The sequence below is a fragment of the Rhincodon typus genome, chromosome 7, assembly GCF_021869965.1.
Source record: "Rhincodon typus isolate 14 chromosome 7, sRhiTyp1.1, whole genome shotgun sequence".
NCBI lineage: Eukaryota > Metazoa > Chordata > Chondrichthyes > Orectolobiformes > Rhincodontidae > Rhincodon > Rhincodon typus.
Genome location: NC_063338.1, coordinates 2,160,312 through 2,227,115, shown reverse-complemented (window position 1 = coordinate 2,227,115; position 66,804 = coordinate 2,160,312). Strand labels below are relative to the sequence as shown.

Below are 66,804 nucleotides of genomic sequence, written 5' to 3'. Positions count from 1 at the left end.
TCCCTCGCACCCTCTCCGTCTCTCTCTCCTTCCCTCCCATCCCTCCCAGTCCATCACTCCCACCCTGTCCCTCGCTCGGTCCCTCAATTGGCCCGTCGCTCCCCACCTTGCTCGCTCCTTGCTCCCCCCTCGCTCCCTCCTCGCTCTCTCCTTCGCTCCCTCCCCATCCCTCGGTCCCTCATCGTCCCTCGCTCCCTCCCCATACCTTGCTCCCTCCCCGTCCCTCCCCATCCCTTGCTCCCTCACTCCCCCATCCCTCACTCCGTCCCTCCCCGTCCCTCGCTCCCTCAATCTCTCCCTCCCCACCTACCCGTCCCTCCCTTGCTCCCTCCCCACGTTCCCGTCCCTCCCTCACACCCTCCCCGTCCCTCCCACCCTCACTTCCTCTTTTGCTCCATCTTTCGCTCCCTCACTCCCTCCCTCCTTGTCCCTCGCTCCGTCCCTCCCCGTCCATCGCTCCCTCACTCCCTCCCTTCCCCCGTCACTTGCTCCCTCCCTCCCTCCCTCTGTACCTCCCCCCTCCCGCATGACTTCCCTCCCCATCCCTCGTTACCGCCCTCCACGTACCTCACTACCCCGCTCCCCATCCCTCGCTCCCTTGCTCCCCGTCTCTCCCTCCCCGTCTCTCCCTTCCCATCCCTCGCTCCCTACCTTGCTCCCTTTCCGTCCCTCACTCCCTACCTTGTTCACTTTCCATCCCTTGCTCCCTCCCTCCCATCCCTCACTCCCCCTAACCCCATCCCTCACTCCCTCACTCCCTGTCCCTCACTCGCTGGCTTGCTCCCTCCCTCCCCCCTCCCCGTCCCTCCCTCACTCCCGCCCCACCTCCTCGCTCCCTCTCCATCCCGGTCCCTCGCTCCCTCCCCTCTCTGTTGCTCCCTCCCTCCTTCATCCCTCGCTCTCTCCCTCCCCCCTTCCCTCGCTCCCTCGCTCCTCGTCCCTCACTCCCTGTCCCTCACTACCTCCCTCCCCGTCCCTCACTCCCTCGCTTCCTCCCTCCCTGCCCCTCGCTCACTCCCCATCCCTCACTCCCTCCCGCCCTCACCGTCCCTCGCTCCCTCCCTGTCCCTCACTCCATTCCCTACACCCGTCCCTTGCTCCCTTCGTGCCCATGCCTCACTCCCTAGCTCCCTGTCCCTCGCTCCCTCGCTCACTCCCTCCCTCCCAGTCCCTCCCTCCCTACCCCATTCCCCGTCCCTTCCTCACTCCAAACCCCCCTCCCTCGCTCCCTCCCCACTCCCGGTCCCTTCATCCCTCGCTCCCTCCCTCACTCCCTCCCCGTCCCTCCCTTGCTCCATCCCTGTCACTCCCTTCCTCGTCCCTCGCTCCCTGCCTCCCCATCCCTCGCTCGCTCCCTCCCTCCCCGTCCATTGCTCCCTCCCTCCCTGCGCCTCGCTCCCTCCCCATCACTCGCTCCCTCCCTCCCTACCCGTCCCTCTTTCTGTCCCCGTCCCTCGCTCCCTCGCTTCCTCCTGGTCCCTCGCTCTCTCGCTCCCCGTCTCTCCCTCCCTGCTCCCCGTCTCTCCCTCCCTACGCCTTGGTTCAAACATGGACAAAACAGCTGAATTCTAGAGTTTAGGTGAGAGTGAGTGTGGCATCGAGGACCCCTGGCAAAACTGGAATAAATGAGTATCAGGCAGCAAATGTTCAGGTGGTTGGAGTCATACCTGACACATAGGAAGATGGTCATGGTTGTGGGAGGTCAATCATCTCAGCTCCAGGACATCTCTGCAGGAGTTCCTCAGGGTAGTATCCTAGGCCCAACCATCTTCAGCTGCTTCATCAATGACCTTCCCTCCATCATAAGGTCAGAATTGGGGATGTTCGCCGATGATTGCGCAATGTTCAGCACCATTCGTGACTCCTCAGATACTGAAGCAGTCCATGTTCACATGCAACAAGATCTGGGCATTATCCAGGTCTGGGCTGACAAGTGGCAAGTGACATTCGTACCACACAAATGCCAGGCTATGACCGTCACCAATAAGAGACAATCTTACCACTGCCCTTGACATTCAATGGTGTTACCATCACTGAATCCCCCACTGTCAACATCCTGGGTGTTACCATTGACAAGAAACTCAACTGGACTCATCACATTAACACAGTGGCTGCAAAAGCAGGCCAGAAGCTGGGAATACTGCCGCGAGTAACTCAGTTCCTGACTCCTCAAAGCCTGTCCACCATCTACACAGCAAAAGTCAGGAGTGTGATGGAATACTCCCCACTTGCCTGGATGAGTGAAGCCCAAACAACACTCAAGAAGCTTGACACCATCCAGGACAAAGCAGCCCGCTTGATTGGCACTACATCTACAAACATTCACTCCCTCCACCACCGACGATCAGTAGCAGGAGTGTGTACTATCTGCAAGATGCACTGCAGAAATTCACCAAATATCCTCAGACAGCACCTTCCAAACCCACGACCACTTCCATCTAGAAGGACAAGGGCAGTAGATATATGAGAACACCATCACCTCCAAGTTCCCTCATCAAGTCACTCACCATCCTGACTTGGAAGTATATCGCCATTTCTTCACTGTCGCTGGGTCAAAATCCTGGAACTCCCTCCCTAACAGCATTGTGGGTCAACCCACAGCAGGAGGACTGCAGTGGTTCAAAAAGGCAACTCACCACCACCTTCTCAAGGGCAACTCGGAATGGACAAGCAATGCTGGCCAGCCAGCGACGCCCACATCCCACAAATGAAGAAAAAAAACTCATATTTATCTCACTTTTCCAAACAGTAAATGGCGCAGAGCAGCAGATACTTCTCCTGGTGTTAGTGAAATGATAAACAGCAGAGTGCAGGTTCTCAGTATCAATTCGAGCTCAATTATGAAACCGATTATGATCCCAAAGAGCATTTGCTGTGAATATATCACATGCATCTACTTCACCTGACGAAGGTTTAGGGTTAGTATTATTATGAAATTACGTTTCACTGGATTGTGTCGTAAACTAGCGCAGTGACTGTGAATAAAACGATGGCAAGTTTCAGCAGAGAAACAGGTGACAGCGAAGCAGGCATCTAAGGACAAATTTATTTCTTTTGCAAGTGAAATTTACCGCTTAGCGAAGTGGGGACCTTTGAAATGAAACAGTGACAGCGATTGACTTTGCTGGTGTTCACCTCATGAATCACATTTCTGCCTTGGTCCCTGTTAGCATTACAACTCGACAAGCTGTAACACGCCGGTGCCAGCTGTGGGCCCATGGCGTAATGGATAATGCCTCTGACTTCAGATCAGGAGGTTGTAGATTTGAGTTCTACCTGACTCGAGCGCAGCCGATGGCTTCTCTACCCTTGCAAATGGATATGCGCTTCCAAAGCGGAATGTTTGCCGGGCGTTTTTGTTGACAGATTCCCAGGAGCTGAAGTGATTGGAAATTAAAACTTGCGAATGAGCAGCATTTGGGACCATTTCAGCTCGGTGTGCACTTGTTGGGCCGAAGGGCCTGTTTCCACACTGTAGGGATTCTAATTCTAATACAATGTCCGTTTCATATTCGAGATAGCACCAACAGTTCTCATTGTCTGGAGAAGTTGCTTGTGTTCCATGTGAAGTTGCCTTTTGTCGGGGAAACGTGTGGGGACAGAGAGTGAACGTGAAGCACATGGAGCAGGTTTCATCGGGAGGCCTCTGTCACTCTCGGGATCTGTCTGTGTGTCCCCGTCTGTGGCTAAAAGTGAGCATGAGTTCCAACAGTTGGTTGTAACACAATTTTACTATCTCGAAACCACAGTTCCATTCATTGTTTACAGGGACAATCTCATTGATATTTGCCCTCGAAACGTCAGAAAACAAAATGCGGTAGGCCAAATTCTGGAAACTGAGACTAGAATGGATGGATGTCTGATGATATGCACTGACACGATAGGCAGAATGGTCTTTTTCCACGCTATACAAACTCAAAAACAGGGAGAAATTGATCTGCCGCCAAAATGAGCAAAAATGAAAAAGCAAAAGCAGTGTCATTGAGAAAAGATACAAGCACATAGGGCATGTTGCATGCTTGTCTAGTGGTTAGAATTTGGTACTTTCGTAGCCACAGCCCGCATTCGATACCTGGTTCGAGAGAGGAAGTTCTTCTATGCGAGCTTTTTTGTGACAACAGCATTGCTGACTCATTTTCAGAAGCAGGAAAGGAGCTGTGAGGTAACTTACTTTGTCCCAAACGATATTCAAGCTAACATGAAACAAAGAAGTGCGGATACTGGAAATCTGAAACAAAAACAGAAACTGATAGAGAAACCCGGCAGGCTTGGCAGCATCTGTGCAGAGAAACAGCGTTAACATTTCAGATCCACTGACCGTTCGCCAGAACCAGGCTAGTTATGCACTGCTCTCTTAATGTCGGGGAAATTATCACTTTTATCTGTCGGATCATTTATCAAAATATGGCATTAGATTGTAAACGTCAACTTTACAACTTCCAAAACACTTTATCGGTTCTAATGCTGCTTTGTCACCCTGAGGTGGTGAAAGGCTCTGCTTAAATGGTTGCCTTTTTTGTTTGCCTCTCAGTAAGTTAGCAGCCACATCAAATGGAGATTTGGTCCTTTCAGTGTCTGCCTCCAGATGTGTCTCTATTTGTCTCTCTCTGTCGCTGTGTATCCACCTCACCCTGTTTCATATTTTCCGACTCTGCTTCTGCCAATATCCCTCATTTTCCATTTCTGCTCTTTGAAAGATCTGAGAGTCGAAAACAGTTTGCGAGTGGAGGCTTTTCCCCCCTGGCTGGAGTGTCTAGAACTGGGCTCACATTCCCCGGATAATGTGTCTGTCACTTAGGACTGAGTTAAGGAGACATTTCATTCCTCAAAAGATTGTGAATCCTTAGAATTCTGAGTAGAATTCATAAGCCACTTGAAAAAAAAAATCCACCACTATTATAGAATTATCGTGATGTCTTTACAGTTGGTGTAAAATGAGTGAATTGTGACAACAGAGAATGAGGGTCATCAGCTCGTTCAGTCTGTGCCATGATTACAACATTCCCCGCTAACTCTGCAGTTTATGCCGCCTCACCTCGTTGTTCCGTCCAAACTGGGAATGAAGGAGTGAGAATAGAAGAAGAGGAGAAGCAGATGTGCTTGTGGAACAGTTGAAAGGAACTTTAGGATGAATTCAGCAGAAAAAGAAGCGACACTGAAGCAGCTTCCTGAGGACAACTGTGTTTTCTTTGCCAGTAAAACTTCTCGCCTCACAAGTTGGGGACCATCGAAGTTAATCAGTGACGATGATTGTTGTTCATGTCCGTGTTAACACCACAACTCTGCTGCATGTAAGCTTTAAACTTAGCTGGGGCCAGTTGTACAATGGATGACGCACTTGAGCCTGAACCAGGTGGTGGTAAGTTCGGTTCCTACCTCCTTCAAATACCATTCATGATTGCTTTGCACTTCCAGCCTAATCTTTCTCATTACCACAAAGCCGAGATGAGCTTTTAATTTCTGACCTGCAGAAACGAGAATCTCTTCAAGTTTCTTATCAATCAATGTCACCGAAATTCAGTGGGGAAGCTGAAATTGTCCGCGAATTGCTAGTGGGCACATTTCAATTTCCCCCAATCACCGACTCAATCACCGACTCAACCACTGCAGCTTCTCGGAATGAAAAAGAAGCAAAACGAAAAAAAAGCCTATTCTCAGCTTTGTGATTTTTTGGGAAGCAGAATCACAGGACAATGAAGGGTGAGCCTTCCCACTGAGCATAGACAGTCAAGGTATCTTCCCCTTTCTTAAGAGGCTGGGACATTCAGTCTGATATTCTTGCGGACATTAACTGACCCGAGACATTGAAAGGATTCCAGTCAGGTATTGCTCTGTGCTTGATTTTGTCACTATCAGGAAAAAACAAAATCCTGATTCCCTGACAGGAAGTCAAACCCGGGCCATGGCAGTGACAGCGCCGAATCACAACCATCAGGCCACCAGGGATGACAGTGGAAAAGCATGCTTATTTTCTTACTGACACAGCTTTTCGTCTTTTTTCACTGGTAATCAGTTTCTCCTCCAAAATAATCGAGACATTGAGTTTTTGCTGCATGGAAAGAGGCCCATCATCCCAGTTTCCAGCACTCGGCCTGTAGCCTTGTGTGCTCTGACGTATCAAATGCTCATCTCAATGATATTTTCCCTGTAATGTTTTAATATCAAACGACACAATGAATGGGACTGTAGTTTGAGATGGTAAAACTGTGTTCATGTCCCCTCGGGAAACTGAACTTCACAGACACGTTGCCCCGAGAATGACAGAGACCTCAGGAGAGATCAACCCCCAGAAAGCAAGGATATCACCCACTTGGCTTATTTCGTCCCATTTCAGACTTCAGAATCAATGCCTATGCTACAACAAAGAAAGGAAACACTTGGCCGCTCCCCTGCCCATCTTACTCCACCATTGTTTCGCCATCACTCTGCAGTTTATCATGCCTCACCTCATCCTTCCTGTCAAATTGGAACATTGCTCACGTCAACTGCTTCCTGTATTTCCGAAAGATCTTCCTCAAGTACCTGGGAGGACAAACAGGAATGTGATATTTCAAACGCATTCCTGGTTGGTGCAGGAAATGACATGGCGTATTTAATGCTGTTTCATTGTAAATAACTCCTTTGGATGTTGGATGCAGCAGGTTGTGGCAAAAATTTTCCCAGGCCCCAGAAAGAATCGAACTCACGGCCATTGGGCGAACCACCAAACCACAAAGCCAATACTGCAGATATAGATGTCCTTTGAAAAATGATCTTGTGCATTCGAAACTGCAATGTAACAGATGACTGGATAGCCTGTGCATCAGACATCAAGACAAAGTAATAATTCCGAGACAGAGCTGAGGAGAACGTGTGCAGAAGGATGGGAGAATGCAGTGCCGAAGCTGACAGTGTACAGGGTGAAATGAACAAATATCTTCCCCAAAAGTCTAATGATTACGATTCAGTGCCTTCACTGCCATGGCCTGCTAATGGTTAACATTTATAGTGATAAAAATGAAAAACTGACTAATCTTTAGAAGCAGAATTATGTCAGGGACCAGTCAGAATCGCTTCAGTGCATGTTACATATCCACATCAGCAACGTCAACTGCAATTGCCTGGTTTGTGAGAACTCACTTTAGGCCTAACAAAGCTCTGCCCAATGTGGGTGCCGAAGATCGGTTTTTATTGTTTACCCTGGGACACAGATCACTCCGGACCAATCACCCACAATGACTCTCCTTTGTGTGTTGCCCTTTGAACATCTCACCTCGGTTCATGATCCAAAAGGGATCCACGCATTTTAACTTGGGAAATTTTGCTCAGGTCAGTTTTAAGTCTCTTATTAAAACCATACATGTTTGGAGCAGAAAGAGACCATTCAGTTTGCTCCGCCATTGACTGAGCTTGTGTCTGATCTGATAATCCTGAACTGCACTTTCTTGACTTTCTCCATAACCCTTGATACCTTTACTGATTAAAAATCTATCAATCTGATCCTTGAATATGCTTAATGATTCAGACCTGACAAGCCCCTGCTGTAGGGAATTCCAATGATTCACAACCATCTGAGAAAATAAATTCTTCCTGATCTGTCTTAAATGTGCAACCCCTCATTCTGATATTAGGCACTCTGGTTCAAGACTGTCCCAGAAGGGAAATCAATTTTTCTGTGTCCAACCTGTTAAATCTCCAAGAAACCTGTGTGCTTCAATAAGAAGCAAGTATTTTTATAGTACAGTGTCTGAGCACACAAAGTCAAAGGATTTCAGCATTTCCACCCATTTGTTTTAATCTCTAATATGAAACTTTCACTGATTCTGACAGACCTGCTTCATTTACTGTTTTTAGTGTCAAACATTCGTGTTCATTTTATGAGTTTGAACAAGGACAATAAATCCTCATCTTTGGCTGGGATTCAAACCGGGAAAACAAGAGTTGTAGTTCTGAATCCTGACATAGAAGGTGCGCACATTGTTTGTAACTTTCCTTCTTGACACTGCTTTTGACATTTTCTTCACTTACAAAATGATAGTCAGTGAATTTTTAAGAGCACGGAGAGAGGCCCTTCTGTCCATTATATCAGTACCACTCATCAAACATCTCACTTAAAAACACAGTTTCCAGCACTTGGACCATCGCCTTGTTTGTTCTGAAGTTTCAGGTGTTCATCTAAATAGTTATTCAGTGTCTTCAGGGCTTCAGTAGAACAAAACCAGTTCCTTCAACCAATGACAAGGCACCTTGCTGGAAAACACGAAATCTACGTTTTTCTCTTTGAAACAGTTACAAAATCCAAACTCTTTCTCGGAGCTGTTTACCAGTGTTCCTCGTCAGGCTAACAATTTGGGTTTAAATCTCACACCATCTGAGGTTACCGCTAATGACTTTTCTTTTCAACCTCTTTGCTCATCTGAGGTGCGATGTCCCTCGGGTAAAACCAACATCAGTTGTCTCTCTCCAACAAGAAAGCAGCCCTATGGTACACAACAGGTGTAGCAACTTTACCACTTAAGGCGTAGCTCAGTGTCAGACTTTGTGATATTGTGACATCACCAGTTCTGATGAAGGGTGTAAACCCGAAACGCCGACTTTCCTGCTCCTCTCATGCTGACTGGCATGCTGCGTTCCTCCAGCTACATACTGTATTGACTCTGACTCCGGCATCTGCAGTTCTTGCTATCTCCTAATTCCGTCGATGTCTTCCGTGTCTCAAAATGCGCGAATGTAAACCATGTCATGGTCTGGAGTGGAGAAACATGTTCGCATTTCTAAGCGCCGGACGCACTGACGGCTCATTCAGTCAACAGCAGGAATGAACGGATTTACAGAACCTCTTAACTCGAGCTGTCATAGGGTCACTGACGTGAGAGCCTGGGCTGAAATCTAAGCCATATTGCGACAGAAACTGAGGAAGTAATAAGTCAGGCCATCAAATCACAGATTATTTTTTATTAAATCACAGAGGAGCATGAAAGTCTAAATAGAGAGGAACAGGAAAGCAATGCACATGCAGCTCTGGTGAAACAACTATCTTATTGAGTCAGCAACAAGAGATGTGAAGGTGACTCAGGTGCTTCTCAAGTCTAGAACAAAGAACAATCATATGCTGTTAGCATCTTTTGACATCTCTGATTGCCTTTTACGTTCTGTCAATATGTTTAGAACTTGCCTTTTGTGCATCTGTAAGTAAACACAGTGGAATTTAGTAAAATTTAGTGAGTAGCTTTTCTTCGTTTCCCACATAGGTTTCCAACTCAGTGGCAGCCATGTGACATTTGCTCATGTCCAGGTCTGGAAAGCTCTGCAGAAAAATGCACGGCTAAGGAGAAAGACAAAGAAAGTGGCAACTCGTACCTGCATCGACGGTCCAACGGCCTCGCAATGTGATCTCAGATTCGAATTCTTTGAGACTTATTCTGCAAAACCGGCGTGGTAATTGTAAGTATGCTGCGCAGTATCATCTGGTACGCCGTATGCTCAGCTTTGTGCTTTTTCCCTGTAGTCTGGTGCGTTTTATGTTACGTGTAAATGCGAAAGTTGTTCTGTTTTGAGCAATGGTTGAAATCATTTACCAAACCGAAGATCGCAATTCGTCATAATCGGAAAATGTCATATCTGAGCTAACGGCTCGTCGTGGCCTCAGGTGCTGGATTTAGTTTCCAGTCTCTGATGAAGCATGGGCTACGCCGAAGCATGGTAAGGATGAGCTACGTTTAAGTTGAACGCAACAAAATGTCTTTGCTGCTCTCAAACTGATCTGTGATGTAGAACAGCACAGAGCCTCCATCGGGGCAGTATCTAGGCCGTGTTTCCATGGTGCAGTGATTATCCAATGTGGAATGCCCCCAACATGATACCGGGCACGAGAAGGCTGTCCTGCTGCGTCGTGTTCTGGGCAAGTTCCGTCGTTCACCCTTTTCACTGAAAGCGAATGGAGATCGTTATACCACTTCTGCTGTAAAACCAAATCCTACATTGATTCTAATCGTGGTTACTTGCTGTTGTGGCGAATAGGAGGGTAATTGCGATGTGAAATTTTGTTAAATTTCTCTCATTTCCTTCATCTCTGTCCTTGAGAAGGGAGCTGATGAGCCGCCTTCTCGATCCACTGCAATCGTTGACGTGCAGGCACACCCGCTTTGTTGATTAGAAGGGAAACCCAATCTCATTGAGACTGTGATTGCTAATGTTTACATTTCGTGGGTCATTCTTATTCTGTCCTCTTTTTTCCCCTTACTTGAGCACTTTCCTGGAAGTGGCCTGGGACTAAATCTCCAGTATATTTGGAAGCTCAGTTTGAAATGGCCTCGCTGCCATTTGTGTCGATCGTTCGTGACTCAGACAACTAGAGGTGCCTCATAGACAGCGTTCATGCTTCGGTGTGGCTGGAACTGTTCGCCTTGTCATTTTTGCGCATTAAGAGCCGTCTGTTTGGGGATTTGCTCGATACCTGAGGAGCTAACACATTTATCTTCCTGCATCCAAAATCGTCACTGAGAACCTTGGAACGTGTCACAGAGTATGGTCATCGGGATTAAAAGTGAGGGAGCTCCCCGTCTGTGGGTAGGTTCGAATCACCAACCTTCCCGTTAACAGCCGCACATGCTAACCAACGGCGCCCACAACACAGAATACTATCCACTGTACGATCACGGCGCCACACAGAATAACCGCTTGTGAAGAGCAATAACTACAGTGGCAGAGGATATGTTAGGAACAGCACCAGAACCACAACAGGGATAGTCTCCAAGCAGTGCACTGTAATGTGGGGATTCACAGTGGTCTGGAATCTTTAACTTGGATGCTCCCAGAGGATGTTGAGATTCCATCATTGAGTATGTTGATAGATTTCTACAAAATATCAAAGGGGATTGTGCAGGCTGCTGTTGTAATGTATTTTTCAGTAGCAATGCAGTTTAACATAGGTTACGTCACCAGTTCCCTCACTCAAGGAAGGAACCACTGCTGCAGACGACTGTATAATCCCAGTTCCCAGGCCCAGGATCAGAGAAACTCAGTGGCCCCGCCGCGAAGATACTACCAGAAATGGGGATGGCAATGAGTGCTTGGTCCTGTTATGACGGGAGAGAGGCACATGCAATGCCGAGGCTTTGAGCTCCAAACTCACCCGGAGCAGCTTTTATTGACATGGAACAGGGATTATTGGGGCATCAGCTTGTGGAAAATTCGGATTACATGAATGGCTACAGGAGTCGTTGCTTCCTTGTGTGAGGCAAGTGTTGACGTAGCAAATGTTAAATTTGGTTTGTTTGTTGAAAATATATCCAAGACTGCACCCCAGCAAAGTTATATCATTTCGACCTGAATATGAATTACATGCCTCAAGTGACTTTAAGAAAGAATGCGTTCATTTTAGAATGCAAGGTGTGTGATACGGCCACTCAGCCCTTCGAGCCCGCCTCGCCGTTCAATGAGATCATGAAAGACCTCCCACTTCAATGCCATTTTGCTGCAATATCCCCCGAGACCTTGATGGTTTTGATCTTTAGAAATCTATCAATCAGTCTTTTATGGACACCTTATAGCTTCTGGGTCATGAATTTCAATCTCCCAATTGACCCAAATGTGCGTCGCTTCATCTCAACCTGCTTTTACCAAGTATGCCTGTTGTGTGTCTGGTGCTGTTCCTGGTACTGTCTCTAGCATGATGTTGATTTCTTGTTTCATCTGCATCTTACCCAATGTCTCCATGATTGCATAGCTGTCAGGGCTCTGTGTTGCGACTTTAGTGACCACGGCTCGAATCCGAGTCAGGCAACGTGTATAGCTGCTTTTTTTAAAAAAAAAACCCTTAACCCTTAACATGTAAGAAAGTAAAACAATATGGGATCAATTTAAGATTGCAGTAATACATACATACAGCAGAGTGTGAAATGCTGAGGTTATGAGATCAAGCTTCACCAAGAGCAGCTTTCATTAACATAGACCAATGATACTTGAAGCATCAGGCTCAGGAAAAGAGAGTGATATTGAGTGAAACAGGCTTCATTGGAAAATACCCGTCTCTTTGCTTTCTGAATTATTTGGTTCATTTGTGAGCTTTGCTGAACAGAAGTGCGGGTCAATAATATCTGTCAAGAACCTGCAGTTCCTACTATCTCTGAAACTGTTGTACTTTGTGGTTGGTTGGCTCGCCGAGCTGGTTCGTTGTTAGTCCGCAAACGTTTCATTACCCTGCTGGGTAACATCATCAGTGCAGCCTGCGATGAAGCACCGTTGTGTTTCCCTGCTTGGTTTTTAAACTCTGGAGCCGGATGAGCCAGATTACCTCACTTCCGGACATAGTAGGAACTGCCGATGCAGGAGAATCTCAGACAACAAGGTGTAGAGCTGGATGAACACAGCAGACCAAGCAGCATCAGAGGAGCAGGAAAGCTGACGTTTCGGGTCTAGACCCTTCTTCAGAAATGGGGGAGAGAAAGGGGATTCTGAAATAAATAGGGAGAAAGGGGGACGTGGATAGAAGATGGATAAAGGAGAAGATAGGTGGAGAGGAGACAGACAGGTCAAGGAGGCGGGGTTGGAGCCAGTAAAGATGAGTGTAGGTGGGGACTTAGGGAGGGGATAGGTCGGTCCAGGGAGGACGGACAGGTCAAGGAGGCGGGATGAGGCTGGTAGGTAGGAGTGGGGCTGAGGCTTTCCACATCAAACAGATGTTCACCTGCAATCTGCTAATGTGGTATACTGTATCCGCTGTTCCAGATGTGGCCTCCTCTACATCGGGGAAACCAAGCGGAGGCTTGAGGACCGCTTTGCGGAACACCTACGTTCGGTTCGCACCAAACAACTGCACCTCCCAGTCGCGAACCATTTCAACTCCCCGTCCCACTCCTTGGACGACATGTCCATCCTGGGCCTCCTGCAGTGCCACAACGATTCCACCTGAAGGTTGCAGGAACAGCATCTCATATTTCGCTTGGGAATCCTGCAGCCCAATGGTATCAATGTGGATTTCACAAGCTTCAAAATCTCCCCTCCCCAGACCGCATCCCAAAACCAGCCCAGCTTATACCTGCCTCCCTAACCTGTCCTCCCACCTATTCACTCCTTCCACCTCAAGCCCCATCCCCATCTCCTGAGGGAACTGGGCATTTATTCCAATATTGGGCACACCACACGCCTGAAACATTGTTCAGAAATGAAACTGACAACAAATTATGGAACAAAAACAAAGTTGCTGGAGAAGCTCAGCAGGTCTGGCAGCCATCTGCGAAGGAAAAAACAGAGTTAACGTTTCAGAACTGAGGAAGGGTCACCGGACCCGAAACGTTAACTCTGTTTTTTTCCTTCACAGATGCTGTCAGACCTGCTGAGCTTATCCAACAACTTTGTTTTTGTTCCAGATTTACAGCACCCGCCGTTCTTTCGGTTATTATTTACTGACAACAAAATATACCGTGTAATCGAAAGTAGCGAGAAAGAAGAAGTTAAGCAGTAAACATCCACAGAAAACAAACTCTGCTACGGTTTGAAGTCCCTAGAATTCAGCTTCGTGTAAGCACCATGAGCCTGACGTGATTTGAACACGCAACCTTCTGATCTGGTGTCAGACGCGCTACCGTTGCGCCACAAGCTCATACGGGCAAAAGTGCTGTTGTGCACTATTAAGGAAGTGGTCATACCGCAACGATTTTTGAATTACGACTGATAACGGCAGTCAAAATTTAACGCCTGTTTGTCTCTCTCTCTCTCTCCCCCTCTCTTCTTCTGTCCCTCTGAACAACTTCCCCATTTGTCTGTCCGTCCTTCTGGCTCGCTCATTCGGCTCTTCTCTACTTCATTGTCTCAACTTCCCTCTCCTCGAACTTTCTCTTTCTTCTCCATACATTCAGCTCTAAACTTGCTTCTGGGGGGACTAATTCCAGTCGGTATGTCACAGGGTGGATCCGGGACAGAGACAACGAGACAGAAAGGATCTTCGAGGGCTTAAAAAAAAACGCGGACCGATAGCAATTCCCATTTTCCGGTTATTGCCCAGTAAATTCAGTCAGTAGGACACAATATTTCTCGAACTTCACCTAGAAAAAGCGTCATAAATATCCTTAATAGAAATATAGATTCCCCAGAGATAGTAGGAACTGCCGATGCTGGAGAATCTGAGATAACAACGTGTAGAGCTGGATGAACACAGCAGACCAAGCAGCAAAGCTTGAGTTTCGGTTCTGGGCCCTCCATTTCTGAAGAAGGGTCCAGACCCGAAACGTCAGCTTTTCCTGCTCCTCTGAATGCTGCGTTCATCCAGCTCTACACCTTGTTATCGTAGATTCCCCAGAGTTGCTTAACTTAAAGTCAGACACGGAAGTGCCTGTGATTGTAATGTACAAATGTAAATAGTTGGAGATGTAATAACATTTCATTGAATGATTCGGTGCCACGTGACCCATGACTAATTCATATTCATATTCCAGGAGCCAGCATCATTACTGTGTCACAATAGTTGAAGGCCATCACCGCTCTTGCCGTGTGACGTCATAGTGCAGCTGGAAGCCCCCGCGACAGTTTATTAAAGAAACCTCACTGAGGGTCAGACAGTCCTGCATCGGGAAGCATTTGGACGGCCAACCACAATCATTTTACGCGTGTGCAGATCTCCAAATTAAACAGTTTCGAGACAAACGTCCCTTCCTTCTATTTGTAGTTCAAGACCCACCTAACCGAAATTCCTCAGGTGTGTTTGGAAGCGTTTCTTCCAGAAGTTGGCTAATTATTTCCGTGGACACTTGGTTAAAGTTTGAATACGGTGCGAATCAATGACGGCAAATTATGAACTCATTGGCTTTTAAACCTAGTTTTGACCTACTCGATCAATACTTAAAGCAATGATGGTGCTATAGAACCATAATTTGATTACAGCGGAGACAGACCCCATTAGGCTCAGCATGTTCGTGTTTCTGAAGAGAGACAGAAGTGACACTGCATTTGAAACTAAAACAAAATGGCATACAGGCTGCAGAATCACTTTGCGTGTGGCCGCACACAGGGCTGGTTCATGGCATTTGCAATGCCTCCACAATGAAAGTTCCAGACTTCATTTTGGAAGAGTAAACATGTAGAGGGCAATTGCTACTTCTGTAACTGCAATCTGAAGTTGTTTTCGCTGATACCCGGGTTTCAGGGATTTTACAGATTTTTTCTTACGCCTCAGACTCTGTGGTGCATTTAGTCAGCATGTTCGGCTGTTCACTAAAATATTTGTTAGTTGAAATGGGGCATAATCCGTGAACTGGGACCAGACCATTCAGGGGATATGTTCAAAGGCACTTCTTCACACGGAGTTTGTCAGACGGTTGGAACTCTCTTGCACAATATACAGGATCGGTTATTAACTTTAAATCTGAGAAGGATTTTTTTTGTTCTGCAAATGTATTAAGGGATCTGGGTCAAAGGCAGGTAAATGGAATTAGGCCTCAGATCAGCCGTGATTTGTTTGAACGGTGGGCGAGGCCCAAGGGGCTGAATGGTCTACTCCTGTTTCTATGTTCCTATTATCTTTATTGTTTTCTAATCTCACATATCCGACATGTCAATGGGGACATTGCCTGCAAGAAGACATTCTCCAATTATTGATTGTTCTGGGAATATCTAGTACACATACGCCCAGCCATCTTATATCAATATTCTTACAAACACAGTAAAAAGACAATTAACTGACCGTATTCCTACACTTGAATCTTCAGAAGCCTAATATTCTTGGTTTCAAACATCCCGATAATGATTCATTTTCCTCAGCTCCATAGGGAACAACATAGGGAGAAACATAAAAGCAGCAATATTCCAGTCCTATACTCTCCGATCCTTTCCTGCCAACAATGTCTCGAAACTGTTTAATTTGGAGATCTCCACACACGTAAAATGATTGTGGTTGGCCATCCAAATGCTTCCCGCTGCAGGACTGTCTGACCCTCAGTGAGGTTTCTTTAATAAACTGTCGCGGGGGCTTCCAGCTGCACTATGACGTCACACGGCAAGAGCGGTGATGCCCTTCAACTATCGTGACACAGTAATGATGCTGGCTCCTGGAATATGAATATGAATTAGAAAAGCAACAATGCGGCTTCAGTTGGGGTCTACCACAAATCCTTGGGGTGCGAGATTCTGCAGTACGGGCCAAACCTCCAATACACCTAACACAGGCTCAGGAAAACAGATGGGGTTATGTCCTGATCACGAAACCTCTGAGCAGCATTTCCAAAGCCCGGGAGCCAGTTACCCATAAAAATCACTCATCACTTTTCTAAATGTTCTCAACTGCTTAATTCCTTTATTTTATTTGAAAACTGGCCTTTGGAAATCTGAACGTGAGCTCTGGGGATATGTTCGAAGTCACACGACACGAGCTTATAGACCAACAGGTGTATTTTAGATCACAAGCTTTCTAAGCGCTGCCTCTCTTCGTTAGGTGAAGTGGCTTCATGATTTGTGATTTCAAATAAACCTGCTGGACTGGTGTCATGTGACTTCTGACCTTGTCTATCGCAGTCCAAAACCGGGACCTCCACATCATGATTGAGGATGTGTTAGATGGGATCCACTCTGTTGTTTATCTGTCGAGTTTATCATTTAGTTCTGTTGATATTGGAGCGAATCTGATTTCAAAATAAAGGCACAAGACAGACAACCAATGTTAAATCCAGGAAGAGATGAAACACGATGTCAATGTTGAGATGGAATCACAAGCTAAGTGGAATCTTAATGATTACATCAAATTTTGAGCAGAAAACAGCGGCATCGCGAGCTCTGATGGTTAATTTAATTCATTGTATGGTTTTAAGCCGTTACCTCGCCTTCATAAGAGGCGTGGTTAAAGTATGACTGCGTGTCCAGCGACCTCAGTTAGTACAGTAAGAGATTTTTAATCCCAGGTCGTGGGTTTGATACTGCTCCTTTGAAGCTCTTCATTCCACTGGCAGTGCCATCCCATTCGAAGTGAGTTTTTCTTTTGTTCAGTTTTGTTAAGGTTCCAGGTGCTGGTTTGAGTGAAAACAGGGAATAATGGGAGACAAGCTTATAGGTAAGGCTTAACAGTGGCCCTTTAAAATTGACAGGTCCTATTCATGTCCCGAGGCCAATAAGTGGCTCAGTCACTGCATTAGAATGGTCAAGCGCAGGGGAAAGCAAAACCCGTCCAGATAAAAGAACACTGAAACGACTACAATCTGTTTCACATAGAGGAGGAAAATTAGTAAACTCCTCTGAAACTTCTTCACACAAATTATGAGAGGAAACATTAGCTATGCTGCGTTTCATTTTACTTGAAAATTTTACTCGTAGAACCACTTGGTTGTGGCTTGATCTGAAACACAGGTTTTGCTTATTGCCTTTCGTAACCGACTGGCAATATAGTCTGGGGAGCAATTCCTGTAGATAGGGAGGAGGTGTGTCGAATCAATTAGCGCAGAAGACTTGATACAGCCACAACAGCCTGAAGGGTAGAGTGATGACACGTGGAATATGAAAAGGCAGGTGATCTGCTGAGGGGGCAAGGAACAGCCTGCAATAGTGCTTTCTATCAGTGGACTGCACGCACATGGTCATGGAACAGATCCGATGTTTCAGACATTTGTCTTGTCTCAGAAAAAAAATACATTTCCGTGTCCAAAATGGTAGCAGCATTCAATGTTACAGATAGAAATCTTAAAGAAAGAATAACTCCTGTATGCAACATGCTGTATAATCAACACCCACCTCCAGAAGTAGCGTTACATGTCATTCTGCATGACATATCCTGAACCATTATCAAATTTAGTAAGAACATGAGACTTGTTAGGTGGATACAGATAGGAAATGGAACTCCATAAAGGATACCAAATGACGTAATAGGCTAAAATCAAAGCAAGAAGCAACAATGGATACTGGAGCACGAGAGACAAAACTTCAAAACAAGGAACATTGATTTATTAATATTGTTCAAATAAATCATCCTGGTGGACGATCAGCCTCATGCTATTTGAATTAAATAGAGACATGTTGTAAAAAATCAAATATAACACACAGAAGATTTGTTCATGTATGTCTAGCAATCTGCCAAGACACAGTTGATGCTGACACACATGGTGTGCCATTCACATTCATGGGGAACAAGTGAGACAACAGTTAATGTTGATAAAGATGTGTCTTTTTTCAAACTGATACTGTCACTCTCAGGTTATAGTTATGTAAAAGCAAATTAATATGAATCAATTCAAGCCTTCAATGGAAATGAGTTACACATCGGTCACCATGGTCTTGGAACATCTATCTACATAATAGGAAAGCAGTGGACAGGTGCAGTGCTAAAGGGGACATGGAACATGTGTGGAAAGACTAATGGCAATGGCCCTAACCCTAATGATGGGTTGACTTAGTGTTCCTTGGCTGCTGCCTGATCGGTTGTGCTTTTCCAGCCTCACACCTATAGACTGTGGGATAATCGTTCTTCGGATCCACACACAGTAAGAGTATGGCACTGGAAACAGCTATGAATCTAGCGAATGCCTGGGTAAAAGGTGCCAATCTTTAATGGAGTAATGAGCAGCAGGGCACATGTGTAACCACCATCTTTGTAGGTGGAGAGTCATGAGCAAAAGTTCAGAATAATCGCAACTCGTCAATCCAGCTGATGAGGCAAAGCTGTGGCAAGGAAGGAAGGAACAGGCGACACATCCTGCAACAAAAAACAAACAAAAAAAAAACGCTGGAGGAGTTTCTAGAGGTCTGGCACCATCTATAGAGAAAAACAGAGGCAACATTTCAAGTCTCTTGATCCAGCTTCAAATCCAACTCCCCCAACTATCCAGCCCCATGTGTCCGAAGACCTGTGACTCTGTTCAGTCACACAAAGATTCTCAGCAGAAGCTAAGGAGCCTGAGTAAATAGTATCTTCAAATAGAGGATCAGACAATGGCAAAGAGGGATAATGTTTAACAGGTTGATTACTGTGGCCATTGTGAACTAGGTCACAGGAGTAAAGAATGTTGTGAATCCTTTATTTCCAATTCTGACTCCCCCAGGAGAGCTTGCCCATAATTGTAAGTTGTGTCTTGTAACCCTTTTGCAATCAGCTGATGGGAAGGACATTTCTGATATGCCTTATCCAAAACATAAACGTGTACAACGTAATCACATTTGCATGATTGCACACTATGTAGTTCAGCCTCAGATGATGCCCAGGGAGAGAGACAAATTCAGGGGCTTGAGAGTGGAATTGGTGGCTGAGACTAAAGACAATGGCTTCAGACTTCCCAATATTCAACAGTTAAATGGAGGAAATTTCTGCCCATTCAGAACTGGATGGCAACACAGGTCAGTAGTGTGTGAGTTGAAGATCAATTTGGTGATAAGATTGTTACTATACACCTGCTGCCACGGCTCTTATAGGAGGTTCAGGATTTTGTTTATAAAATCTCTATTGCTCAACCTCGACGAACCCATTATCTCTCTCTGCTCTATTGTAGGGCAGATTCTACTGTCGATCCAACAGGTGTTAATGCTTTGTTCCCAGAAGGACATTTGAAACAGTTGAATGTTTACAACAAACAGTTCAAGACTCATTAGTTTCAGCTCAAGAAATTGTATGATTTATTGAGCTCAATTTAAATTTGTTTTTGTGGGGTCTCTCTCATTCCCTTCTTTGTTTTCTATTGGTTTCCCAGGATTTTAGAAGGGGAGAATTTATCATCAAATCAGTTCAAAAATCAAACATTACATCAGCATCTGATAGTGTCATCTAATTTCTGGTAACCTGAATGTTTTGGATTTGAACATGGAAGATAAAAATCACCTTTCATCATTGGGAGGGTTTTATAAACAAGATGTAATTTTTAAAGCTTGCTCTTTGCTTGAGCAGGAGAAAATTTGGTCAGTGAATGTGGAGTTGAAGAGTGAATGGGACTTAGGGTGGGCAAGTACACAATCAACAGAGTTTTGGTGATCTCATGTTTCTGGGTAGGGGTGGTAGGTAAGTATAAGAGGCTGAACAGGAATGCATTGGAATAATCAAATCTAAAAGGTAACAGAGGCATGGACAAAGGTTTCAGGAGCATCTGAATGGGGTGAAAACATGTTATGGATCTTCAAATATCTACAGTTTGTGTTGGTGTGGAAATGTGGTGAGGAGCTCATTGTATGTTTAAACATGAGACCCAGATTGTGAACAGTGTGGTTCAGCATCAATTCCCTTGTAGAGGGATGAACTCGCTAGTCAGGGGGCAGAATTAAGCAGTGATTTTCACAATTTTTAACTGGAGCAAATTTCTGCACATGGAGGTGATGGCTTAGTGATATTATCACAGACTATTAATGCAGAGAGCCAGATAATGTTCTATGAGCATGGTTTCTATTCCCACTGTGGCAATAAAAATCTGGATATAAAAGTCTAACAATAACCGTAAAACCATAGTTAATTGTTGGAAAAACCCACCTGGTACATTAATGCCCTTTAGGGAAGGAAACTCTGTCCATACCATGTCTGGTCTACAGGTGACTCCAGGGCCACAACAATGCAGTTGACTCTTAAATGTAGTGGATGGGCAATTAATGTTGGATGAGCCAGTGATGTACACATCCTCTGAATGAATATAAAAAACTCCAGAAATGTGGAATACATAGTCTAATAATTTAGCAATAGTGGAGTAATGGAGATGTTGGGTTGCTTGATGAGGCAAATTTGGGCAATGTCAGTGGACGTGTGAAAATGAGTGCAGTAACTTTGGATGAGGTCGTCTGATGGTGATGTCTAGAAGAGATTAGAAGGAGCCAGGGATAGATCCTTGGTGGTCACGAAGTTACAATTCTTTGGAGAGGAAAGGAAGTTTGGAGATGTGGCCAAGTTGGCTTTCTCTGCATGGATGGCGATAGTGGATTTAAAGTGAGAGGGACCATTCCAGATGAGAGCAAGAACGGTCAACAATATCAGCAAATTGGGCGGGGAAGGAGTGGGTGGGGATGGATGCTCAGCAATTGAGTTGGGGGGGGGGGGGGGGGGGTGGTGGTACCGAGGGACAAGGAGGTGCGTGTCACGGACACAAGGAGCTCTGGACATTGGAGAGGAAGTGGAGAAAGATACAAGTTCAGGCCTCAGACAAGGTAGAACTTAAGAGACAGTGTCAGGGAAGGGAGGAACATGGAAGAGGCAGCTGCTCAGATTGTCTAAATCTGACTGACAAAGCAGCTCCATGAGCTCCTCACAAGATGGAGGAGATAGAAACAGCAAACAATTCAAAAGAAAGTGCTAAGGACATTAGAAAGCTCAGCAGGCTGTGTGTTTACCACTTACTTGATGGGATAAAAAGTCAATTCTTTCTAAACACCTAACAGCTAGTCTGGAATTTCCAATGGTCAATTGGAAAAGACCACAATGAATATAATTATGTGCTGGATGTGACTAACAGCAAATTCCAACTCTTTCAGTCAGAGGGAGATCACTTCAAAGAGCACTTAGAGACTCGTGACACTAAAATGGCTTGATACAGTGCATTTAACACAGTGGATTTATTTTACTGCAATCCAGAAAGGTAATCCCTTTAACTGAGCTGCTCATTAACTTCAGCAGAAACAAACCCCAATGGACATCATTCATTAATTTAAAAAATAGTTAAACTCTTTGGCACAGCTCCACAGCAAGTGGGACTTGAAACCAGACCTTCTGGCTGACAGGTAGGAACACTATGAAGCAGAGATATGTTCACAGTAAAATTACTCATGAACTCACAGCAAATCCTTTCCCACACTCTGTGCAGGTGAATGGTCTCTCTTTAGCGTGAACTTGTTAGTGTTTTAGCAGGTTGGATTTATGAGCAAAACCCTTCCCACAGTCAGTGCAGGAGAATGGCTGCTCCCCAGTGAGTTCGTTGGTGTACAGAGAGTCCTGTTAACCATTTGAACCCAGCCCCGCAGGAGAGACTGTTCAGGTGCTCTCCATCAGTGTGAACACGTTGATGGGTGACCAGGTCTGCAAAGCTTTTATAGCACTTCCCATAGTCTGAGCATTTTCAAAGTCTCTCCCTAATGTGAACATGTTGGTATTTCAGCAGATTGGATTTCACAGCAAATTCCTTCTCACACTCAGTGCAGTTGAATGGACTCTCCCCAATGTGACATCGCTGGTGGACAGTGAGTTGGGATGAGCACTTGAATCCAGTCCCACAGTGGGAACACCTGAATGGTCTCTCATCAGTGTGAACACGTTGGTGGGACATCAGAACCCCAGAACTTTTACAACACTTGGCACAGTCTGGGCATTTAAGGTGTGTCCTCTGTGTGAATTCACTGGTGACTCAGCAGGGTGGATTTCTGAGCAAATGTCTTCCCATATTGTGAGCAGGTGAATGGTCTGTCCCCAGTGAGAATCCACTGGTGCTTACTGAGGTCACATGATTGTCTGAACCCCGTCCCACAGTGAGGGCACATGAAGGGTCTCTCACCACTGTGAATAAGTTGATGGGATATCAGGGCCCAAGAGCTTTTATAGCATTTGGCACAATCTGGACACTGATAAGGTCTGTCCTCTGTGTGAAATTGCCAGTGTTGCAGCAGGCTGGATGATTGAGTGAATCCTTTCTCACGCTTGGAACAGATAAATGGCCTCTCCCCAGTGTGACTGTATTTATGTTGTGACAGAGCAGATGATCTGCTGAAGCCTTTTCCACATGTACAACATGTATGGTTTCTCCCTGCTGTGAATGGATTTTGAGCATAGAAGGAAAAAGCACCAATGATATTCAGGCTACAATGACCTTGGAACTCCGTCAGATTCTGAAATGATGTTTGGTTTTAAGTCTCCTCACTGCAAATCCTCCTATAATATCCTGTGAAGTTCGTTGAAAATAAAAACAGAAGCAAGTGAGAATACAGAAAAAGAATAAAACCATAAAATGTAGGAGCAGAAGTTGACAATAGAACTCATCGGAGTCTGGTCTCACCATTCAATCAGATCAGAGCTGATCTGATAATCCTCAGTTCTGCATTCCTGCCTTACTCCTAATCCTGGATTCCCTTACTGATTAAAAGTCTGTTTATTTCAGTCTTGGATAAACTGAGCAGCCAGCCTCGACAGCCCTCTGCAGTAAAGAATTCTGCAGATTCAGCACCATGAGAGAAGAACTTCTTCCACATCTGTCTTACAAGATGACTCCTTACTCGGAGATGGTGTCCTCTGGTCCTCAACTCTCAAATAAGGAGAAACAATCTCCCTGAATCTATCCTGTCAAGCCCCTCAGAATCTTACACCTTTCAATAAAAGGTCGTGTCTCAATCCTCAACTTCAATAAGTACAGGAGCAGTCTGTTAAATCTCATCTCCTGAGAAAATTGGGATCAATCTTGTGAATGTTCTGTGGCCTGCCTTTCCTATATAAAAGGGGACTAAAACCGTTTAAAGTATTCCAAGTGTGATCTGGCTAGTGACTTGTACGGTTTTAGCGATACTTCCCTTTTTATCCCCCATTTCCTTGAAATAAAGGTCAACAGTCCATTTACCTTCCTGATTACCTGCTGAACATGGATACGTGCTTTTTATCTTTCAAGCACGAGGACCCACAATTCTGTCTGAGTTGCATCTTTTTGCAGTTTTCCCCCCATTCAAATAATATTCACCTCTCCTCGTCTTCCTCCAAAATGCATAAACCTCAATTTTTCCCATATTATATTCCGTGCACTGAATGTGTGTCCATTTGCTTATCCTGTCCCTATCTCTCTGTACTTTTGTTGGGCCATCCTCACTACTTGCCTCCCTTTCTATTTTGAGTCATCTGCAAACTTGGCGATAGTAAATTCACTTTTGTCATCCAGGTGATTAACATGTATTGTAAATAATTGTGGTCCCAGTATTGATCCCTGTGGGACTCCACAAGTTACAATTTGCTATCATGAAAACGCCCTCTTTATCTCAACGCTCCACCTTCAATTTATTACTCAATCCTCGAACAATATCCTTGACTGATATATACTCTGGGTTCATGGGTTCTTATCAGTTAATCTCATATACAATACTTTACTGAATGAATTTTTAAAATTCAAATATTTCATCTATTGGTTTCTCCATTGTCTATCTTGTTGTCACCTTCTCAAAGTATTTTATTAAACATGTAAGCTATGATTTTCTCTTTACAAAAAGATGCTGACTCTGCTTAATTGTATAAGGTATTCCTAAATGCCCTGTTATTCCAATTTCTATAACGGACTGTTACATTTTCACAATCACAGATTAGGCTATAAAATTGCACTGAATTAATCTGGTAGTTTCTGAGGCTGGACACACAGAAAAAGACCATAAGACATAGGAGCAGAAGTTAGGCAATTCAGCCCATCAAGTCTGCTCCGCCATTCAATCATGGCTGATAAGTTCCTCAAGTCCATTCCCCCACTTTCTCCCCGTAACCCTTGATAATCGAGAACCTATCTATCTATCTCAGTCTTAAATGTACTCAATTACTTGGCCTCCACAGCCTTCTGTGGCAGTGAATTCCATAGATTCACCACTCTCTGGCTGAAGAAGTTTCTCCTTATCTCTGTTCTAAAAGGTCTTCCCTTTACTCTAAGGCTGTGCCCTCGGGTCCTAGACTCTCCTACCAATGGAAGCGTCTTCCCAACATCCACTTTGTCCAGGCCATTCAGTATTCTGAAAGTTTCAATTAGATGCGCCCCCTCATCCTTCTAAACTCCAATGAGTATAGTCCCAGAGTCGTCAAACTTTCCTCATATGTTGAGCTTTCCATTCCTGGAACCATTCTCGTGAACCTCACTGAACTCGCTAGAGGCCAGGATATCCTTCCCGAGATACGGGGCCCAAAACTGCACACAATACTCCAAATGTGGCCTCACCAGGGCCTTATAAAGCCTCAGTAGTACATCCCTGCTTTTATATTCAAGAACTCTCAAAATAAATGCCAACATTGCATTTGCCTTCCTGACTACTGACTCAACCCGCAAGTTTACCTTGAGAGAATCCTGAACTAGAACTCCCAAGTCTCTTTGCACTTCAGATTTCTGAATTTTCTCCCCATTTAGAAAATAGTCCATGCTTTTATTCTTCTTACCAAAGTGCATGACCTCACACTTTGCCATGTTGTACTCCATCTGCCACTTCTTTGCCCACTCTCCTAACTTGTCCAAAATCCTTCTGCAGCCTCCCCACCTCCTCAATACTATCTGTACCTCTACCTATCTTTGTATCATCTGCAAACTTAGCCAGAATGCCCACAGTTCCTTCATCTAGATCATTAATGTATAAAGTGAAAACTTGTGGTCACAGCACTGACCCTTGCAGAACACCACTGTCACCAGCTGCCCATCCTGAGAAAGACCCTTTTATCCCCACTCTGCTTTCTGCCAGACAGCCAATCTTCTATCCATGCTAGCACCTTGCCTCTAACCATGGGCCCTAATCTTACTCAGCAGCCTCCTGTGCAGCACCTTGTCAAAGGCCTTCTTGAAATCCAGGTAGACAACATCCAGTGGCTCTCCTTTGTCTACCCTGCTCAGTAATTCCTCAAAGAATTCTAGCAGATTTGTCAGGCATGATCTCCCCTTGATGAAACCATGCTGACTTTGCCCTGTTTCACTATACACTGCCAAATATTCAGAAATCTCATCCTTTACAATGGACTCCAAAATCTTACCCACGACCGAGGTTAGGCTAATCGGCCTGGAATTTTCTGTCTTTTGCCTTACTCCTTTTTTAAACAGGGGTGTCATGTTGGCAATTCTCCAGCCCTCTGGGACCCCCCTGACTCTAGCGATTCCTGAAAGATTACCACTAATACTTCCACTATCTCTTCTGCTATCTCCTTTAGAACTCTGGGGTGTAGTCGATCTGGTCCAGGTTATTTATCCACCTTCAGGCCAGTTTTACTAGCACCTTTTTCTTGGTGATCGCCACCACACTCAGCTCTGCCCCTTGACTCTCGAGTTTTTGGGAGATTACTCATTTCTTCCACCGTGAAGACTGACGCAAAGTTATTATTCAGTTCCTCGGCCATTCCCTTGTTCCCCACTACTATCTTTCCACCGTCATTTTCCAGTGGTCCAATGTCCAATTTTGCCCTTTTTATACCTAAAGAAACTCTTACAGTCTTTATTGATATTACTGGCTAGCTTACCTTCATGTTTAATCTTCTCCCTCCTTACTTTTTTTTTGTTGCCTTCTCTTGGTCTTTGTAAGCTTGCCAATTCTCTGGTTTTCCACTGCCCTTTGCCACATTATAAGCTTTCTCTTTTGCTTTTATGCTATCCCTGACTGCCTTAGTCAGCCATGGTCACCTTATCCTCCCTATACCATGCTTCTTTTTCCTAGGGATGAATTTTTGCTGTGTCTCCGGAATTACTCCCAGAAACTCCTCCTATTGCTGTTCCACTGTTTTTCCTGCTAGGCTCTTCCAGTCAATTCTGCCCAGCTCCTCCCTTATATCTCTGTAGTTGCTTTTATTCAGCTATAATCGCGTTACCTCTGATTCTATCTTGTCCATCTCAAATTGCAGAGTGAATTCTATCATATTATGATCACTACCTCCTAAGGGTTCCTTCACCTTAAGCTCCCTTATCAAGTCTGCCTCATTGCACAACACTAAATCCAGTATTGCCTGTTCTCTTGCGGGCTCCACCACTAGCTGCTCCAAAAAGCCATCTCGTAGACATTCCACAAACTCCCCTTCTTGCAATCCACTACCAACATGATTTTCCCAGTCCACCTGCATATTGAAATCCCCCATGATCACTGTGACTTTGCCTTTCTTACACACCTTTTCTATCTCCTGACTACTGTTTGGAGGCCTGTACACAACTCCAACTGTGGTTTGTTTACCTTTGCAGTTCCTCAATTCTACCCACAGATTCTACACTATCTGCCCCTACTTCATTTCTTCCTATTGATTTAATTTCATTTCTTACTAATAAGGCAACCCCACACCCTCGGCCGACCTGCCTCCCTTTTCCATAGGAAGTATACCCTTCGATATTCAGTTCCCAGTCCTGAACCCCTTGCAGCCACATCTCCATGATGCCCACCACATCATACGTGCCAATTTCGATCTGCGCCACAAGCTCATTTACCTTATTCCTTATACTGCATGCATTCAGATATAACACCTTCAGTCCTGTATTAACCATCCCTCTTCTCATAAGATAAACAAATGACTGTGCTTGAAGTTTGATTGCTAGCCCTTTCCAAACACTCTGTCCTATTTGTGTCTGTGCTGGATACTTTAATAATCTCTCCTGAGTTCTCCTTTCCTGTCATTGCTTTCATATTTTTCCACACAGCTGAATCCACCACTACAGACGTTAACCTGCTGCTTTGTTTCCCACTGGGGCAAGTTTCACAATTCTCTACCCCCCCATTTTCTACTTTAAAAGTCCTGTTGACCAGCCTATTTACCCTTCTCGCTGGAACATTGATCCCATCTCGATTCAGGTGGAGACTGTCCCAACGGTACAGATCCCTCCTGTTCCAATACTGATGCCAGTGGCCCATGAAAAGGAACCTCTTTTCCACACCACTCTTTTAGCCACATGTTTACTTCCTTTATTTTCATATCCCTATGCCAATTAGCACGTGGCTCGGGCAGTAATCCGGAGATTATAACCCTTTAGGACCTGTTCTTTAATTTGGTTCCTAGCTCTTGATAATCTCTCAACAGGTCCTCTTTCCTAGTCTTGCCTATGTTGTTTGTTCCGGTGTGGACCACAACTACTGGATCCTCCATCTACCAGGTGTGACTGCCTCCTGAAGCAAAGCATCCAGGTACTTCTCCCCCTCCCAGATGTGCCGCAGTGTTTGAAGCTCAGATTCCAGCTCATCAACTCGAAGCTGAAGTTCGAGGTGGAAAAGGTGACTATGAAAGCTACAATCATCATAAAAACGTATCTAATTCAGCAATGTCCTCCAGTCTGGTCATAGAGATTCTGGACTCCATGAGATTGTAGGGGTTTGGGCAGGTGGAGAAGAAAGGGGGCTGGAAGGAGAAGTAGTGAATGAGAGGTGTTTTATTGACCATCAGCTCAACTACCTTCAGCGAAATCTCCCAAACCAGCCACTTCCACCACCATGAAGGACCAAGGGAGCAGGTGTATGTGATCATCACCAGCTCGAAGCTCCCTCCAATTCACACAATGTCCTGATATTTAGTATTGGATGAAATTTCCTCCAATTTAGTTTAATTTAATCTAGAACCAGGGAGCATAGTCTGAGAATTAGGGCAGTTCAAGAGTGGTTAGGAATCACTTCGACACACAAAGCGTGTTAGAGGTTTGGAACTCTCTTCCAAAAATGGCAGTTGATACTTAAGTCACTCAGTTGTTAGTTTTAAGTCTGAGATGGATAAAACTTTTGCCAAAGGTATTCTGGGATATGGGCCAAAGGTGGGTATATGAAGTTAGGCCACAGATCAGCCACGATTTCACTCAATGGTCTACTCCTGATCCTTTGTTCACTGATAGCTGCTGGCTTCAGTCCCTGTTACACTATTGCTCGGTCCACCTATATTGCTCGGTCTGGTAACTGTCTGAACCAGGTACTTTGCAATGTTAGTGGATTTTTGGACTTGGATATCACCTTTCAACCAGACAGGCACATCCTCACCATTACGTTCTATTTCTGTTTCAGTGACATGGCCTGACTCCAGCACAGTATCAGCTCCACGTGCTAAAAATCTCACCCGGTCCTTTATAACCAAGACTGAAATGATCCGAACATACTCCTGATCCACTTCCCACTTTTAATCTCCCTGTAATGTTGAGTTCATCTACTCACACTAAGTCTTGTTCACCTCATGCTGAGCTCACTGATTTGAAGACCTCACCAGTTGAGAAACTGCAACATGTTAAAAACACTTCTCATCCTCATTTTCAAATGCCTCTATGATAGGAATGGTCGCTATCTCTACAATCTCCGCCAGCCACATAATCCTTCAAGATACCTGCATGCACTTAATTCTGGCTTCTTGAGCGTATTCAATTCATCTCCCCACCAATGGTGGATGCTCTTTCAATACAAAACTTTAGAATACCAAATTAAGAAGCAAGTAATTAAAACTGAGATGTCAGGACAGGTGATGTGTCGTAACTGCATGATGTGGGAGCTGGTGGATGCCACTGTGGTTCATAGGTGACTATATCCGTGGCAAGTGGTGGTTGCTTCAGGAACTGCAGCTCAGATTGATGAGCTGGAGTCTGAGCTCCAAACACTGCCATGTATCAGGGACATGGAAAGAGTTACCTGGACGCTCTGTTTCAGGAGGCTGTCAAACCCTTTAGAGTAACTATTTCAAATTCAATCAGTGGTCAGGGACAGAATGACTATGAGTGAAATGTAGAGTAGACTGTTCACAGGTAAATAGACATCTGATAAGTAGGAGGCTTTCAAAAGTGTAACAACAAGAGTTCAGGGTCATATTCCTGTTAGAGTGAAAGGCAAGGCTGGTATGATTAGAGAACATTAGATGAATAAAGATATTGAGGCTCTAATCAAGAATGAAAAGAATCATATTGTAGACAGACAACTGGGTTCAAACCAATCTCTTAAATCATATAAAGTGTGTACGGCATTCTTAAGAGGGAGATCAGGAAGGCAAAGAGGAGATATGAGATAAGGTTATCTGCCAAGGCTAAGGATAATCCAAAGAGATTCTACTAGTACACACACTGCAAGAGTGCAACAGGAGACACAGTTGGGCATCTTAAAGATCAAGGAGGTCATGTTTGTGTTGAAACTCAACAGATGGGGGAAGATATTAAATAAACATTTCCTGTTAGTTTTTAATTGTGCAGAAAGCTAGCCCAAATGTTCATGCTCCATGCATGAAGCTGGACAGTTCCTGTTGCCAAAGTATTTGACCAAGGGCCAAAGAAACAGAGACTAGGTGATATTTTTAGTGGCTGGATTGGCATTCTACTGTGTGGCTTCCTGCTACACTTATAGTCTAAACTTTACTGAGACGATAATGGATGATAATGGAATAGTTTAGGTTAGATGGGCTTCAGATTGTTGCACCGACCTGCGAAACCATTGAGGGCCGAAGGGCCTGTACTGCGCTGTAATGTTCTATGAGACTGGAGGGTTTGAGTTACGAAGAGAGACTGGACAGGTTGGAATGTAGGATGTTGAGGGGTAACTTTATAGATGTTTATAAAATCATTAAGGATATAGAGAAGGTGAATAACAAAGGTCTTTTCCATTGGATATGGGAACTTTTATTTTTAAGGTGAGAGAGGAGAAAGAATTAAAAGTGAATCAAGGGGAAACCTTTTCAAACAGAGGGTAGTTTGTATGTGGAATGAACTGCCAGACAAAGTCGTAGATGCAGGTACACTTACACATTTAAAAGATATTTGAATAGATACATGAAGTGGAAAGGTTTAGAGGGATATGGATAAAATGCAAGCAAGTGGGACTAGGTCAGTTTGGAAAACCTGATATCTGTTAAAAGGTGAGTTATAAAAACAAGACAATTGTAACTAAAAGATATCAACACTACATCACCACTGGATGAAAATAGTGTAACTCCTTACCAAACAACAATCTAGGAGTAGCTTCACCACACAGACTGCAGTAGTTCAACACGGTCAAGGAGGTACTGACTGATTTTGCAAACTTCTCGACTGGCTGCTCTGTCTGTCATATTCTATCCACTTCTCAAATTGTTGAATGTTCTGAGAAAAGCAACATAGTATGTAGGAAATAAGTAAATATCTTTGGAGGTTTGCTAATATGGGGTGAAGGGGGAGCAGGGCGGGGGACGGGTTTTGTGATCAGGTGACGAGCAACGAACGGCACTAATTCCCACCCTATTCTGTTTTCCCTCCACACTCTGGTCCATTTCCTCAGCGTCTTTCACACTGGCAGCCAGCTCCGTGACAAAGATGTGTACATGGACATTTTCCCATCAATCATGGTAACTAGCACATAAACAAGCCCCTCCCAATAGCATACTGCTATAGAGCATAATCTCCTCAGTGAACACGATAATGACTTAACCCAATTATATTTGCTTTCAGCCTCAATCACGCCAAAACAGATAAACAGTGAAGTGATAAATTATAAAAGCAAAAACAAAACTGACCAGATTACTTTAGCAGTTTCCATGATGCATCGTTTCACAGTTATATAGGATTGTCAAACCTTCATGCTGTAGCATTAAAGCCAAACTCCTCACAAAGCCCCAGTTCAAAAACTCCAGCCCTTCCGGGCCTGTTTCCAGGAACAAGCCTGAGGCTCTCTGCGGCTTAAATCGCGTTACTGGAAAACCCATGTTTGGGACTTCAGACATAAATCGGGCAATTATGAAATCTTATCACCGAAATATTGCGTTGAATGCTTCACTAACCGCTCGTGGATGTGTTAGATGAACATTTCTCTCCATCCATCACTCGCAGCACAAACACCTGTGCGTATGCTCCAGCAACTGTCCTCCGGTTTGATGACGTCCCACGACCAATAGCAAGCAAGGGGCGGGGCTGGAGGGTGACGCTGGTGTTGCCAGTCCTCCAACCAGGAAGAATGACGGGCGGGGCAGACAGCCTGACCAATCCGACGATGCAGGGGCGGGCTCGCCCTTGCAACCTCTCATGGCTCGATCGAGGGGCGGGGCTAGTGGGAGGCTCTCTTGAGCCAGAACATTGTTTTAGATTGTGGTTTTATTGTCATGAGTTCTCAGACGCAGGCGACAAAAGACAGTGAGAAGTGGACAGTGTCCCCACACACGGCGGCATCCGAGGTGCAAAATACCCAAATACAGAATCTTAGTTGCAGAAGTTCAAAAACAAAGAAATAACTTAAAGAAAGACTGTAATGTATGACTTTTTAAACTTTATTTCTATACTTTTCTCACTCTTATACTGAGAAGATTGTAGTGCTGAACTATTTCAAGCCATGGGCCTGCAGGCACGACTGAGCTTTCCCCATGAGGGATCGCTCTCCCCTGAGCTAGGCATGGACACACCTGTTTTCATCAGCTGTCCTCGCCCCTGACTGCCACTGTCAACCTTCATCAAGCATACCAGGCCCCGCTGCTGCTCACAAGGCCTTAGCTGGGACTGCTGCCTCGCTGCTGCTGACATTTTTGCAACTGTTCACCACTGACCACGACTGCTGCCATCCTTCGCCACTGGCTGCCACCACCATTATCTGGGACCACGCTGGATCCAATCCACTGCCATGCACTGTTGTATGTCAGCCATCTCGCTACAAAATCCAGCTCTGACACCACTCCTGACATTGATGCAGCCACGATGCCACCAACCACGACCAATCACCTCATGGCCAGCTGGCGAAGACCCCAGCCGCTGCCATTGCCACCTCCGTGACTCAGATCCAAAGACCAAAGAACAAAAAGAAAGAAAGAGAAAAGTGAGAAAAGAAAAAGGAAGAAAAGCAGTCAGAGTGGATGAGCTCTGGTGAGGAGCCTGACTCTGCTGCCATCTTGGATGGAGAATTGTACCCTGGACTGAGGGAAGGACTACTTCTGTTCATTCTATTTATAGCACTTTCAACGGGAAGCATTTCCAGATTATCAATTCCAACCAGATTTCACGGCAAGATCTAACAGAGTCAGTCCATTCACCAGCACCGCACTATCATCGGCCTTTCACCGTGTAAGGTAAAAGGTTTGCCTATTGTGTCTGTGGGAAAAGATTTCCGGGATCAGTGTCACTGGAAAAGCTCCAAAAAATTCAAAATCATGTGCAGAGCAGCCCCAGAGGATGTGTCTGGGTGCCACAGTTGAGGAAGGAGACTGGACCTTCCTGGGAGAGGAGCGCAGAGTTACACCAATAATTCCTGGACTCTAGGGTTATGTTACAAGCAGAGATTTCAGAAATCAGTCTTTGTTTCATTATGGCACAGAAAGAAGTAATTTAGCCAATTTCATGAAAGCCAACTTTCTCACCAATTCCCCTGCTCCCTTCCCAAAGCCCTGCAAGTTTTGTTCCCTTAAATGCTTATATATTTTCCTTTTTTAAGTCATGGATTCTCTTCATTTCCACTTGTAAGCAGAAAGGACTGTGTAGTACCACTCATTCTGGGGAAAAAAGAGCTCAGCTGGGAATATATTAGCCTAAAGATATAAAAGTCCTGGGTTCAGTTGCAGGTTTCACCAGTCAGTTTTGGGCATCACATTAGCTGAATGGTTAGCATTGCTGCATGACAGTGCCAGGAACCCAGGCTTGATTCCAGCCTTGGGCAAATGTTGGTGTGGAGTTTTCACATTGTCCTCAGGATTGCATGGGTTTCCTTAGGGTGCTCAGGTTCCTGTCATGATCCAAAGATGGGCAGGATAGGTGGATTGGCTGTGCGGAAAATTGACCCATAGTGTCCAGGGATGTGGGTAAGTTAGGTGGTAGGTTAGCCATGGTAAACATGGTTACAGGGATGGGGGAGGGGGGTGTCTGGGTGGTATGCTCTTCAGAGGGTCAGCGCCTCTACCTGCGCTGTAGGGATTCTTTGCTTGTATCCCTTGCCCATGTTGGAGATGCTTAGGCCTAATACACTACCCAACCTATTACAACTTACATAAAACACTTACATGAGGGGTGAAGGCTTCTAAAGATAGATAGAAAACCAAGTTGAGATGAAGACATGAGGTTGCAGGCAGATACAGATAGTCATGGGAGTTATACGGTGCAGAAACAGACCCTTCAGTTCAACCTGTCCATGCTGACAATGATCCCAAACTAAACTTATCCCACCTGCCTGAACTTGGCCCATATCCCTCCAAACATACTTATTCATGTACTTATCCCAGTGTCTTTTAAACGTTGTAACTGTACTTGCATCCACCACTTCCTCTAAAAGTTCACTCCACACATGAACCACACTGTGTAAAAATGTTGCCCCTCATGTCTTTTTCAAATTTTTCTCCTCTCAGCTTAAAAATATGCCCCTCGTCTTGAAATCCCTCAAACTCTGGAGAAGAAACCTGCCATCCATCTTATCTATACCCTCAATTATTTTATAAACTTCTATAAGGTTACCCCTCAACATCCTACTCTTTACTGAAAAATGTCCCAGCCTATCCAGCCTCTCCTTACGACTCAAACCCTCCACTTCTGTCAATATTCCAGTAAATTTTTCTGAACCCTCTCCAGCTTAATAATATCCTTCCCATTACAGGATGACCAGAACTGGACATAGTACTCTAGAAGATGCCTCACCAATGTCTTGTACAACTGCAACATGACGTCCCAACTCCTATACTCAAAGGAATGAGCAATGAAGGCAAGCATACTAAATGCCTTCTTAACTACCCTGTCTACATGTGATGCAAACTTCAAAGAATTGAGCCTGAGCCCCTAGGTCTCTCTGTTCTATAACACTACCCAAGGGCCTACTTTTAATTGTCGAAGTCCTGCCTTTGCTTGTTTTACCAAAATGCAATACCTCACATGTATCCAAATTTAGCTCCATCTGCCACACCACACCACAAAGAACCAATTGATCAACATCTCTTTGTAATCTTACATAACCTTCACTGTCCACTGTGCCACCAATTCTGGTATCATCCACAAACTTACTAACCATGCCTTCTATCTTCTCATCTAAATCATTTATATAAATGACAAAAGTGGACCCAAAGTGAACCCTGTGGAACACTGCTGGTAACAGACCTCCTGTCTGAGAAACAACCCTCCACCACCAATCTCTGTCTCCTGCCTTAAGCCAATTTTGTATCCAAATGACAAGTTCACCCTGAATCCCATATGATCAAACTTTGCTACTTAGTCTCCCATGCAGAACCTTGTCAAAGCTTTCACCAGTCCACGTAAACAATGTGTACTGCTCTGCCCTCATTAATCTTTTTGGTTACTTCCTCAAAAAACTCAATCAACTTTGAGTGATGTGATTTCCCTCACATAAAACCATGCTGAATATCCTGAATCATTTCTTGCCTCTCCAAATGGTGTATAAATCCTATCTTTCAGAATCACTTCCAACAAATTACCACTACCAAAGTCAGATTCACAGATCGATTTTCCCAAGTTTCTCTTTATATCCCTTTTTAAACAAATGCACAACATTAGCCACTCTGCAGTCACCCAGTACCTCAATAGATGATAAAAATATTTCTGCAAGAGACCCTGCAATTTCCTCACTAACTTTACACAAACTCCTGGGATACACGAGATCAGGTTCTGGAGAATTATCCAAATTTATATTTTCTAAGACCTCCAACATTTCCTCTTCTGTAATGTGAGCTGTTTTCAAAACATCAATATTAATTTCCCTGAGTTCTCTAGCCTCCATTTCTTCCACCACAGTTTAAAAACTGACACAAAATATTCATTTAATATCTCTCCCATCTCCTGAAATTCAACACAAAGGTGACCTCTTTCACCTTTAAGGGACCCAACTCTCTGTCCAGTTGCTCTCTTGCTCTTAATGTGCTTGTAGAATCTCTCTGGATTATCCTTAACCTTATTTGCTAAGGCTATCTCATATCCTGTCATTGCCTTCCTGATCTCCCTCTTAGAAATGCCTCTACACTCTTTATACTGATCAAGAGATTCACTTGAACCGAGTTGTTTATATCCAATATATCATTCTTTTTTATTCTTATGTGACAAGCCCTTCAGCTCTGTGATCAATCTTGTTAACATCCTCTGGATCCCAATCCCCCGCATATCCACCCAACCTCCTGCAACATCAGCACATCTTTCCTTACATACAAGGCCTGAAACTATTCTCAATGTTCAAATACAGTGCGACCAGAGCATGTTATGGCATCAGCAAATTTCTCTGCTCTTGTTTTCTCACTATCTTGAAATGAAAGTCTTCATTGCATTTGCCTTTCTAACCACCATCTAAACCCACAATGTTAACCTTAAGAGAATCCTGAACTGGAACTCACAACTCCCTTTGCACTTCAGATTTCTGAAGCCTTTCCCGATTCAGAAAATAGTCTATGCCTCTAATCTTCCTCACAAAATGTATAACCTCACACTTTCCCACACTGTATTACACCTGCTACTTCTTTGACCACTCTCCCAGCCTGTCCAAGTCATTCCGCTGCCTTCCTGCTTCCTCAGTATGATCTGATCCTCCACCTATCATTTGCAGACTTAGCAACAATACCCTCAATTCCTTTGTCCAGATCGTTAATGTATAACTTGAATAGTTGTGGTCCCAACACTGACCCCTGTTGAACTCTACTAGTCACCAGCTGACATCTGAAAAAGGCCACTTTATTCCAAAACTCTGTCTTCTGCCAGTCAGTCAGGCCAGTACCTTGCACCTAACACCATGGACTCTTACCTTATTTCACAGCTTCGTGTATGGCACCTTGTCAAATGCCTTCTGGAAATCCAAACAGATCACATCCACTGGCTCTCCTTTATCTGACTTGCTCGTTACCCCCTCAAAGAATTCTAACGGATTTATCAGGCATGACTCCCCCTTGACAAAGTTGTGCTGACTCTTCAAAGTACTCCGTGATCACATTTTTACACTGTCCTCTCACACCGTGTTAATGCAAAACTGATTTATTTGACTTTTTTACACAACATAAAGACTTTGATTTCAGTCCTGAATGTGATGAACAGCAAAGTCCAATCAGCGTTAAGATGTGTGAACTCTGTGTCATCTCAGCAGTGTTGATGACCGAGTGAATTCCTTCTCCCACATGGAGGAGATGAATTGTCTGTTCCCATGTGTGATCTCTCTGCTGTCTCAGCAGGGTCAATGAGTGAGCTCACAGTTTTTATCACATGGAGCAGGTAAATGCTTTCTCTCCTGTAGAACGTCGCTGGTATACTGAGAGTTGAGATGATCGCCTGAATCCAGTCCCACAACGAAAGCACCGGAAAGGTCTCTCATCATGTGAACATGTTGATGGGACATCAGTTCCACAGAACTTCGATAGCACTTCCCACAGACCAGACATTTGAAAGGTCTCTCCTCAATGTGAACACGTTGATGATAAAACAGTCCCCAGGAACTTGTAAAGTGATTCCCACAGTCTGAGCATTTAAAAGGTCTCTCCTCAGTGTGAACACTTTGATGGGACTTCAGTTCCACAGAATTCCTGAAGCACTTCCCGCAGTCTGAGCATTTGAAAGGTCTCTCCTCAGTGTGAACACGTTGATGACAAGTCAGTCCCCAGGAGCTTGTGTAGCACTTCCCACAGTCCGGGCATTTAAAAGATCTCTCTGCAGTGTGAACTTGCTGGTGTCTCAGCAGGTTGGACGACCGAGTGAAACCCCTCCCACATTTGGAGCAGCTGAACGGTCTCTTCCCAGTGTGAACCTGCTGGTGTTCCATGAGGTCAGATGATCGCCTGAACCCAGTCCCACAGAGAGAGCACGTGAACGGTCTCTCCTCAGAGTGAACATGCTGGTGGGACATCAGATCCCTGGAGGTTTTGTAGCATTTCCCACAGGCTGGGCATTTAAAAGGTCTCTCATTAATGTGAGCGAGTTGATGTGACAGCAGGTCCCTGGAACTTTTAAAGCACATCCCACAGTTTGGGCATTTAAAAGGTCTCTCCTCTGTGTGAGCACTTTGATGGGCCATCAGGTCCCCAGACGTTTTATAGTATTTTCCACAGTCTGGGCATTTAAAAGGTTTCTCGTTAGTATGAGCAGTTTGATGGGATGTCAAGTCCTCAGAGGTTTTATAACATTTTCCACAGTCTGGGCATTTAAAAGGTCTCTCATTAATGTGAGCTAGTTGATGGGATGTCAGGTTCCTGGAGGTTTTAAAGTATTTTCCACATTCTGTGCATTGAAATGGTCTCTCCTCATTGTGAACGAGCTGGTGTTGTAGCAGGTGAGATGACTGAGTGAATCCCTTCCCACACACTGAGCAGCTGAATGGCCTGTTACTGGTGTGACTATGTCGATGAGTTTCCAGCTCTGATGGGGAGATGAATTCCTCCCCACAATACCCACATTTCCACAGTTTCTCCCCAGCATGACTGCATTTGTGGTTTGTGAGCTCTGATGATTGGCTGAAGCCTTGTCCACACACACAACACGTGTATGGTTTCTCTCCAGTATGAACGGAGCTTTTTCCTTCCATGTTCAAAATCTGATCACGTTCCACTTGTGATAAAATGGGTGACTCTATCAAATCATGGTGTGATAGTTGGTTTGTAAATCTTCCCCTTCTAATATCCTGTGAAATTGATGTCAAACAAACAATAGAGTGAGAGAGAATCTTTCAGAAGACTCTGCATTCTGTGTGAAGATAGGGACTGAAGGAGAAGGATTTTCGACACCTACAACTTGACGAGAACTTTGTCAGAATCTTTCAAATACTCAGCTTCCACGACCAAGAAGGGGCAGGAGGTGGATGTGAACACCATCAGCTCCTAATTCCCTCCGGGTCACACACTGTCCTGACTTGTCTAACATCCAAACTTGATGCAGCAGAAATTTTCTCCACTCAAGTAATGGCAAAACTGAGGCCTTTTGTCTTTAGTCCCCAACACAAACTCTAGTGCCTACCACTGACTCCATCCCCTTCCCTGGCAACTGAGTCTGAACCAAATATGTCATTATCATGGTGAAACATTTCACCCCAAGATGAATTTTTAATCACATATCCCCATCATCACCAAGACTGCGTATTTCCACCTCAGCAACATCACCCAACTCCTCCTAGTCTCTGCTCATCTGCTGCTGAAACTCTTAATTCATTCCTTTGTTCCCTCAGGACTTAACTACCCTAGTATACTCCTCATTGGCCTCTCATGTTCCCCTCTCTGCACTTGTCTAACTACCTCTGCCTCTATTAAGAGCTCTGTTTAATGTTTTATTGTTCCTTCCACGGACTGTATCTGAATGAGGTTTTTACCACTGCCCATTCTCTCAACCATGTGCCGCTGCCTTCGCAGCTTTACCTTCCGACAAGATCTCCCACAATGCTGTAAGTGAAGGAGTTGCAGATTATTTACCCAGTGATGTAATCCTGAGGTCATCCAAAACTCTGCTACCCACTTGTGTATTCGCACCAAGACTTGTTCATTCACCACTCCGCGCTTGCGCAGCTCAATTTTAAATTTTACCTCCTTCTATTCAATACTTTGATAGTGTCCTATCTATCTCTGTAAGGTCCTCCCATCATTTCATGGACAATTAGGGCTGGCCACACAATGCTAACTCACCAGCAATTTTAAAAAGGTCCTTCGAGATATCTGGATTATCTCTTATTCCAACCTCCTGAGCATTCCCGATTTTAATTGTTCCACATTTGGTGTCCTCAACCTTCAGCTGCCAAGACCAGAAATCTCCTCACTCTCTCAACACCAGTTTTGCCATTTAAAATATTCCTTCAAAACTATATATTTGGCCATAAAGCGTGTTTTTTACCTCCCTAATATCTTGTTATATGAATGGAATTAAAAGTTACATCATAATACTCACAAGGAACAGCTTGGAAGTTTCCATTATCTGAAAAGCAGTATAATAACATACATTAATTGTCACTGATCTCAGCACATATCACAGTCCCTTCATCATCACTGGGCAAATAACTCCTTACCTAACGGCTTTGTGAGAACTACTAACGGAAGATAATTGCCTGCAGCAAATGGTCAGGGAATGTAAAAACCTCATTTAGAGAGTCAATGGAAGTAACAATGAAATACCTAAGACAGTTACAACCATTATTGGAGACAGAGGAATTTAAACAATGACACAGAGTTGATCAGGGAGAGCAATCGATGGACGTTGGTTCAGATCTGCAGTAAAGGGGTTGCACCAGCCCCAGAGCCATATCAAGCTTTCACAGATAACTGAGAACAGAACTAGAAGCTGAATTATTTAGGTTACTGGTTAAAAATATTGAAATAATTTCATTGTTTTCAACTTTAAAATCAAATGCCGGAGTCTGCAGCTCAAAAGATATCAGAAGCACTGAGGTCTGAGGAAACTCTTAGAGTTGAGGAAATACCCAGCAACAGGGTGATGTCACTGAATAATTGCCCATAACATTATCCATACGAACACAGAGCATTTGGGTCTGCACAAACATATGTTCACCACAAAAGATGTGAAGATCTGTGGAGAGATTTAAAAGGAGATTTATCAGAATGGTTCAAGAAACGAGGGATATTAGTTTTAGGGTCAGGTTGGAGAAACTCAAGTTTGTCCTGCACAGAGCAAAGGAGAGTGAAGTGAGATTTGACAAGGGTATCTAGTTTTATGGCGGGTTGAGATAAGGTAAATAAAGAGTAGCTGCCCCCATTAGCTTATAGTAAAAGTGTTAGGGACACAGATTTAAGATATTGGCCAAGATATTGGCAGATGTACGGGAGGAATTTTATGTTACTTTTGTTTTACTCAATACTTACATTCAAAGGCTAATAATATCCAGTGCTGAATGAATTATGAATAAAGCGGCACACTCAGATCTTAGTACGTCATTTGGTTTGAGTTTCCAATCTGTAAATTCTCTTCTAATATACCGTTACAAAAGCCATCTCAGTCAGTCCAAGACAGAAATTCAGAAGACACAAATATTTATGTTATTTGAGTTTGCTGTTTGTAAATCCGCCCCTCCTCACTCCCTGAAAAAGCAGTTTATAAACTCTATCACCTGTCAGTCCAGGAGAGACATTCACAGCATTCTTCCCTCCGCCCAGGATGACCGCACATGCGCCCTGCTGCCCTTTACCTCCTATAAAGATGGCGGCCGCCCCCCGGGCCTGTGGCTGCGGAGAAGCCTCAATTTGTCCCGTTTTGTGAAGCGGGGACAGATAGTTTCTTTATACATGGTCTGTCACATTCACAAAGTCTTTACGAAGCCTCTCCGTCTAACCGCCCGGTCCATCGCTTCTTCCGCTCCGCCGTATTATTACCTTTTTTTGGAGCCGAGGAAAAGAGCAGCTTCTACTCGGAATCACTCCAACTGCGCATGCTCTAGACACAGGCTAACGAGCATGCGCAATGATGAACAATTGCGTGCAAAAAAGGGTCCTTCACCAGCGCTCAGCGTTCTGGGTTAAACCGCAGCCATTGTAGATTTTGAATTTATGTATTGCTATGGGTGCAAATAATCTTTCTATTTTGCTCCTACAAGGACAACTTATATATAAAACACATGTAAGAGAGAATAAAACGTCTCCTGTGCGTCCCAAGGCTATAACAAAGTCTGACACCAAACCACACAATAAATTGTAAAGTCAGGCCATATACATTATGAGCCATAGGGCTGCTTTATTAATAGAGAAAACTGGTGGTGGTTTAACCTGAGGGAAACCACACCTCAGATAAGCAGAGAGGTTGAAAAAAGACGGTTATTAGTGGTAATTTCAAACAATGTGAGATTTAAACCCACATTGTTGGTAATGTGAAGAAAACTGACAAATGCTCTGAGAAAGAGTTTGGCTTTCAGAACTGACATCAAGGAGGAAGATGGGCATTTTGTGTTCCAGAAAACCACAATATTTTCTGTCAATGTTTGAAAGAGCTTTTTTTGTTCAGCTAAAGCCCTCAAAACATTGAATCACTATCTGGATGAGCACTTGGCTGAAGTGCTGGAAACTGGGTTTAGAAGCCAAATGGTGGATGACTGACAACAATGTAATGGGCCGAAGGGTCTCTCTCCATGCTGTTAAAGATTCAGTGACTCTATCATTCTTCAACTGACCAAAAAAAAAGTCGAAAGCAATGTCAACCAGAAAAGTTGCAAGCATTGTATGCGCCTTTCTTGGTGCTTTTTTTTAGTTGTGATTCAATCGTCTCACTGCTGTTTCCTGGGTTTGATTGCCAGTCAAGGAATGAGGATTTGTTGTTCCTGTACAAAACCTGAAAATGAACACGAGTTCCTGACATTAAAAGTAACAAAGAGAGCAGCTCTGTCAGAGTCAGTGAGAGTTTTACACCATGATGAAATTAAACGCTGAAAACCATTGCCTTTGTCTGCTCGGACCCAGTACTACCACAACAACAAAAAAAAATGCTCCTTTTTGAAACATACAGGATTTTTGCAGATTTAACGGGTTGGACGCAGAAAGGTTGGTTCCCTTCTCAGTCAGTCTTGGACCTGACTACCTCGTATGAGAATGGGGTGACACATTTAAGACAGAGATAAGGAAGAAATTATTCTCTCAGATGGTTGTGAATCTGTTGAATTCTTTACAGCAGAAGTTTGTTGTGGCTGAGTCATTAAGCATATTTAAGGCTGAGATCGACGTTAAAGGTATCAAGGCTTATGGGGAAAGGCAACAAAATGCAGTTCAAGGATTATCAGATCAGACAAAAGCTCATTGAGTGGCGGAGGAGACCTGATGGTCTGAATGGTCTCTTTCTGTTTCTAAAATTCATGGTCTTAATATGAGGCTGCAATACACTCCAGAGTAAAATGTGCCAAATTAAAAATGCATAGGTCCACTCGGACAACTGAACTGAGGTGAGGTGTGCAAAGGGTGAGATGTGTAAAGCAAGACACAAAGGATAGTCAATTTGTGTGATTGATCTGGAGTAATCGGTACACCAGGGTAAACAGGAAAACCAGTCTTCAGCACCCACACTGAGCCTACCACCACCAGAAAGACAGTTAACGCTCACTAACCACCAATGCCGTTCCATTTTCCTGATGTTTCTTCTGTTCTTGTCTTAAACTACCACACGTCAGGAAACTGCAGCTGACATTGTTGATGTGGGACTGTAACAATGTAGTGAAGCGATTCTGCCTGTCTAGGAGTTAATTCTGCCTCTAAAGATCAGGCAATATTTAATATTTATTACTATTAATGTTAACCATTAACAGGCCATGGCAGTGAAAGCACCGACTCCTCATCACTAGACAGCCAGGGAAGATCTCTGTTTATGTCACCCTGGAAAATGTCTGATTTGGTATTGCATTCTCCCATCTTTCTGCACATGATCTCCTCGGGTCTGTCTTGGTTTTATTACATTGTCTTGGTTTACAATACACAGGCTATCCAATCGTCTATTACACTGCAGTTTCTAATGCATGAGACATTCTCCCTCAGATGGCAATGTACTGGCTCTGTAGCTCAGCGGTTAGAACACCGGCCTTGTAAATCAAAAATGTGCTTGAAATGCCCCATTCCTGTTTGGCCTTCCAGAAAGTTGAGGAAGACGATTGGTAGGACAGAAAGCAACTGATGTAAGCAATCTCCCAGTTTGGCAGGTAGAGCGAGGTGATGCAGTATAAAGTGCAGAGTGATGGAGATAAGATGGGGGAAGAACACAGTCAGGGGAGCGGCATTATGCTTCCTTTCTTTGCTACAACTGGACTCTGATTTTGAAGTCTGAAATGGGACCATATAAGCCAAGTGGATGAAATCCTTCCTTTCCACGTGTTTTGCTCTCCTGAAGCCTCTGTCACTCTCGGGGCAATGTGTCTGTATATTTCCCTCTGTGAGTGAAAATGATGTTGAGTTCCCCGAGGGGGTGTGAACACAGTTTTACCATCTCAAACTTCAGCTCCATTCGTTGTGTTGTATGAGATTAAAATGTTACAGGGAAAATATCATTGAGATGAACTTTGAAACATGCTACATGCGAAGTGCTGGACAATGGAATGATGGGCTCTTCCCGTGCTGTAAAAACTCAATAACTCGATTGTTTTGGAGGAGAAACTTATCTCCAGTGAACAAAAAAGCAAAACGCTGTGTCAATAGTTGTGATTGGCTCTCTCACTGCTGTGGCCCCGGTACGATTTCTGGTCAGGGAATCAGGATTTATTGGTCCTGACAGCGACAAAATCAAACACAGTCCCATCTCTGACGGGAATCCTTTCAATGTCTCGGGTCAGTTAACGTCCCCGCCTCTTAAGGAAAGGAGAGGTGCCTTAACTATCTCTGCTCAGTCAGACAGTTCACGCTCATTCTCCCCTCCCCTCTCAAGACTCACAAAGCTAAGACTGTTTTTATTTTTTGTTTTGTTTCCTTTTCATTCCCACGAACTGCAGTGATTGGGACGATGGGTTTGGGAGATTGAAACGTGCCCATGAGCAGCTTGAGGACAATTTCAGTTTCCCGTCCCGTTTGATGTTCTCGGTGACATTTCCTGATGAGACATTGAAAGGATTCTTGTTCCTGCAGATCAAGAATTCAAAACTCAATTCGGCTTCCGTGCTACGAGGAATGTTAGTTTGGAAGTGCACTTGAGTCAGGTAGGAGTCGAGCCCACCATCTCTTGATCTGTAATCAGGTATGGTAGCAATGCACCACTGCCCCGCTGTGTGCACAATGCTTACATGTGGCAAAGTTGTGTTTTTAACACGGAAAAGAGCAGCAATGGTTACATTCACAAGTTGAGCAACCAGCAAAGATAATCAACGTCGCTGCTTCAATTCAATGGTCCCCATTTTGTGAAGTGGTGAGTTTTGCTGGCAAAGGGAACACAGTTGTCCTCAAGAGGCTGCTTCATTGTCGTCTCTTTTTCTGCTGGATTCATCCGGCAGTTGATTTCCTTCGTTCCACAAGCACTTCTGCTTCTCCTGTTCCTCTATTCTCATTCCCTCATTCCCAGTTTCGTAGGAATAACGTGGTGAGGCCGGATGAATTGCAGATTTAGCGGAGAATGCCGAGGCAGAATGAGCTGATCACGCAGTTCTCTGCTGTCACCATCCATTCATTTTACATCAACAGTACAGACATCGCTATAATCCTATAATTGTGCTGGAATTGTTTTTATTTCTTCTAGTGGATTAGGAATTTTAATTCGAATTCTAAAGATGCACAATCATTTGAGAGAAGAAATGTCTCCTTACCTCAATCTTAACTGACCGACACATTATCCGGAGAATGTGAGGCCAGTTCTAAACAGTCCGGCCAAGGGGAAGAAGCCTCTCAGCAACTCCACTCTCAAATTGTCTCCGAACTTCGGACTTTTCAAAGAGCAGAAATGAGAAATGACGGATATTGACAGAAGGAGGGTCGAAGACTGTAAAAGAGGTTGAGGTGGACAAACAGTGACTAAGAGCGTCAAAAGAGACACATATTGAGGTAGACACTGAAAGGACCAATTCTTCATTCGACATGGCTGCTAAGGGACAGAAAGGAAAAGAAAAAGGCAACCATTTAAGCAGAGCCTTTCACCACCTCAGGGCGACGGAAGCAACATTAGAACCGATGAAGTCACTTGAAAGTTGTAAAGCTGTCGGTTGTAAGTTAATGAGAGAGTGCAATTTTGATAAATGTGCTGATTCAACCGATAAAGCCGATCATTTCCTCAGGCATTGTAGTATATAATTGCATAACTAACATGCTACTGGTGAACGGCCACTGGATCTGAAACTTTAACTCTGTTTCTAGACACAGATGCTGCTAGACCTGCTGAATTTCTCTATCAATTCCTGTTTTTGTGTCAGATTTCCGCAGTTCCTTTGTTTTATCTTAATCTGAACGACGTTTTGGGCAAAATAGATTATCTACCAGCTTCTGAAAGAAATCAGCCAGAAGTGCTGTCACCACAATAAATTGGCAGAACAGAACAGCCAGCCCTGACTGGGATTTGACCACAAGCTGCAGTAGTGACAGCGTCAAATCCTAACCTGTAAACCACCAGGGAATGCACCAAATGCTGTCGTATGTTTTCTTAATGGCACGGCTCTTGCGTTTTTATTTGTGATCATTTTCGCCACAAGTGAGTTTCTCCCAGTCTTCGAATTTTTACAGTGTGGAAGAAGACCATTCGGGCCATCGTGTCAGTGCAGTTCATCAATCCTCCATCTATTCTAGTCCCAGTTTCTAGCATTTGGCCTATTGCCTTGTGTGGTCTGACGTTTTGAGGGCAAATGTCAATGAGTTTATCTCTGTAATCTCAAATGACACAAGGAGTGGGAGTGAAGTTGGAGATGGTAAAATTGCGTTAGAACCCCCTCGAGGATCTCATTCTCATTTTCACCCACACTGCAGACACACAGACACATCGGCCGAGAGTGACAGAGACCTCAGGATTATACCCGTTCCATGTGCTTCCCGTCCGCTCTCCATCCCCGCACACAAGTTTCTCTGACAAAAGGCAGCTTTCGGTGGAAAACAAGTGACTTTATCAAACAATGAGAACCTTTGCTATGAGCTGGGACATGACACTGAGCTGTAATAGTCCCACAAGCTGCTCATGCATATCTTTCAACTTCGAAAACTCACCGACCCAATCACTGCAGCTCCTGGGAATCTGACAGGACAGCGCCTGGCGCGCTATCCTGTCAGACATCTCTCACTAAAAACAACTGACATACGGCAAACTCTAAACACTTTCATGTCGCATCTCTTTCTGCTTCTGACCCTGTCTCATCATCAGCTCCCTCTGACTGCCCAGCCCCGAGGCCAATGAGCTGAGTGGTACAAACACAGACAGATCATAAAGCCAACCTTTACTTGGAAAGTAGGGCCAGCGAATGTAAGACACAGGGTATTGCACGCGGCTCGGTAAAGAGACACCAGAATCGCCTTTTCCTGATTCTCCTAGATACTGATTCCAGGAATATGTACAGTGCCAGTTACCCCCAGTCCCAATGTCCCCATAGGATAGCGTGCCTGACAGACAGATCAGGGGAGAGTCGGTTCAGCCCCTTCCTGGCTCGAGTGCAATTTGCAAACATTGTCCTGTCACTTCACAAACTGAGCTGACCACAGCTGGTCATAGAGATCTCCAGCACAGAAAAAAAAGACCCTTCAGGTCTGAGATAACAAGGTGTAGAGCTGAATGAACACAGCAGGCCAAGCAGCATCATAGGAGCAGGAAGGCCAACGTTTCAGGGCTAGACCCTTCAGTTGAACTCAAGACCCCGAGTGTTCCAATCTCATTTCCCAACACTTGGCTCACAGCCTCACCAAGGTTGGCAAAGCAAATGTACATCCAATTGTATCTTAACGCCTATGACGGTTTCTGATTGTTCCACCCCGACAGGCAGCGATATTATATATTCTCACCATTGGCGATCTTGGTGAAACGTTTAATGTTTTAATGAAGATGTGTAGCTCGGGATGTGGCTGGAGTTGTTGGTTCCCCGAGCTGACTGGTTTTCGAGCAAACGTTTCGTCCCCCTTCTCGGTGACATATTGAGCGCTGTCTAACCTCCATTGAAGCTCTGTTGTTCTATTCCGTTCTGAATTTATATGGTCCGATCTGTCATGGGGGTTAGTTCCGTTTCCAGTTTTCCTCCGAAGTGGTGTGTAGATGGGGTCTATTTCAACATGTTTGTTTATGGTACCAGTGGTTGAAAACCAGGCTTCCAGGAATTCTCGAGTTTGTCTTTATTTTGCTTGTCCTAGTACTGTTACGTTGTCCCAGTTAAACTGATGCCTTTATTTGTCAGAGTGAATATAAACGAGGGCGAGTTGGTCGTGCCGTTTTGCTGTGAGTTGATTTTCGTGTATCCTGGTGGGGAGTTTCCTGCCCGTCTGTCCTATGCATTGCCTCTCGCAGTTGTTGTTTTATATACATCTGAGTATTGTTTGGGGCAAAATAGTTTATCTGCGTGGTCCGCAGCTTCCATGAGAAATGCTGTCATCACGATTAATTGGCAGAATAAAACTCTTAGCCCCTGGGCCGCGGTGGTGAAAGAGCTAGGTCGTAATCATTAGACTACCAGGGAGGGTGCACTCATGTCTCTTCTCAATGACATTGCTTCTGACTTTTGATTTGGTGTCATTTTGGTTGCATATCAGTATCTCAATCGAGTCGTTGCAGCGTGGAAGAAGACCCATCGTGTCAGTGCAGATCATCAAATCCCAGTTTCCAGCGCTTGGCCCATAGCCTTGTGTCTTCTGACGTTTCAAGTGCTAATATGAATGAGATTATCCCTTTATCTCAAAAGGTACAACTCTTCAGAGTCTCTCTTCCCTGGCTCCACACGGAGTGAGACAGGGACAAGCAGCAGGATTTGACCCCGCACTCTCCAATCCCCCGCTGCCCGCAGAAAATGACCACTGCAGCTTCAATCAGCGGCTTCCTGCCCATCCCTGGGAGGCAAGACCCTCCGACCCGGGCAAAACCTCGCAACATATTGGTCACAGGCTCAGGAAAACACAGGGAGATTATATCCCGTTCACGAAACTTCCAAGCAACAATGACACAATCCCCGAGGAAGTGAATCTTTTTCTGAGCTTCTATCGGGAAACTTCAGCTGACACAACTTGTGGAAACTTGCTTGTCATGAACAGTTCTGTTCGTGTGAAAAGGGCGAAAATCATTTTTTTTTTCAAAGTTTGGTATCGGCCGCAGGAGGTTCTTCCTGTCCTTACAATCTTTTAAATCAAACTCCTGTCCGCAAAATTGGAAGTGGCAAAAGGTGTTGGCGCGCTGAACAAACAAAGCGCTGATAGTGTTGAGTGTAATTCGGCTGACAGATGAGCATTTCTTACAGTTTGTAACAGAAATGAATGGGCTTATTGAAGCAAATTCCCAGATTTATTCACCATCTGACCGAGCGACTGGGACTGACTCAGCTGCTTAACGATGAGGGCAACAACATGAGAATTCTAATGCAGAAGCTTGAATCTCAAAACAAGTGCTGAAAATGAGTTGTGATGTTCTGAAGGAGTAACAGCTGCGAAGTGGAAGATGTAACTGGAACCTTGGGATTTTCTAGGCCGCCGTGAAATTGAGGTTCCAGGTGGATCTGGCCCGGTGTGAAATGGGAAACCAAGTGAGCATTAAGTAGGCCTGGCTAGCTCAGTCGGTATAGCATGAGATCGTGGGATCGAGCCCCAACGTTGGGTGCCTTCATTTTTTGAATACCACTTTCCGAGGTGAAGCCTAGCTGTTCATTCCTGCAGCAGCGTCAACGCTCAGAACAGGGTCTTTCTCCTGCTGCTTTTGTTCAGATACCAGTTTCCTGGTTTCTGGGTGAAATCTGTCACCGCTTTATTGGAAATGACAGAGACAAGTTTGTAAATGCAGCCGAATGTACCATGGATGATCACACTTTCAAAGGGGCAAGTTCCACTCCAATCCTGCATTGATATCAGAGTCTCAGAATGAGAATAACCACTTCCTGGGGGTGCTGACAGTGGCACGTCATGTCATCATGGAAGCGAACTAGAATTAACTGATTCAGAAGATTCCGTTCGAAACATTAGGGAACTCTCCCTGAACATTCCGCAATTCACGAGAAAGATTATCTTATTGTGTGACCCTATGGGTTGACTCGATGAAATGTTTATTCTCAGTAATGGAGGGGGAGGACTGTGAGCTTTAAGTGTGTGACAGAAGTAATCTGGGTGAACGCGGAAGTAAAGCATTTCCAGAGCAGAGAAAGCTGACTATTCCAGGATGGCTCTCCCATGTTTCTTTTTTTTTTAAATTAACAAAACCAGAAACTGCTGGAGAAAATAAGCAGATCCAGCAGCATCTGTGAGAGTAGAGAAAAGCTAACATTTCGGGTCCAGTAATCCTTCTTCAGAACTTCTGTTTCTTCATATGTTCCATTCACATCTCCCTCTGCCTTTGAGCACCCTCCCTCTCCATTGAATCCCTCTTATCTTCCACCCTATCACAGAGTTTCTATTTTATTACTTCCCCTTCTCTCCCTTTCTTCGTCTTTAGATTTGTTTCAAAGCTGTTCCATCTCTCACTTTGCCCAGTTCTGTTTGAAGGTTGTCGAGCTGAACAATTAACTCCATTTCGATCTGAAAGGCCTACTTCAGCTGTTGTCTGCCGTGTCTCAAATTGCGAGAATCAGAAACCAGAAGACACGAATCATCATTTTGAGCAGAGAAAAATCTTCGGATTTCGAAGCGCTGGCGTTTTTAGTGGTTCATTCAACTGGAATGAATGGATTTACAGACGCAGATGAACCTCTTGACTCATGCTGTCGTACAATCGCCAATATTAAGGTGAGCTCTGAAAGACAGACCCAAGCCATATTGTAACTGAAACAGAGGAATTCTGGTTTCCCTGGTATAGAAAGGATCTTGTGAAGCTTGAAAGCGTTCAGAAAAGCTTGATAAGTATGTTGCCGGGGTTGGAGGGTTTCAGCTACAGGGAGCAGCGGATTACACTATGGCTATTTTCCCTGCAGCCTCGGGGGCTGAGAGGAGACTTTATAGAGATTTATAAAATCATGAGGGGTATGGATAGGGTAGATAGACAAGGTCTTTTCCCGGGGATGGGCAGTCCAAAATTGGAGGGCACAGGCTTAAAAGGGACCTAAAGGGCAAAGTTTCACGCGGAGGGTTGTGCGTGTGGAATGAGCTGCCAGAGGCAGTGGTGGAGGCTGGTGCTATTGCAATATTTAAAGGGCATCTGCATGGGCATATGAATAGGAAGGGTTCAGACGGGTATGGGCCAAATACAGACAGATGGGACTAGATTTATCTGGGTTATCTGGTCAGCATCGGCGAGTTGACTGTTGAGTCTGTTTCCGTGCTGTACATTTCTATGACTCTAAATGACAGGCAGGCGACAAACTACGTTGTATCGACTTTGTCTTTATATCACAGAGGCAGATGGAAAAAAAAAGTAGAGAACGGCCGGGCACATGCTGCTTTCGTGAAAAAAAAAACCTCCCATCTGAATCAGTCAGCAAAAAGGCACAGGAAGGTGACTCAGCTGCCAGAGGTTTTCACAGCTAGAACAAAGATCGATTAAATTCAGTTAGCACCTTATTGACATTTCTGATCGCCTTTTACGTTCTTACAATATGTTTAGAAACTGTCTTTTGTGCATCTCTAAACAAGCACCATGGAATTTAGTATGAACTAATGAGTCCCTTTTCTTCAACTTGCACATGGATTTCAAAGCCACTGTGAAGCTATGTGACATTTGCTGTCATCCAAGCGCGGAAGGCTTCGCCAAAAAACAAAAAAAATCACGGCTAAGTACAAAGACAAGGCAAGTGAAAGCAGAGATAACAAGGTGTAGAGCTGGATGAACACAACAAGCCAAGCAGCATCAGAGGAGCAGGAAGGCTGACGTTTCGGGCCTAGACCCTTCTTCAGAAAATGGAAGCAGTTGAGATAAGTCAGCTCGTACCTGCAATTACATTAGAATATGTTGATTGATTGATTGATTGATTGATTGTCACGTGTACCGAAATACAGTGAAACACTTTGTCTACGAGCGGTACAGACAGATCATGGTAAGCAAAGGATGTACAGGTCAAAAAGATTTAGACAGAGGTATACAGGTTACGTCGCACAGGGTGCGCACGAGGCGAGATTAACGATAGCAAGATCAGCATTATTTGAGGCCTGAGGGTTCATTCATCAGTCTGATAACGGCCGGACAGAAGCTGTTATTGAACCTGATCGTGCGTGTGTTAAGATTTCTGTATCCTCTGCCTGACGGAGCAGGTTGTAGGAGATCATTACCCGGGTGCGATAAGTCTTTGATGATGTTGGCAGTGTGACCTGCAGTTCTTGGATTCTAAATCGGCATATCTTTACACAGAGCGTTTTTTTCGAAGCCACGTATTTGGCAATACAGCTGCACTAACGATAAGTATGTTTCACGGTATCATATCAAACACGGCTCGCTCGTGCATTTTCCATGCAGTCCGGTGCTGACCATGTTACATTTATACCGGAGAGTTATTCTGTTTCGAAAAATGCGTCGAATATATTCCAATGCGAAAATCTAAATTCCAGTCATGCAGGTCACATTTCCTTTATCGAAGCATAACCGAACATATATTCTCACAGACATATTACATTTTTTGTTCACCGTGTCTCAAAAATACGTTCAGCTAGCCATTCATTTGTTTTTTGTATTGATTGAAGGGCTGTCGCTATTTGGTGGGAAATTCATGTCGCTGCTGCGCATATCGGACCCGCGAAGGGAGACGAGGAGCAGGATGGGAAACATCGAAACTTTGTCGCGCCACTTCGTTTTTATTCTGTTGTAGAAAGAAGAAAGTCATATTTGAGGGCAAAGGTGCTTGGATGGCATGGCCGAGAAGTCTAAATCACTGGATTAGAGCTGCAGTCTCTTCAGAGGCGTGGGTTTGAATTCCACCATTGCCCAACAATACTGGTGCTTTGTCATGATGAGCCTTTGCCTGGATGATTTCAGTTTAACTGGCACGCACGAAAATGCACTCTGTTTTGATCACTGCAGTCTGTGACAAGGATGAGCATGGAAGAAGGATCAGTGGCTGATCAGTGTTTCTCGAGTACCGTGGTTAAGACGTTCACCTCACACTCAAAGAGGTCTTCGGTTCAATAGAGGGTTGCAGCCTTATTACGTCGGTACTCTGTGTTCTCGCAACTTTTTGATAAGTGAACTGTCTTCGTAATGTTACTGCTATTTTCGTCACGCAATCTTGCGTTGAATCTGCTCGCCAATATTTGATGTTTTGGGAAAGAAACGACCATTAAAATTAATTGTAGTAGGACATTTATTTGAATTTCTCTCCGTTCTGGTTCTGATTATGAGCCGAGCTGCAATGACAAGACTGTCATAACAACGAAGGCACTGCATTGCTAAACCTTTGTGCTTTGCACGTCTGAGTTCCAATCCCACTCTCGTCGCTGTTCCTCTAAATGCTCGCTTCAGGGCTGAGGCTGTGCATTTGCCCACTTCTCGTACGAATCTATTCTGGTCAATTTATCTCACCAGAAAACCTGGAAATGTCTGTCGTTCAGTAAGATATAGAGAAAAAAAACTGCAACCCATTTGCTAAGCTTTGTAACAATGTAGATTCCATTGTTTTCATGAAAAACGCACAAGAATAACACCCCACTCCCCCAGCCCCAAACCCTCGCACCTATCATTAATTTCTACGGACTGCATTGAACTGAAGAGTAAGATTACCAAGAAATAACCAGAGACCACAAGCATATGTTCACTTTGGGACAAATGTTTAAATTTTGCACATTTTTTTCATTGATTAAATGGAGCCAGATATGCTTTGACTTCCATGTTCAAAATGAACCCTTTCAGTTCTATCATTGGCTGTCCAGGAGAGGTGGCTGGTGAGCCGATTTCTCGGACCGCTGCAATCCTTGTGGTGCAGGCAAACCCACAATACTGATCAAAAGGGAAACCTTATCTAATCGAGGCTTTGATGGGGAACTTATATTCATTCACTCTGTTATTTTACCTGAAAAGCTTCTAGAAAGTGGCGATGAACTAAGGCTGCAATCTGTTTGGAGGTGGAGGTTGTAATCCCCTCACCACTCACCAACCCCTTCCCCCGCCCCAACAACCATCAGCTGTGTGACCGTATCGTCACTCAGACTCCTTGGACTGTCTAACGGACAGGATACATTGATTCGTAACTGTGTCTGAAACTGCAATTGGTTTGTCATTTTTGCTTCTGTCACATGTTAAGCAGTTAGCTGTTTGGGGACTCGTTTGATACCCCAGGGGCTGATGCGGTTTGGGAGGAATCTTCCTGAACCCAAAACCCTCACTGGGGATCCGGGAGCGTATCATGGGGAAAGGTGATTGGGCAACAGTACGGAGGACTTCGTCCCTGTGTGGTCTCGAAACAGCAAGCTTCCAAGGACCAGGTGCGAGCACTGAGCCATTTCGCAAGAGTCCAGACCTCCCGGTGGATCTGACGTAACCGGGAGTTCGCTGCTTTCCATCAATTATTTTCTTTTCCATACTGCCAACAATCCTATCTAGTTGACCAAATATCTCAATCTATTTGACCAAAAATAAAGCGACGAATATCTGCGAAGTTGAATGGTGTAGGGATTTATGTGCATGAAATTGATGTACTATTTTCTGCAAAGTAGTGATTATCATGCTTGCCTAACATGTGAAAGAGCTGGTCCAAAACCGGGCAGAAACAACGGTTTGCCGCTTCATTATGTGGGCGAGACGTGCTGCATCCGATTGCTGATGGAAATGAAGCGTGCTTACTGTTTTACTGCTTTCCTCGTACAAAACATCCTGCACTGAATCTACTCGACAATATTTGTTATTGTGGCGAAAGACAAATCTATTCACATTAATTGCCATGTGAACCTTGTTGAATTTCTCTCTCCCCTGATTCTGAATGTCAGCAGAATTGGACCGAACAAACCGTCACCTTTTCTAAGAGCGCAACTGGTGTGCTCTGTTTCATTTCTGCAGTTTGCTAGTTATCACATTTGCCTTACGCACCAAAAGCGCCCTGCTTCAAAGCCAAGCAGAGGCGTGATTTGCTGGTGTCACACACGATAAGCGATTCCTGATTTACCCCTATTGTTTAATGTAATCTCACAGCAGTCTCTGAGAGGCCTACTTCAGCTATTGTCTGCCATGTCTCAAAACGCTCGCATCATAAAGCTGAAGGCCCCAATCATCATTTTGAGCAGAGAAATATCTTCGCAATTCGAAGTGCCAGCTTTATTAGCGACTCACTCGGTCAACAACAGAAATGAATAGATTTACTGATGCAGATGACCCTCTTGACTCGCGCTCTCGTAGAGTCTCTAACATTAACGTGTGTTCCGAAAGACAGAGACAGAAATTCCCATTTCTGAAGAAGGGTCTAGGCCCGAAACGTCAGCTTTCCTGCTCCTCTGATGCTGCTTGGCCTGCTGTGTTCATCCAGCTCGACACCTTGTCATCTGAGGAAATGACGGGACCGGCTACAAACTATGTTGTATCGGTTTTTTATATCACACAGGCGGTGGAAAAAATATACAGAGAGGCAAAGGAAAGCCAGGCACATGCAGCCATGTCGAAAATAAAAAGCCTTTCTCGTTTGGTCAGCAAAAGGAGACAAGAAGGTGACTCAGGCACCATAGGTTTTCACAGTGAGAACAAAGATAGACCACGTATAGGTAGTATTTCATTGACATCTCTGGTAGCTTTTTCGGTTCTTGCAATATCTTCATAAACTGCCTTTTGTGCATCTCTGAATAAGCACCATTGAGTTTCGAATAAACTAATAAGTCACTTTCATTCATTTTCCATACAGGTTTAATGAGCTACCAGATGACGTGTTGGAGGCTGGTACAATTGCAACATTTAAAAGTCATCTGGATGGGTATATGAATAGGAAGGATTCAGAGCGATATGAGCCAATTGCTGGCAAATGGGACTGGATTTATTTCGAATGCCTGGTCAGCATGGACGAGTTGGACCAAAGGGTCTGTTTCCATGCTGTTCAAGTATATGATTCTATTTGAAAGATATGTTTTGTATTTCATTCAGCGGAGACTGTTCATTGCTCTGTGCCGATTTGTTACATAGTACACGATGATTGTAATGGTGACTGAATAGTTCCTCCAGTCAGTCTTGGCCATGTTATACCAAACCGCTCTCTACCATCTTCTCGGGGGCAACTAGGGAAGGGTAATAAATGCTGAGTTCTCCTCACATCCAAAGGAAGAATTAAAAAAGATAGACTCGAAGATTCTTCACAGTTCACTCCTGACCAGATTAACTTATGTTCTAATTCAGTGTTAACACTGGTCATGACAATTATTGCTTGCTGCATTGCTTTGTATAGCCGAGTGGTCTAAGGTGCTAGCTTTGAGCTCTAGTCCCTCTATCAAGTTATGTTTTCGAATCCCAGTGCGACAGGTTGTATACTTCAGGCAGTTGTTCCAAAAGGGCTGTGGCAGCTTCAAGTTTGTGCTGTAGAACTTCTGAGCGTCTGTTGCTCCTCCAGCATCAAACACTCGATGATGAAAACAGTAAAACTGACGACAGCTTCTGAAAACAGTCAGATTTCTGCTGGCACCCAGCTTGGGTCGTGAACTGGAATTTTAACAACCTGCTCCTGGAGAACGAGCGGTTCCGGGATTCGTTTCATTGATTCTAGGCCAGTTGGTGAAGGAAGTAGGGGGAAATTCCACTCTTTGAGGTTGTGGTGGGACGTGGACAAGGCTCAAGTCCACATCCCCTGTCGGGACTACACGAGGGGGTCGACAACGCAGTGGAAATTCAGGATCCAGGAGTTGGAGAAGGAGGTACTCGATCTGGAGTCAAGTCTTGTTCGACCCAATGCAGACTCAAACCTGTGGGGGGTGTAAGAAGAGAAAAATGCTGCTCTCTGAGACCTGTAGTTCGAGTGCTCCCGAGGTGCGTATGTAAAGTCGCAGATCCAGTTCCTCCAGTTCCTGGACCGTGGCTCCCCCTTCAGCTACTTGCAGGAAAAAAAAAGGCGTGGCACCTGTCAGCAGCTCCATTTGCTGCTGGCCGATGACAGGTGTCTCATCTCGGATCCGGAGGGCATCAGGCCGCATATTCACGCTTGTTACATGGCTCGGTTCTCTCCCAATTCGTCCACTGAGGATGGTTGCAGCTTTCTATGGGAGAACCTGCTACAGCTCAGCTCAGAGGACGCCGGAAGGCTCGACACTCCTGCCACCTTTGAGGATCTGAAGATTTTCTGAAGATCTGAGATTTTCTGAAGAAGGGTCTAGGCCCGAAATGTCAGCCTTCCTGCTCCTCTGATGCTGCTTGGCCTGCTGTGTTCATCCAGCTCTACACCTTGTTACCTTTGAGGATCTATCTGGTGCCCTCACGTCCCTCTCTAGGGGCACGTTGTGGGACTGGACGGGCTGTCTATGGAGTTCTTCAGGGGTTCTGGGCGTCCTGGAAGGTGACTACGCACAGGCCCAGGGGAGTATCTTATGGCTGGAGAGATGCCCTTTACATGGCGCAGAACACTCATTGTACTGTTGCCAAAGAAAGGGGACCTTCATTCTCTTAAGAACTGGTGTCCAATTTCCCTTCGCAGCACAGATTGTAAAATCTTCACCAGGATGTTAGCTTCTTGTCTGGCATCCGTGCTGGTCTACATGATCCGCCCTGACCAGTCGTACATGGTCCCGGGCTGGAAGATTCATGACAATGTCGATCTGGTCCCGGACATCATCCAGTTTTGCCAAAGGACTGGTCTCCTGATCGGGAGAAGGCGTTTGATAGGGTCGATCACGAGTATCTGCTCGGGACTCTGCAGGCATTTGGGTTCGGGATGCAGTTTGTCGCTCGGATCCGACTTTTATACACTGCTGCAGAATGTCTGGTTCAAGTTAACAGGCCCCTGACGGCGCCCTTTGCTTCAGGAGGGGAGTAAACTTGTGCAGCCAGCTGTATTCCTTGTGTGTAGAGGCTTTCCTGTGCCTCTTGCGGAGGAGGTTGTCGGGGCTGGTTCTGCGTGGGCCAGGCATGGATTAGATTACGCCGACAATGTGTTCCATATGCTCATCGACCTGGCTGACCTGGGGACGACGCACTAATGTCAGGCGGTGTACTCGGCAGTGTCTCACACCTGGATCTATTGGGCCAAATGTTCAAGGCTTCTGGTCAGTCCGTGGCGGGTGGACTTTCTGCTGGAGGACTTACGGGGTTTCAGCTGGAAAACCACCCATCTCCTCTATCTGGTGTTCTACCTTTGCTTGAATGAGGAGCCCTGCTCGGAGAATTAGAAAGAGCTGGTGGCCAAAGTCTTGGCTCACCTAGTCCGCTGGACAGAACTGGTCTGAGTGCCATCCTACAGGAGTCACGTGCTGGTCAAGAACAAGCTGGTCGCCTCCATGTTTTGGTATTGGCTAATCCCTTGCGTCCCTCCTCCTGGTCTTGTCTCTGACATCCAGAGACCGTTGGTTCACTTCTTCTGGGACAAAAAGATGCACTGGGTCACGGCATAGGTTCTGAGTCTCCCGATTGAGGAGTGCGGTCAGTCACTTGTGTGTGTCTGCACCCAAGTGGCGACTTTCGGCCTTCAGAGCTTGCAGTGGTACCTTTACGTTGAGCCTCCTCCGAGGTAGTGCACCCTGTCAATGTGTTTTTACCACCAGGTGCATAATCTGGCCTATGACAAACAGCTCCTGTTTATCAACTGTGAGGTTTGCAGGATGCTGTCTGTCTTTTCCCGGGACCTGGCCAGTGTTTGGGACATGGTCTTGTCGCACCAGACCTTCTCTCCATCAGTTGCAGCGGCTGTCATCAGAGAGCCATTGCTCAGGAATCCGCACTCCACAATCACCGTTTCGAGTGGCTGGAAGAGGGGAGAGCCGTGGATGTGAGGGTGAAGGTCGGGGACGAGTTGGGTGCCGGGGCCTTGGCTGGATGCTGCTTCTGGAATTGGCAGGCTGGGTGGCGGTACATGTCCGGCTTGTGTCCACTGTCATGCAACGTCTTAAGACGGCTGTGCTTGGGCCCAATATTGTGCACCATTTGGAGGATGCTCAGGTGTGCGGTGGAATCCCGTCTGTGCTTACCCTGCTCAGACAGAAGTTCGCATTGGCCTCAGGATCGTGTGCTCCCCCTGGAGCCTGTTCCCCATAACCTGAGTCGCCTCCACAACATAGCTGGAATAGAAGCGAGAAACGGCGGCCATCCGCCTCTTTCCTTCATTCACCGCTTGGACACGCCTTAGCGTGGCCATTTGCCATCTGACAGTGGAAATCCCAGCTGAGAGCTCTGTACACAGGAGTCCTTCTTCTTTTCGTCAGAGATCTGGGGTGGAGGATGTTGCGTGCTACAGCCCCATGCAATCATAGATTGTCGTAGTTAACAGACTCCTAACGCACTGTTTGTTTTGCGGCACTGTGGAGTCCGTGAACCATATACACATTGGTAATGGGCGTTCACACTTCCTTTTCAGTTACCTGAAGAACCTTCTACCCTGTTTTTGGTGCACTTCAGCCACACGCAGATGGGTGCATGCAAATCAAAGGATCACCTTGTGGGCCTGCCCTTGGGCCTAGCCATGCTGGTGATAAACAGATCCATTCATCGGGCTGTTGAGGGGATAATTTCTGCCGACGGCCTGCCCCTCTTCCATGGCTGTGTTCGAGCCCATGTGTCCTTAGACAGGGAGTATGAGGTATTCACCAATGCTCTCAGTGCTTTCAGGAGGGAATGGGCACCACAAGGTGATGGAGTGCCTTACTTTCCCCTCCAACTCTATTTTAATTGAATCCTTACCCTCCCCCTTCACATTTTTTTATGAAAGGATTGCCCCTATCGGGCCTTGCTTGTCACTGTTTTCATGTCCATGTCGGTGGTTTTCCCTGGTGGTGGAAATATTGAATAAAACTATTTGCACAAATAGTGTCTTCACTGAGTCCCTACACTTACACACAGACCACACAGGTGTGGAGAATAAAATATAAACAGGGAATTTAGAATCTTCACAGTGCAATGAGCTGCCTCTGAGAAGAGAGAGAAAAAAAGAAAATAAAGAGGGAAGTCAGAGTCTTCTCACTTCAGGGGGCTGACTCCGAGCTGGCTGGCCACAGCCAATGTACTGTGCACGTGTAAATAACGGGTGACTAGATGACGGGATACTGGCCTCTGTGTAGTTATTTCAGTTGGATACAGAGTAAAGCTGCTTCTACTGTTCTCAACCGTAAGACAAGTCTTTTCTAGCTATCCCATCAAACACTGACAGTTCAGGGACACTGCGTGTGAGAGCAGAGTAAAGTTCCTCTCTGCTGTCTAAACACCTGAGTACATCCGGTGTGTCGGGCAGGTCTTGCAGCATCTGTGGTGTTTAAATTGATGAAATACTACCCTCTGCTGACCTGCCCACGCCATTGCCCAGGCAGAAATGGAGGGTGTCACCCACCAATTAAATCACCCCTCCACCTCTTGTGTTTCTAAGTTTTCTCTTAACTGCATTTCCACAGTCTGGGCAGCACCCTTGGAAATATTCTCAGTCCTCTCTGCAGTGAAATGAAATGCTTCCTATGGTGAGGTGACCAGAACTGGATACAGTACGTAAGTTATGACTGAACTAATTATTTATACAGATCCACCATAACTTTCTGCTCTTATATTCTGCTCCTTCCCTGAAAATAAAAGGATTCCACATAATTTCTTCACCAATTTATCGATATCACAAGATACTTTCAGGGATTTGTGGACATTCACTCTATTGTCCCTCACTTCCTCTGCACAACTCAGATTGATCTGACAGCTCCCAACGCTGGTCATACATCCAGGGCGGGTTAATAGATCAAAGTACTGATGTGCTCTGCACACAGCTCCCCATGCTGGACAGATATTTAGCTCAGGTTTATAGATCAATGCACTGTTGCGTTCCATGCTGGGCATATGTCTTCTCCGGGCTTGTGGTGTCTGGGCTTGTTCATTAAAGTGGATTGAAAATGTTCTCCAACTAACCATTTCAGCTGATCTGGCAATGCCTTTATTTAATGTTCTCATCCGTGCGATTGGGCCCTCCAAACTCTCACTTTTCCAGCTCGCCCCATTCCGCTGTCCACCCCCATAATACTGCAATTTGTGCCCATTAAATAATTGTCCAATTTTAATGTGAATAACTGTCGTGTATCTTTCCTTGGCCGTTGGATTTGATCTTCCTTGAACATTAGGTTCCACCGGAATGAAGCACAGAAACAAAAAAGACAGTGGTTCGCTCCTTCTTTCACTTCCCGATGTCCTACGCTGTTCAACTTTCCCCAACTCACCTTAAACATTGCCCCCAAGAATGTCAACCCTGAGAGAGAAAGATCCGACTATTCAACCTATCCATGCTTCTCTAAATTTATTTTTTCTTTTACTTAGATGATTCTGTAATTCTGTGACACATATTAATTGTTTTAGGTGCCTGGAGAGAGAAACTGGCTCAGTAAATGTCACACAGTGTGCAGTCATTAATTATATTTGCCTGTTAAACATTTATTCAAACAAAAGGTCTCATTTTTAAAAATTCATTTGTGGGATGTGGGCGTCGCTGGCTGGCCACCATTTCTTGCCCATCCCTAGTTGCTCTTGAGAAGGTGGTGCTGAGCTGCCTTCTTGAACTGCTGCAGTCCTCATGACATAGGTTGACCCACAAAGCTATTCGGCAGGGAATTCCAGGATTTTGACCCAGCGAAAGTGAGGAAATGGCAATATATTTACAAGTCAGGATGGTGAGTGACTTGGAGGGGAATTTGGAGTTGGTGGTGCTCCTATATGTCTGCTGCCCTTGTCCTTCGAGATGGAAGTGGTCATGTGTTTAGAAGTTGCTGTCTGAGAGTCTTTTTAAAATTTCTGCAGTGCTTCTTGTAGATAGTACAACTGCTGCTACTGAGTGTTTGAGATGGAGGTGTGGATGCATGTGGATGTAGTGCCAATCAAGTGGGCTGCTTTGTTCTGGATGGTGCCAAGATTCTTGAGTGTTGTTGGGGCTGCGTTCACCCAAGCAAGTGAAGCGTATTCCTGGCTTGTGCCATGTAGAAGGTAAACATGCTTTGAGGAATCAGGAGGTGAGTTACTCGCCGTAATATTCCAAACTTCTGGCCTGCTCTTGTAGCCACTGTGTTTATGTGATGAGTCTAGTGAGCTTTTGGTCAATGATAATACCCAGGATGTTGATAGTCGGGGATTCATTAATGGTAACACCATTGAATGTCAAGGGACGGTGGTTAGATTATTTCTTATTGGTGATGGTCATAGCCTGGCATTAGTGTGGCACGAATGTCACTTGCCGCTTGTCAACCCAAGCCTCGATATTGTCCAGATCTTGTTGCATTTGAACAATGACTGCTTCAGTATCTGAGGAGTCATGGATGGTGCTGAATATTGTGCAATCATCAGTGAACATCCCTACTTCAGACTTTATGATAGGTGGAAGATCATTGAAGAAGCAGCTGAAGATGGTTGGGCCGAGGACACTACCCTGAGAAACTCCTGCAGGAATGTTCTGGAGCTGAGAAGATTGACCTCCAACAACCACGGCTATCTTCCTATGTGTCAGGTATGACTCCAACCACCGGAGAGTTTGCTCCCAATACCCATTGATTCCAGTTTTGCTCGGGTTCCTTTATGCCCCTCTCGGTCGAATGCAGCCTTAGTATCAAAGGCTGACACTCTGACCTCACCTCTGGAATTCAGCTCTTTAGTCCATGTTTGAACCAATGCTTTAATGAGGCCAGGGGTTGAGTGGCGTTGGTGGAACCCAAACTGGGCGTTACTAAGCAAGTTATTTCTGAGCAGATGCTGATTAATACCACTGTTGACGACACTTTCCATCACTTAATGGATGATCGAGAGGAGACTGGTAGGGCGGTCATTGACCGGGTTGGATTTGTTCTGCTTTTTATGTACAGGACATGCTTGATCAATTTTCCACATTATCGGGTAGATACCAGCGTTTTAACTGTACTGGAACAACTTGCCTAAGGGAGTGGCAAGTTCTGGAGCACAAGTCTTTAGTACTATTGTCAGAATGTTGTCAGGCTCTGTAGCTTTTGCAGTATCTATGAAAATGGCGTAGCTGGATGGATCTTTAAAAGATTTTAAATTCATTTACAATTTAAATAAGAGATATATTCCAATATAATACAAGTGATACTAGAATAAAAGTGCAATTCATGAAGCAGCATTATACCACACAGTCCAGAATCTTTCCAATTTGCAAGTAGGCGGGGTTAAGGTGTCTGAGCTAAAAAGAAAAAAGCAGGGTTTCTGCCGCCTCGTGAGTATTAGGTGATGGAAATTAGATAAAAGAAGTTCATTCTCTTGATTTTAAGCTTTCTATATTAAAGAGTTCATTGTTATTCCATGGTATATTCAGATCATGTGTTATGATGTAATTACATTAAAATATTTAATTCAGCAGGTCAGACATCACAGTAGGTAGCCTCTAACATTAATTGATTTATAACCATGAAAATCATAGCCTCGATGCCTCAGGTGGACCTCCTGTTGGAAGTTCGAATTTAGAACATTGTTTGTCCGAACTAAGGTTCACTTCGAACTACTACAAGTAATTATCTCCCTCTCCCTTTCCCCCATTTAATTTGATAACTTTTCATCTGGTGTATCTCATTTTGGACTTTTTGTTGTCTCTTCTCCGGCTGCCGCCTTTCCTCTAGATATGGCTGTAGCAGTTTCTGTTTGTATACTTTCTCTCACTCAAACACCAGCTGCTGTGAGGCTGCAGTGTTCTGTTGCAGGACAGTGTCACACTCTTACAGTAAAGTGTTGCCTTTTCGATATTTCAGCTCAAACCGTGAAAACACGAAGAACAGCATTATTACACAGTTCCTGTACGTCACTGGCAACTATTGCATTAATTGCTTCTTCTCAACTGATGTATAGAAGGTAGTGATGAGCTGCTTTCTTGAGCCACCGCCGTCGTTATGATATTAATGCACACAGTATACTGTTTGGAAGGAAGCTCGAGGATATTGAAAAAGTGACAGTGAAAGACTAGTGGCATATTTCTCTGTCATGATTGTCTGTGAATTGGAAGGCAGCAGAAAATTTGATTTTACCATTGTTCTATCAAGGACGTTACCTTGTTAAACTCTCAACTCAACGATCTGTGAAAGAAAATGGTTCATCTCCAAAAAAAAACCGCCTTTCATACTGATTCCTGTAAGCAGGGTAGAGTTGTCCGCATTAACTTCAGTCTTTCTCGGCCTCCTTCATACCACATTTGGGCAAATTTTACATTGATGTCAAGGGTAATCAATCTCACCTCACCTGAAATGACATTGTAACCGCGATTGAAACAGTTAAACGGAAAAGGACGGATAAAAAAGTGAAGATTATAAACAAGATATGTTAAACATGCAAGATGGAAAGAATCTCAAAGGAATTCTTATATTCTCACATGATGTGTAAAATGTCTCACTTTCCTTTGTACTAATAGAAAATATAGTAAATAACTGCTTCAGAAAATTCAAATAAGCTAGGAATTTTCATTTTCATGGTTGGAATGGAACTTAAAGAGGGTGAGAGGGCAAAAGCATGGGAATGGTTAGCACAGTTTATGTCCAACCGACTAAAAGGCTCAAAAGGTCAATCTCCACTCACTGATCTTGTTACAACTTCGAAATTGCCAGCAATTAATTGAGTATTTCACATAATACAACGGTTTTCAAACTTCAAAACTACCTCTACAGCTATAGAATGCTTTAGGATATTGTCAGGCTGTGAAGCGTCGTCTAGAAATGCAAGTAATCCTTTCTTTAAATAACTTTTGAAGATTAATCTGTTCAGGGTGTCGAGGTAAAGCTTCAGCTGGAGTCTGCAATTGTTTCAATGGATCAGATTAGTACTTCGCCATCACGTCCTTCAAACAAGAAGGAAATTCTTGGAAATTCAGAAAGAAGCATATTGGAGACAAAGTGATGTATATTTTCAGTGATTTATTTAGAATTGTGACAAGTGGTGAAGAGGAAAGGACAAAAACAAAAACAAGCATGGACACATAATGTAAATGCGGTTTTACATCCAGCATATTGACGAGGATTCAATCTTGGTCAATAACACATTCGCCCTCTTTGAGTCAATCCATGTCAATAACACAGACCCACCATACATTAACTAAATCTGACTATATTTACAAATAGATTTCATTCCTGGTTAATAACACAACCCTTCTACAGTAACTAAACACAACGATATTTCCAGCAGTCTTAAATCCCTGTCAATAACAAAGCCCCTCTTACAGTAAATAAATATATCTATACTTCCGGCAGATTTCAATCTTGATCCATTACCTAGGCTCCCATCACAGTATTTAAACACAGCTATACTCCAGTAGATTTCAATCCTGATCAATAACACAACCCATCTTGCAGGAATTAGACGTAGCTATACTTCCAGGAGATTTCAATCTTGATCAATAATCTAGACACCTCTTACAGTAAATAAACACAACTCTGCTTCCATCAGATTACAATCCTGATCAATAACACCGATGCCTCTTATAGTATCTAAACACAGCTGTACTTCCAGCAGATTTCCATCCTGGTCAATAACAGACTACCTTACAGTCACTAAGCACAGACATACTTCCCTAGCTTCCCTAGCTTGGTGCTAGGGTAAAGAAGATGTGAGAAACGTTTGTTCACGCATGATGTATTGATTGCTTGTAAAATCGATGGAAGAATGTCACAATATCCTTTCATCTTTTATTTCTAAATAGAAAGTGGTCATATTTACAATGAAAATATGTAGGGCTGCAGTGAAGGCAAGAGTGTGGAACGACATGGATCTTTGAAATTGCCGGGAAAAGAGAAAAAGGGCTGAATAGCTTCTCACTGCATTTCATGAAATGTAATACTAAAGAAAGCTGTCTGACCCTTAGATAAACAGCCTCCAATAGAAATACTACAAAACTATTTAGAAGCGATGAAGTCTATGTTTAAGACTGGAAGCTGAATAAAAGATCTGGTCTGGAGCACAAAGTTGTTTTGTTTGAATTGTGACAACAACAGAGCTTGGGATGATTTAATGTGGATTGGGGCAGCATTTCCAACGACAGAACGGATTCTCAATGTTGTCACTTCCTTGTTCTCCTGGTCATCTGGTGGAATTTCTTTTGCCAGACCCTGCCCTCTGCTGACAGCTCTGGTGATGCTCAGCAATAGGCAAGCGTGGTTCTGATATTTTCAAAACAACATGGCAAGGAATATGTAGCCGTTTATATGAAAATGCTGTAGTTGTTTCTGTTGACTGCATTCATTGCTCACAAAACGCTCTCCTCTATATTTGGGATACGAAACACTGATTGAGCCAATAGTTTGTGGAGTGCCTCTTTTCTGACTGCAAGCCCGATCAAACTTCTAGTGGCCTGCTGCAATTTTATTCCTTCGCCTTGTCGCACACTTGCTATTTCTGTCTTTGACCTACTGCACTGTTCCAGTGGCTGTCCAATGTGAATTTCAGAAACAGTCCCTGATCAGTCAGTTAGATACTGTACAATCTCTGGATTAACTCTGAGTCCAACAATCTTCGACCATAAACTCATGCCCGGAATTTCTTTCCATTTCATTGCTTGTTTCTATTTAATTTATTTTAATTAGCGGTATGCTTGGTCCAGGCACACCTTTTGTTTCTCCGTTTCTTTTCTTGTCCTATCAACATTCCGTTCGACCATGAATTCTCAGTCTCTCCTGTCTTCCACTGGGTCAGAGGCCCTCCTTTTGACCTTCAACGACTCATTACTTTCTCAAAACCTGTTACGTCTCTAACTTTTCCTTGTACTGATGAAAACCCCCCAAAATAGAAACATTAACTCTCATTCTTCTCTCTATGTAGATGTTACCTGATTGGATTCACTTTATTCCGACGAAATCTATTTTTTATTTCAGCTCTTCTGCAGGAATCATTGCTGGACAAATGGTTAATAATAACTATTTAACAAAACAGACAAGATGAAGCTGAGATATAGCAAGAACTGCAGAAGCTGCAGTCAGAGAAACAGTGTGGAGCTGGAAGAACACAGCAGGCCAGGCATCATCACAGGAGTAGGAAAGTTGACATTTCGAGTCTGGACCCTTCTTCAGAAATGGGGGAAGGGACTAGAAGTAAAGAGAGAGGAGGGGTGTGGCTGGGGAAGGGCTGATTGATGGATAAGTGCAGGTAGGGATTGATCAATGATTTGGTAGAGACCGATAGGTGGTAGAGAAGATGGACAGGTTGTGTCAGGTTAAGGAGGCCGGGATGAGAGGGAGGGTTGGTCATGGGATGAGGCCAGGGGTGGGGAGATTTTAAAACTGGTGAAATCCACGTTTAGGCCATTGGGGCCCAGGCTCCCGAGGCGAAATATGAGGTACTGCTGCTCCAGTTTGCGGATGGCGTCATTGTGACACTGGAGGAGGCCCAGGATGGACATGTCACCCAGCGAGTGGGAGGGAGATTTCAAATGGTTCACGACCAGAAAGTGTTCCAGATAAATTTGTATGCTGTGTACAGTTTTGAGACAAAGTCTTTCAATGGCAAAAAGAGGGTGATGGCGAAAGGTTCCTTTTAGGACTCGAGGCCTGTCACCAGTGGTGTCCCGCAGGGATCAGTGCTGGGTCCACTGTTGTTCATATAAACGATTTGTATGAGAATTTAGGAAGCATGATTTGTAAATTTGTCGATGACATCAAAATTGGTGGTATAGTGGACAGTGAAGAAAGTTATCCAAGATTACAACAGGCTCTTGATCAGCTGGGCCAGTGGGCGGACGAGTGGCAAATGGAGGTTAGTTCAGATAAAAACGAATTGTTTCATTTCCGTAATACAAACTAGAGCAGGATTTATATAGAGATAGTAGGAACTGCAG

At 44.5% G+C, this 66,804-nt stretch overlaps 1 protein-coding gene, 1 long non-coding RNA gene and 1 other non-coding gene across 3 annotated transcripts; all 3 read right to left on the bottom strand.

Annotated features, from left to right (window-relative positions):
* Window positions 1-13,510: 13,510 nt before the first annotated feature.
* trnaw-cca lies at window positions 13,511-13,582 on the bottom strand. The gene has a single exon. It is a non-coding gene; the product is annotated as a tRNA-Trp (tRNA).
* Window positions 13,583-17,879: 4,297 nt separating this feature from the next.
* LOC125483493 lies at window positions 17,880-31,470 on the bottom strand. The gene is made up of 3 exons (XR_007262455.1): window positions 31,301-31,470; window positions 30,486-30,626; window positions 17,880-18,649 (listed from the first exon to the last, which is right to left on the bottom strand). It is a non-coding gene; the product is annotated as an uncharacterized LOC125483493 (long non-coding RNA).
* Window positions 31,471-36,433: 4,963 nt separating this feature from the next.
* LOC125483492 (zinc finger protein 501-like) lies at window positions 36,434-40,813 on the bottom strand. Its single transcript, XM_048598819.1, has 3 exons — window positions 40,769-40,813; window positions 39,333-39,359; window positions 36,434-38,082 (listed from the first exon to the last, which is right to left on the bottom strand). The coding sequence occupies exons 2-3, from the start codon at window positions 39,354-39,356 to the stop codon at window positions 36,646-36,648; spliced, it is 1,461 nt and encodes a 486-aa protein (XP_048454776.1). The 5' UTR covers window positions 39,357-39,359; window positions 40,769-40,813; the 3' UTR covers window positions 36,434-36,645.
* Window positions 40,814-66,804: the final 25,991 nt, after the last annotated feature.

Bases quoted from the DNA above. Each gene is read 5' to 3' on its own strand.
- LOC125483492 (XM_048598819.1), bottom strand. From the start codon at position 39,356: ATGGAAACTTCCAAGCTGTTCCTT. The intron at 38,083-39,332 runs GTGAGTATTATG...TCAATTTCACAG, and splicing joins AAACTTCCAAGCTGTTCCTT to GATATTAGAAGGGGAAGATT.